The sequence below is a fragment of the Mobula birostris genome, chromosome 4 (genome assembly GCF_030028105.1).
Source record: "Mobula birostris isolate sMobBir1 chromosome 4, sMobBir1.hap1, whole genome shotgun sequence".
NCBI classification, from domain to species: Eukaryota; Metazoa; Chordata; class Chondrichthyes; order Myliobatiformes; family Myliobatidae; genus Mobula; species Mobula birostris.
The window spans coordinates 176360998-176418544 of NC_092373.1; the positions used below are offsets into that span (position 1 = coordinate 176360998).

The following is a 57547-nucleotide window of genomic DNA, read 5'->3' on the forward strand; positions in this document are numbered from 1 at the left end:
ATCAGTTCCCCTCTACCACCACTCTGCTCCGTCTAGCAGAATTAGTCCTTACTCTTAATAATTTCTCCTTTGGCTCCTCCCACTTCCTCCAAACTAAAGGTGTAGCCATGGGCAGCCGTATGGGTCCTAGCTATGCCTGCCTTTTTGTTGGCTTTGTGGGACAATCTATGTTCCGTACCTATTCTGGTATCTGTCCCCTACTTTTCCTTTGCTACATCGACGACTGCGTTGGTGCTGCTTCCTGCACGCATGCTGAGCTCGTTGACTTTATCAACTTTGCCTCCAACTCTCACCCTGCCCTCAAGTTTACCTGGTCCATTTCCGACACCTCCCTCCCCTTTCTAGATCTTTCTGTCTCTATCTCTGGAGACAGCTTATCCACTGATGTCTACTATAAGCCTACTGACTCTCACAGCTACCTGGACTATTCCTCTTCTCACCCTGTCTCTTGCAAAAATGCCATCCCCTTCTTGCAATTCCTCCGTCTCTGCCGCATCTGCTCTCAGGATGAGGCTTTTCATTCCAGGACGAGGGAGATGTCCTCCTTTTTTAAAGAAAGGGGCTTCCCTTCCTCCACCATCAACTCTGCTCTCAAACGCATCTCCCCCATTTCATGCACATCTGCTCTCACTCCATTCCCCCCCTACCCCACTAGGAATAGAGTTCCCCTGGTCCTCACCTACCACCCCACCAGCCTTCGGGTCCAACATATTATTCTCCGTAACTTCTGCCACCTCCAACGGGATCCCACCACTAAGCACATCTTTCCCTCCCCCCTCTCCCTCTCCCTACGCGACTCCCTTGTCCATTCGTCCCCCCCATCCCTCCCCACTGATCTCCCTCCTGGCACTTATCCTTGTAAGCGGAACAAGTGCTACACATGCCCTTACACTTCCTCCCTTACCACCATTCAGGGCCCCAGACAGTCCTTCCAGGTGAGGCGACACTTCACCTGTGAGTCGGCTGGGGTGATATACTGCGTCCGGTGCTCCCGATGTGGCCTTCTATATATTGGTGAGACCCGACGCAGACTGGGAGACCGCTTTGCTGAACACCTACGCTCTGTCCGCCAGAGAAAGCAGGATCTCCCAGTGGCCACACATTTTAATTCCACATCCCATTCCCATTCTGACATGTCTATCCACGGCCTCCTCTACAGTAAAGATGAAGCCACACTCAGGTTGGAGGAACAACACCTTATATTCCGTCTGGGTAGCCTCCAACCTGATGGCATGAACATTGACTTCTCTAACTTCCGCTAATGCCCCACCTCCCCCTCGTACCCCATCCGTTATTTATTTTTATACACACATTCTTTCTCTCACTCTCTTTTTTCTCCCTCTGTTTCTCTGACTATACCCCTTGCCTATCCTCTGGGTTCCCTCCCACCCTTGTCTTTCTCCCTAGGCCTCCTGTCCCATGACCCTCTCATGTCCCCTTTGCCAATCACCTGTCCAGCTCTTGGCTCCATCCCTCCCCCTCCTGTCTTCTCCTCTCATTTTGGATCTCCCCCTCCCCCTCCCACTTTCAAATCTCTTACTAACTCCTCCTTCAGTTAGTCCTGATGAAGGGTCTCAGCCTGAAACGTTGACTGTACCTCTTCCTAGAGATGCTGCCTGGCCTGCTGCGTTCACCAGCAACTTTGATGTGTGTTGCTCAGTGGAAAAAGTCTGTTTGCACTTACCCCATCTATACCCTCATAATTTTGTATATTTCTATCAAATCTCCACTCATTCTCCTACAGCTCCTGGGAATAAAGTTCTAATCCATTCAACTTTTCCCTATAATTCAGCCCCTCAAGTCCTAGCAACATCCTTATAAATTTTCTCTGCACTCTTTCAATCTTATTGATATCTTTCCTACAAGGAGGCAGCCAGGACTGTACACAACACTCCAAATTAGGCCTCACCACTGTCTTATACAATTTCAACATAACATCACAACTCCTGTTCTCAATACTTTGATTTATGAAAGCCATCATGCCAAAAACTCTTCTTACAACCTTATCTACCTGTGACACCACTTGCAAGGAATTATAGATCTGTATTCCCATATCCCTCTGTCCTACCACACTCCTCAGTGCCCTACAACTCACCTTGCAATTCCTACTCTAGTTAGTCTTTCCAAAGCGTAACACCTCGTACTTGTCTGCATTAAATTCTTTCTGCCATTTTTCCAGCCGGTCCAGTTCCCACTGTAAGCTTTGACAACTCACTGTCCACTACACTCTCAATCTTGGTGTATTCCGCAAATTTGCTGATCCAATTTACCAGATTGTTGATTATAGATGACAAACAACAACAGACCCAGCACCAGTCCCTGTGGTACACCACTAGTCACAGGCCCCCAGTCAGAGAGGCCACCATTACCTTCTACCTGCTGGCCTCTCCCATGAAGCCAATGCCTAATCCAATTTACTACTTCATCATGAATGCCAGGCGTTGTCCTTCTTCACCAACCTCCATGTGGAACCTTGTCAAGGTCTATGTAGGCTACATCCATTGCCTTTCCTTCATTGATTTTCCTGGTAACTTCCTCGAAAAAATCTATAGGATTGGTTGGTATGACCTACTACGCACAAAGCCATGGTGACCATCCCTAATCAGTCCTTGATACTTATATAACCATTCCCTTAGAATACCTTCTAATACCTTTCCCACTCCTGACATCAAGCTCACCATTATATAATTTCCCAACATTCTTAGTGCCTTGTTTAAACAACGGAACATTAGCTATCCTCCAATCCTCCAGCACTTTACAGGTGGCTAAGGACATTTTTAATATCTCTGCTAGAGCTCCTGCAATTTCTGCATTAGTTTCACACAAGGTCCGAGGAAATACCTTGTCAGGCCCTGGGGTTTGGCCTCAAGCAAGGGTTCCTCATCTATAATCTGAATACGGTCCTAACTGTTGTTTTCCCTCACTTCTATAGACTCTGTGTCTGTCTCCTGAGTAAATACAGATGCAAAAACTCCATTTAAGATCTTCTCCATCTTTTTGAGCTCCGTGTATAGATGACCACTCTGATCTTCAAAAAAGATTAATTTTGAACTTTTGCTCCTACTATATCTCAAAGGTAGCCATCTCCCAACGGCTGCAAAGGCGGATGAGGATGCCCAACAATGGGTAGGGAGGCTTGCGAGCACGCCGCAAGAACTGCCGTAGACCCACAACACTCAGGGCTTGTCTACCGAGCGTGTGAAGCCTGGATTCGGCGGACTGCGCGGAAGAAACCATCACTGGTTCAACGGGCGGAAAGGCGATTCTCAGCAATGCGTGGTGGAGCGCTGAGGGCACAGTGAGACACACAGAACACTGCTGGCCATCCACTGCATCCTGACCTATCTCCAGCTGTCTCGACTATGTCCTGCCACTGGGTCCAGATAGGCCGGGACGAGTGAGGCTGACGACCTGCACAACTCTCCCTCACTTTAATCCACGTCAAGCGCAAGTCATGACTTCAAACCCAACGCGCAACCTAAAGTCCTGTGGCGAAGCAGCAGGTACGGATACACTGGAAGCTGTAGTCACAAACCTGCACACAGGCGGCCCAGGGTGTAGGGTCGCTCTCTACTGGACTGAAGCAGCAGTTGAGTTCGGCAGCCCCCTGGGTGTCTGAGCAGCCCTCTTTAGGATCGCTCTGCTTACCTTCATGGAGGAAGGGGCTGGAAAAGGTGCCTCAAACATAGTCTGCTTCACTTCACCCTGGCCAGCTTACCGCGGCTGGTGGGGATCCCTCATAGCGGTCGACCTACAACAGTGAAGAAGAAAGTGATGGTGCTCAACCTTGGCACATGGAACGTGAGAACGCTGCGAGATAAACATCAAGGCAGACAGACCAGAGAGAAGAACTGCACTGGTTGCAAAAGAGCTAGCTCGCTACAACGTGGACAAAGCAGCTCTCAGTGAAACGCACCTAGCAGACAAGGGCCAGCTGACAGAACGTAGTGGTGGATACACGTTCTTCTGGAGCGGTCGCAGCAGCGCTGAACGACGAAAAGCAGGCGTGGGATTTGCCATCAATCAAAAGATTAATTTTGAACTTTTGCCTGATGACTCTTCAGCTCCCACTTGCAAACAAGAAGAGTGCTACGCTGATTAGTGCCTACGCTCCCACCATGACCAACCCAGATGACATTAAAGACAAGTTCTATGAAGAACTCGAAGCCCTCATCTCTGCAATCCCACAGTCAGAGAAGCTCATCGTTCTTGGGGACTTCAATGCCAAAGTAGGAACAGACTACCAAACCTGGGAAGGGATCATTGGAAGACACGGCACTGGCAAGTGTAACAACAACGGCCTTCTGCTCCTCAAGACATGTGCCACACACGACCTTGTCATCACCAACAGCCTGTTCCGCCTACCCACCCGTAAGAAGACGTCATGGATGCACCCACGCTCGAAGCACTGGCATCTGATTGACTACATCATCACCAGGAAGAAGGACAGGATGGATGTCAGAGTGACGAGAGCCATGTGTGGTGCCGACTGCTGGACCGACCACCGCCTCATTGTGTCCAAGTTCAGGCTTCGCATTCTGCCCATTAGAAGACCCCAAGGGCAGAAGACTGCAAAGAGGCTGAATGTCTCCAAGCTGAAAAGCAGCAGGGTTGCAGAAGAATTCGTCGATGACCTTGAAGGCAGACTGCCAGACACACCACAGGAAGACGGGACCAACGTTGAGGAACAGTGGACTGCCTTCAGAGACGCTGTCTACACTACCGCCCTCGAACATCTCGGACCAGCAACCCGAAGAAACCAAGACTGGTTCGATGAGAATAATGAAGAAATACAGGCACTACTAACGGAGAAACATCAACATTATAGAGCGCATCAGAACGACCCCACGTCGCTAGCCAAGAAAGATGCCTTTACCACCGCAAGAAGAAAGGTGCAGAAAAAACTTTGCGAGATGCAGGACAGCTGGTTCAGCAAGAAGGCCGATGAAATCCAGGGCTATGCAGACAGCCGCGACATAAAGCGCTTCTACGATGCGCTTAAGGCTGTATACGGACCCCAGTCCTCCGGCTCCTCACCCCTCCTCAACGCAGATGAGACGCAGCTGCTGACAGAGAAGAAGTAGATTCTGATCGGTGGGCTGAGCACTTTAACAATGTCCTTAACCGCCCTGCCGACATCAACGACGAGGCCATTGCCCGCCTGCCCCAGGTAGAGATCAACAAGAAGCTCGACACTCTCCCCACAGTAGATGAAGTCAGGAAGGCAGTGAAGCAACTCTCCTGTGGCAAAGCGCCAGGACCCGATGCAATCCCTGCTGAGGTATACAAAGCAGGAGGCCCTGTCATGATGCAAAAGCTGACTGTACTCTTCCAGTCCATGTGGAAAAAGGGACAGGTCCCGCAACAGCTGAAAGATGCCAGCATAGTCCACATCTGCAAGAGGAAAGGCAACCGCCAGTCTTGCGACAACCACCGAGGCATCTCCCTCTTGTCCATTGCGGGGAAGATTCTGGCCCGCGTCCTGCTCAGCCGCCTTCTCCAACATCTTGAGCAAGGTCTGCTCCCAGAAAGCCAGTGCGGCTTCCGTGCTGAACGTGGGACCGCGGACATGATTTTTGCTGCGCGCCAACTCCAGGAAAAATGCCAGGAGCAACACAACGACCTCTTCGTGACCTTTGTCGATCTAACCAAGGCTTTCGATACGGTCAGCAGAGAAGGCTTGTGGAAGATCATGGAGAAGTTTGGCTGCCCCAACAAATTCATCACAATCGTCCGGCAGTTCCACGACGGTATGATGGTGAAAGTTCTGGATGACGGCGACGAGTCGGAGGCCTTCCCAGTGACAAATGGCGTCAAACAAGGCTGCGTTCTTGCCCCGACTCTATTCAGTATGGTATTCTCTGCCATGCTGACAGATGCCTTCCGTAACTACGAAGAAGGAATCCACGTCAGGTACAGGACTGATGGCAGGTTGTTCAACCTTAGGCGCCTGCAGGCAGTTACAAAGGTGCGAGAGACTGTCATCAGAGACTTCTTGTTTGCTGATGACTGCGCACTCAATGCCAGCACAGAGCAGGAGATGCAGCGTGAAATAGACTGCTTCTCACAAGCCTGCGACAACTTCGGTCTCACTATCAGCACCAAAAAGACCGAAGTTATGTACCAGCCTGCCCCAGGAAAGTCATACCAGGAGCCGCGCGTCACGGTGAAGGGCCAGAAGCGCCAGGCAGCTGACAACTTCACCTACCTGGGCAGCATACTCTCTCGTGCAGTGAACATAGACGCTGAGGTCAACAACAGGATTGCCAAAGCCAGCGCCGCATTTGGGAGACTCCGTGAGAACGTCTGGGAGCGGAGAGGACTCAGCCTTACCACCAAGCTGCAGGTCTACTGTGCAGTGGTCCTTACCACCTTCCTTTACGCCAGCGAGACCTGGACTGTCTACAGCAGACACGCCAAACAGCTCAACCACTTTCACCTGAGCTATCTCCGCAGACTCCGCCACATCAGGTGGCAGGACAAAGTCCCCGACACGGAAATCCTGGAACGAGCTGGGCTCTGCAGCGTCTACACCCTCCTGCTGAAAGCCCAAGCCAGGTGGGCTGGACATGTGGTTAGAATGCCAGACAGCTGATTGCCTAAGCAGCTGCTGTACGGAGAACTGTGTCAGGGCAAGCGCTCAGTCGGGGGCAGAAGAAACGTTACAAAGACTGACTCAAAGCGTCCCTCAAAGGCCTGGGTGTCGACATCAACACGTGGGAGATGCTTGCCCTCGACCGTCCAGCTTGGTGCAGCAAGATCACCACGGGAGCCCGTGCAGCTGAAGTCAGCCGCATCATCGAGGCGCAACGAAAGCGTGCTGTGTGCAAGGCCCGAGCAGCATCCACTGCCACGACAGCACCCACCCACTTGTGTCCCACATGTGGGCGAGCCTTCAGGGCCCGGATTGGCCTCATCAGTCACCTCCGGACCCATAGCCACCAATCTCCCATTTGACTTTGAAGCCATGGTCATCTTCGACTATGAAGGACGAACAACAACAACAATCTCAAAGATTCAAAGGCTCATTTTATTAAAGTATTAATGCAGAATCCAACTCTGAAATTTGTCTCTTCTCCATATAGCCAGAGAATACTGAAGACGATACAAGTAGTTGAAAGAAAGGCGTCAATTCCCACCCCCACCACCCTCCCGTGCACGAAAAAAAAAGGAAACAAAAACTGGCAAACCCCAAACACCCCATCCCCTCTCTCGCACAAATATTAACAGATCACCCAAACCCCCAGCCCGTCAATCGGCAACAAGAAAGAATGGGTGAGAACAAGAAAAGATAGAAACGAGAAAATCTGCAATGCTCGAAATCCGAGCAACACACAGCAGGTCAGGCAGCATCTCGGAAAAGAGTACAGTCAACGAACTGGAAGAGGCTGTTAGGAAAATGAATTTGCTAAGGAATTTCAATTAAAGTTGGTCATTAATAAATTTGACATGGATTTCGAAGTGACTAGAAAATACCTTGATTTATGAATAAGGAAAGAATGACTCACAAAAGGTGCTGTCGTCAAGTCTTCCAAAGAACAATATCCCAGCCCTTTCTATACATGCATGCAGAAAATCAGTTCAGTCCTGTGCACCTTATCAGTTCCCACAAAAATGCCAGAGGCAGTCTCTTTTCTGTCCACAACACACAGAGATAGGTTGTCACAACAACCTTGAAACTAAGACAGCTTATTGCAAACGTGCTGAGAACCCTGGCAAGTGAGTCTTTATTAATGATCTGAGGAAGGTTCATTAAACCCTTAGATCCAGTCAGTCATTAAAGTACAAAAGTATAATTTGTTGTATATGTTAGTACCAGACAGGCGAAGGAAAATCATACACAGTATTTAATTGGCTGAAACTTGTGTCCTCCCTACAATCTATGATATCTTGTTTCTGCTGCTGTTATGCACTAAGATCAGCACTAGGCATATTGCTAATTAAAGAATGGTGCAGGGTGTTAATAACTCAGATATTTTAATCCTTTATTCAAAATTTTCTTCCACAATTATGGCATACAGCAGTAGGGTAAAGGGCAGGACCACAATCCTCTACTGATCCAGGCATTAAGTAATATAGACACACAATTCTATTATCCCCTAACCATGGAATTCCCTATCACCACAGCTTTCCTTTTCTCTCCCTTTCCCTTCTGAGCCACAGAGACAAACTCCATGACAGTGACCTGACTTTGGCCTTTCTTTGCTAAGTCCCCCACCCCACCCCTCCCGAAGAGGTATACCTGTTGCTGAGGGGAATGGCTACCGGAGTACCTTGCACTGACTGCCTATTCCCTTTCCCCCTTTCTCACGGTGACCCAGTTACCTGAGTACTACACCTTGGGTGTAACTACCTCCCTGCATTGCCTGTCAATCAACACCTCAGCTTTCCAAATGATCCGCAGCTCATCCAGCTCCAGCTCCGATTCCTTAACTCAGACTGTAAGAAGCTGGATGCACTTCTCGCAAGTGTAGTCGTCAGGGACACAGGAGGTCTTCCTGCCTTCCCACATCCTACGAGAAGAGCATTCCACTATCCTACCTGGAATTCCCACTGTTTTAACTGTGTAATACAAAAAGGAATGAAAAAAGAATCTCCCTAGAGCCTATGCCCCTCCATGCTGAAGCCTGGCCTCACCTCAGCAGACCTGAACGAATATGCCATGGTCACCACCGATTTCGTAAAGAACTGTGTGGAAGAATGAGTACCCACAAAGTCATTTTGAGTATTCCTCAGCCAAAACCCCTCAATGAATCAGTAGATCAGTGCTATTTTGGGGCTGGTGATCCACGGTGATTAATGAAGGCCATCGTGTATGTGAGGAGACAGCTCCGAACGAAGCTGGGGCCATGGGCAGAAGTCTGACAGCTATGGCAGAGTTTGCGTGTCATCACTTCCTACAAGGAGAAAACAGGTATCATAAAGTGGCAACAGCACATGAACTCACACTTTTGTACATGTGACATAGTTCACATAGTTTAAAGTCCCCCCACCCAACCCCTATGATCTCAGATCCCCCAAGGCTGATGTCAGAGCACCCTTCAGAAGGGTGAACCCCCTTAAAGCGTCTGGCCCTGACGGCATTTCTGGCTTAGTACCAAAGGCCTGCGCATTCCAACCAGCCTTGCTTGTACCATCTGACATTCCTACCTCGTGTACTGGTGCTCGAGTGTGGTTACTTGCCTCACTGGCTACCATCCAGTGACGCTGACGTCCAGCGTCGAAAGCGCGCACGTACACACAAAATGCTGGAGGAACTCAGCAGGCCAGGCAGCATCTATGCAAAAGAAGAATACAGTCGGCATTTCAGGCTGAAGCCCTTCAGCAGGACTGGGGTTAGAAAAGCTGAGGAGTAGATTTAAAAGGCGGGGTGGAGAGAAACACAAGGTGATAGGTGAAACCTGAAGGGGGACGGGTGAAGTAAGGAGCTGGGAAGTTGATTGGTGAAAGGGATACAGGGCTGGAGCAGGGGAAGTCCGATAGAAATGGACAGAAGGCCATGGAAGAAAGAAAAGGGGGAGGAGCACCAGAGGGAGGCGATGGGCAGGCAAAGGGATAAGGTGAGAGAGGGAAATGGGAATGGGAAATGGTGAAGGGAGGAGGGGTTTACCAGAAGTTTGAGGATTCGATGTTCATGCCATCAGGTTGGAGGCTACCCAAACAGAATATAAGGTGATGTTCACCCTAAGTGTGGCCTCATCGCGGCAGTGGATAAGGCCACAGACATACATATTGGAATGGGAATGGGAAGTGAAATTAAAATAGATGGCCACTGTGAGACCCTGCTTGTGCTGGTGATGGAGCATAGGTGTTCGGCGAGGCAGTCTCCCAATCCCAATCTACTTCAGGCCTCGCTAATATACAGTAGGCCGTACTGGGACCAGCAGCCACTGAATAAGACACCGACAGATTCACAGATAAAGTGTTGCCTCACCTGGAAGGACTGTTTAGGGCCCTGAATGGTAGTGAGGGAGGAGGTGTAAGGGCAGGTGTAGCACTTGTTCTGCTTGCAAGGATGTGCCAGGAGGGAGATCAGCGGGGAGGGATGAATGGACAAGGGAGTCGCGTAGGGAGTGATCCCTGCGGAAAGCAAAATATGTGAGCGGGGTGCGGGGGGTAGATGTGCCTGGCGGTGGGATCCCAATGGAGATAGCAGAAGTTGCAGAGAATTATGTGCTGGACATGGAGGCTGGTGGGGTGGTAGGTGAGGACAAGATGAACCCTATCCCTGGTAGGGTGGCAGGAGGATGGGGTGAGAGCAGATGGGAGTGAAATTGAATTGAATTGACTTTATTATTTAAATCCTTCAAATACATGAGGAGTAAAATTCTTTACATTATGTCTCCATTTAAATGTGCAATGTGCAATTATAGTAATTTATAATAAGTATTATGTACAACAGGATAATCAATATAACATAGAAATACAGTTGCATCAGCATGAGTTAATCAGTCTGACGGCCTGGTGGAAGAAGCTGTTCTGGAGCCTGTTGGTCCTGGCTTTTATGCTGCTGTACCATTTCCTGGATGGTAGCAGCTGGAACAGTTTGTGGTTGGGGTGACTCGGGTCCCCAGTGATCCTTCGGGCCCTTTTTACACACCTGTCTTTGTAAATGCCCTGAATAATGGGAAGTTCACATCTACAGATGCGCTGGGCTGTCCGCACCACTCTCTGCAGAGTCTTGCGATTGAGGGAAGTACAGTTTCCATACCAGGCAGTGATGCAGCCAGTCAAGATGCTTTCAATCATGCCCCTATACAAAGTTCTTAGAATTTTGGGGGCCCACACCAAACTTCTTCAACCATCTGAGGTGAAAGATGTGCTGTTGTGCCTTTTTCACCACACAGCCGATATGTAGAGACCACGTGAGATCACTGGTGATGTTTATGCCGAGGAACTTAAAGCTGTTCACCCTCTCAACCCCAGATCCATTGATGTCAATAGGGGTTAGCCTGTCACCATTCCTCCTGTAGTCCACAACCAGCTCCCTTGTTTTTGCGACATTGAGGGAGAGGTTGTTTTGACACCACTGTGTCGGGTGATGACTTCCTCTCTGTAGGCTGTTTCATTACTATTTGAGATTCGGCCAATCAGTGTAGTATCATCAGCAAATTTAATTAGCAGATTGAAGCTGTGGGTGGTGACACAGTCATGGGTGTACAGAGAGTAATGGAGGGGTCTTAAGACACAGCCCTGAGGGGCACCTGTGTTGAGAGTCAGAGGGGCAGAGGTGAGGGAGCCCACTCTTACCACCTGCAGGCGATCTGACTGGAAGTCCAGGATCCAGAGGCACAAGGCAGGGTCAAGGCCGAGGTCTCTGAGCTTCTTGTTGAGCCTGGAGGGAATTATGGTGTTGAATGCTGAACTGTAGTCCAAGAACAGTATTCTCACATAGCATCTCTCTTCTCCAGATGTGTAAGGACAGCATGCAGAGCACTGTCTATTGCGTCATCTGTCGATCGGTTGTGTCAGTAGGTGAATTGTAGGCGATCCAGCTGCAGATGTAGTCCTTGACCAGCCTCTCAAAGCATTCACTTATTATTGAGGTGAGTGTGACAGGATGCATTTCGCTTTGAAGTCTGATGGTGTGCAGACCTTGCCATAAGCTGTGTGTTGTTGTTGGAGAGTTGTGTCTGGACCTTGTCTCTGTGTTGTTGTTTCACTGCCTTGATGACTTTGCACAGATCGTAGCTGCATTTCTTGAAGCTCTTGCTGATTACCGGCAGTGCAAGCTCTGTCTCGTGCGGTAAGTACATCGCACGGAACTGTTGATCCAGGCTTTCTGGTTTGGAAAGACCCTGATCGATTTCTGGGGGACAACATCCCTGATGCACTTCCAGATGAAACGTGTGACCCTCATCTTGGAAGATATTCCAGTCGATGCCATCAAAGCAGTCCTGCTGCATGGAGACCGACTGGTCAGACAAACAGTGGATGGTTTGAACTATGGCCGCCTCTTGTTACAGCTTCTGCCTGCAACAAAATGGAGGAGTGATCTGATTTTCCAAATGGTGGGGGGGGGGGGCAAAGGAGAGCTTTGTAAGCATTGCGGAAGGGAGAGTAGCAGTGGTTGAGTACGCTATCTCCTTGTGTGCTCAGCTGCATGTGGTGGGAAAATTTACAAGAGACTTCAGACAGCGACACTCTATTAAAGTCACCGGCGATGATGAAGGCATTCTCCAGGTGTGCAGTCTCAGGGTGCTGATGGTCTCGCACAGTTCCTTGAGAGCCAGGTCGGTATCAGCCTGCAGCCGGAATATACACAGCTGTGGTAATAACAGCCGTAAACTCCCCAGGCAGCCAGAAAGGTTTACACAGCAGCACCATGTACTCCAAATCCGGGGAACAAAAGGATTTGAGGGCATGCATATTCCGGGGGTCGCACCAAGCATTATTGACCGTGAAGCATACCCCACCTCCTTTACTCCTCCAGAGAGGTTCTTACACCTGTCCGCCCAGTACAGGGAGAACTCAGAGGGCTCGATGGCATGACCCGGTATCTCCCCCGTCAGCAAGGTCTCCACGCAGCACAAAACGTTACATCCTTTGTTTCCCACTGGTAGGAGATTCTGGCTCTCAGTTCGTACAGCTTATTGTCCAGGGACTGAACGTTAGCCAAGAGTGTGCTAGGGAGCAGCGGCCGATTAGCACGCCGTCTCAACCTCACCAGGCCGCTGGCCCTTCCCCCTCGCCTCCAACGTCACTTCTGAGGTCGCAGCGATGCACTAGGTGACTCTCACATTGATCGCGCAAGCACGGGGTCCCAGTGTAGAAAAGGTGGCACGTAGTGGGTAGATGCCGTCTTCCCAATGTTCAGCAGAGTCAGTCCATCGTATCGGATGTGACTATCAGCTGCTTGAAAAGAAATGCAAAGGAAATCGCAGAAATCAAAAGAATGCTGTGAAGCCGGAACGGAGCTCGCAAAACGGCCGCCAAACGTGGCGCCATCTTGGAATGAAGAGACGTGGTTGAGGGCAGCGTAGATGGTGGAGGAAGGGAAGCCCCTTTCTTTGAAGAAGGAGGACACCTCCTTCGTTCTGAAATGAAAAGCCTCATCCTGACAGCAGATGCAGTGGAGACGAGGGAATTGAGAGAAGGGACTACATGACTTGGTATTTGTGTCACCAACTTCACACAGACAAAAGAAATTTAAGCTTAACTGCTTCATTACTACAACGTATCAAAGAAATTCACATTGTTTCATCAATCACCCTCCCTAACATTCCCCAATATCTTGACTCAACTATAGTTTTATTCTTATTTCAGGTTGGACAGACTGTGGCATGTCGATGGGTTTCTCTGTGTTCTTTCACTACTGATTAACACCTTCCACTAAATCTTTGTCTCTTTTACCAAGATCGTTGTAGGTCAGGCAACCTGATTTGAGGTTGAGGTGCATTTTATGGTTCTTCCCAGGGTGCAATGCCAACCCCACCTCCTCTCAAATCTTCACCACCACCCCCCTGACACACTCTCCCCTACATTACCCCCTCACTCTCTCAATTGCTTCACCCCTCATCTCTACCCAGTGCTTCAGATCCAACCTCACACCCATCCCTAATGTCTGTGTGGAGCTTGCATGTTCTCCCTGTGATCACACGCATTTCATAGTCATAGTCATACTTTATTGATCCCGGGGGAAATTGGTTTTCGTTACAGTTTCACGTGGGAGTTCCAGTTTCCTCCTATATCCCAAACATTGCTGGGTTAATCGGCTGTAGAAAACTGCCCCAGTGACTGGGTGAAGGGTGGGGTCTGGGTGGAATTGAGGAAATGCGGGGAGATGAAAATGAGATCAGGGTAAACATGTACTTGATGGTCAGCAGGGACAGTTCAGAAACAGATGGGGGTTGTCGGAGGGTGGATTCTGTCCCTGGACTGCTGTTCCAGCTGGAGAGCTCAGTACGGTGTCAACAAGGGAGAAGAGTTCACTTAACTGTTGTAGGTTGTAGCAGTGTTGCTTGATGTTTGTGCCTCACCACATGTTGGAAAGAAAAAAAATGTGTGTGTTACGAAACTGGACAATGCCCTGAATCACCGATGAGCAGCAGACTGCACCAGGACTCTACAATAAATAAAACCAGTAATTATGTCAAACAATTTCAGTGGAAATTAAAACTCAGGGAGATGGAATCAGGTTGCCAATGGTCTTTCAATGGACTCTGTGTTGTTGAGTTAAATCCCATCCAGTCTCTCGACCGTTACATTTGCAACATTAACTGCAAACCCCCAATAGTCCAAATCAGTTTAGTAAGTAGTCACTCTAGATCTTGCACACGTCTGCTACCCAATATCTGTCTATGGCAATGTCAGAATATACTGTACAGAATCCTTTCCCGTACCACCTGAGACAAATGAGATTGCAGTCAGTTTGATGAGAGATTGTAGATGATATTCTAGCTCTACGGTCCCATGCCCTCCCCGTTCCTCAAGTAGAATTAAGCACCAATGATGGAAGAGGTCTAACAATTACTTACACATTTCAACACAACTGGAGGCCAAGAGGCTTACCAATGGCTCTACTTCCTCAGGAGACTAAAGAAATTCATCATGTCCCCATTGACTCTTACCGATTTTTACTGATGCACCGTAGAATGTCTGGATGTATAACGGCTTGGTGCAGGAACTGCTTTGCACATGACTGCAAGCAACTGCAGAGAGTTGTAGACGCCGCTCAGTGAATCAAAGGAACCAGCTTCCAGTCTATGGACTCTGTCTGTACCTCTCACTACCTCAGTAATGCAGACAGCAAAAACCAAACCCACCCTGCTCATCCTCTCTTCTCCCTTCACCCAAGCAAAGTCGGAAAGCATGTACCACCAGGCTCACGGACAGCTTCTATCCCAGCGTTACCTGAACTGACCTTATGGCCTCTCGGCCTCACAATCTACCTCGTTAACATTTTGCACTTCGTTCTTCCCCTGCAACGCACTGTTTCAGTAGCTTTTATACTTTATTTCGCATTGTTATTGTTTTGCCTCTTCTCGCTCAGTGCACTGTGTAAGGATTTGATCTGTGAGAGCAGTATGCAAGACAAGCTTTGCACTGTATTTTGGTACAAGTGACAATAATAAGCCGATACCATTTGGCCCAATGGGTCAACGCTGATTCCGGGGGAGCAATCCCATCAAACCCATTCCCCCCTCTCTTTATTTGTCTGTACATCACCAAGCACCACCAAGGTTGGCTGAACCATCTCCACTTAGAACTTCTTGCTTATTACCTAATTAGGCACCTAATTACCTATCCTGCCCGCCTCTGTAACTATAACACTATATCTGGCATTCTGTACTTACGTTGTGAAATGATCTGTGTGGATAGTGTGGCAAAACGAAGTTTTTCGCAGTCCTCATGAAGGGTCGTGGTTGGAAATGGCATCTCTTTATTCCTTTCTGTAGATGCTGCCTGACCTCCAGCATTTTGTTTGTGTTTCACTCTACTTTGTGTGACGAGAATACACATAAAATTAAGATGTTTGCTGGCCTGGGTATAGCATCAGTGACATCAGCAGTTGGTCTGCCACCTGTCCTCAGGGGAAGGAGAGATAAGGAACAATGGAGCAGCATCTGGAGATGTGTAATGAAGGGACGGGAGAGAGAGCTGTCTGGAGTGGCTCCCCCTTTGAACCCTGAACTGTTTGAGGTGATGGACAGGCGATACCCCAGCAGGGGGATAAAAAGGGACAGGTTCGCTAAGGCAACAGACACACGACACCCGAGGTAACGAGACCCTGGAAGCGGTGCGCCTCTCACGAGTCGGTGGGAAGTACCGGACAACGCACAGGGTGGAAAGGTACGATCAGCGGGAACCCGGTGTGTCCGCCCTTGCTTGGGTGCCGGGTTCACTGCAGAGGATCGACCGCATCTGGAGGAGGGGTCACAGTCGGTGACCTCAGGTGACATCACCAAGGACCTGCCTGAAAGCTGCTTGTGAGCAATTATCGCCGGTCTGTGAGTGGAAGCCGTTTCTGAATGATCAGTCGTTCTCGTTCTCTCTCTCCCTACCCCCACGTTGTCCATCGCCATGGCAACGATTACTGCGAACTGAACTACTAAATTGGACTGAACTTTGTGTCACTTTGAAATTGGTCATTTATCCCTAGACAACGATAGAGCTTGATTGATGCTGTTATCTTAATTCTGTGCACATGTGTGGTTATCATTGCTGAACTGTTGCATTTATTATCCTTTCGATTACTGTGTTGCTTGTTTCTTTAATAAAACTTTCTTAGTTCTAGTAATCCGGACTCCAACTGAGTGATCCATTTCTGCTGGTTTGGCAACCCAATTACGGGGTACGTAACATTTGCTATGTGACAATATTAAACCAATCGGTTAACCAAATAAACCTGGACAAAACCTTTCCACCTGCCTGTCCTAGTTCCTCCTTTTAGTTTAAAAATTTCCCAGTTTTTCAATAAGCATGTGTGTGTGTGAGTGTGTGTGTGTGTGTGTGTGTGTGTGTGTGTGTGTGTGTGTGTGTGTGTGCGCCCTTAACTCCTGGTAGAGTCGTCAGGGCGCCCTCATGACAAGCTTTTTTTTGGTGTTCTCATCGTACGGTGTGTCTTGGGCATCTGAATCCTAGTGGAGCCCATCCCTCTCCAGGTCAATAAGCACAGCATGACAATAAAGCTCTTCACTGTACTTCATATGCCACAATAAATAATTAAATAGATTAATAGTGAAGCCTGAAACTATTTTTGTTTAATAATTTCCCAGTCATTTCAATAAGGTAATTAAGATACTTTGTAATTGGGAGCATCGTAATCAAAACTTGTCCGTACATCTGCAGCCAATTCACTCCCATACTTCCCCTTTGATTTCTTACCCATTTAAACGTGGAGCAAGCTACACTGGCCAACTAACCTACTGACCCACAAGTCCATGAGCTGTGAAAAGAAACCAGAAAATCCCACACGGTCATAGGGAGAACGTGCAAACTCCACAGAGACAGCACTGGAGGTCAGCATTGACACAAGGTCCCTGGAACCAAGAGGTGGTGGTGTAAACCCTTGTATTTTCAGGCATGTTGTTGATAACATTGGAAAGGGTGATTTTATCATTTTGTGGGATTTTTAAGGGCTTGTGATTCCTGTTGTAATTAGTCCTGCATGTTACAACACACAGAATATACAAACACAGCAGAACTGTTAAACCGATAAACCCCCTGGGATTATCTCTGAGATTTAGCTAGGTTTTACAGTTTACAGTCTCATTTTAATTGAATTCTCCTTGAGCACCACCAAGGTAGGCTGAACCATCTCCACTCATAACTTCTTGCTTATTACCTAATTAGGCACCTAATTACCTATCCTGCCCGCCTCTGAAACTGTAACTCTATATCTGGCATTCTGTACTTAGGTTGTGAAATGATCGGAGTGGATAGCATGCAAAATGAAGTTTTTCCCAGTCCTCATGAAGGGCCATGGTTGGAAATGGCATCTCTTTATTCCTTTCTGTAGATGCCGCCTGACCTCCAGCATTTTGTTTGTGTTTCACTCTACTTTGCTACGTGACAATATTAATACAATCGGTTAACCAAATAAGCCTGGACAAAACCTTTCCACCTGCCTCTCCCAGTTCCTCCTTTTAGTTTAATAATTTCCCAGTTTTTTTAATAAGCATAGCGTGACAATAAAGCTCTTCACTGTACTTTGGTATGCCATAATAAATAATACAATAGATTAATCAGAGAATTCTGAAGTACATATTTCATTTTTGTTTGATAATTTCCCAGTCTTTTATACTTTATAGTTGGGAGGATCGTAATCAAAACTAGTTTATTGATGCAATTAAGCAGATGATGTTCTGTGTTTTAGGGCCATGAGTCCTGGAGCCCCTTGGACATAAAAACAGTTTAAAGTAAACAATCCAGGAGGTGGTAAACAGGTTGGAAACAGGCAGTGAATAACTCAGTGGATTGAGACCATTTGTGTCCTCCATTGGGAGGATGGTCCCATGTTAAGAAGCAGCTGAACTTGTGTAAATCAGGAGCAGACTGCGGCCACTCGGCCCAGCAAGACTGCCCCCTATTTAAGAAGATCACGACTGATCAGATCGTAATCACTGCTCCATGGTCCTGTCTCGGTCCATATGGACAGAATGGCTGAAGTTATAATACATAGAAACATAGAAAATAGGTGCAGGAGTAGGCCATTCGGCCCTTCGAGCCTGCACCACCATTTATTATGATCATGGCTGATCATCCAACTCAGAACCCCGACCCAGCCTTCCCTCCATACCCCCTGACCCCCGTAGCCACAAGGGCCATATCTAACTCCCTCTTAAATATAGCCAATGAACTGGCCTCAACTGCTTCCTGTGGCAGAGAATTCCACAGATTCACCACTCTCTGTGTGAAGAAGTTTTTCCTAATCTCGGTCCTAAAAGGCTTCCCCTTTATCCTCAAACTGTGACCCCTCATTCTGGACTTCCCCAACATCAGGAACAATCTTCCTGCATCTAGCCTGTCCAATCCCTTTAGGATTTTATATGTTTCAATCAGATCCCCCCTCAATCTTCTAAATTCCAACGAGTACAAGCCCAGTTCATCCAGTCTTTCTTCATATGAAAGTCCTGCCATCCCAGGAATCAACCTGGTGAACCTTTGTACTCCCTCTATGGCAAGGATGTCTTTCCTCAGATTAGGGGACCAAAACTGCACACAATACTCCAGGTGTGGTCTCACCAAGGCCTTATACAACTGCAGTAGTACCTCCCTGCTCCTGTACTCGAATCCTCTTGCTATAAATGCCAGCATACCATTCGCCTTTTTCACCGCCTGCTGTACCTGCATGCCCGCTTTCAATGACTGGTGTATAATGACACCCAGGTCTCGTTGCACCTCCCCTTTTCCTAATTGGCCACCATTCAGATAATAATGAGAGATTGGATAGGCTATGTCTGCTTTCCCTGGAGTGCAGGAGGCTGAGATGTATCTAAAGTCATCAGAGGCATAGATAGGGTAGATAGTCAGTCTGTTTCCCATTGTAGGGGAGTCTATACCTAGAATGTATACGTTTAAAGTGAGAGGGAGGACGTTTAAGGGGGATCTGAGGGGTAGATTTTTCACACAAAGGGTAGTTGGTATCTGGAATAAGCTGCCAAGGGAGGTGGTGAGGCATTAACAGTAAGAATATTTAAGAGACATCTAAACAGGTCCTTGAATGAGCATGGCATAGAGGATACAGAATTCAATAGGTGCATTTAATGTCAGAGAGATGTATACAATATATATCCTGAATTAATGCAGCCAAGTAGATTTGGTACAGACAGGCAGACACGGTGGGTCAAGGGACCTGTAACCACCATCAGGGAGGAGGTACAGGAGTCCGAAAACCCACATTCAACAATTCAGGAATAGCTTCTTCCCCTCCACCGTCAGAGTTTTAAATAGTCCATGAACCCATATCACTCTCATTGTTCCTTTCTGCTTACTCTGTATCTATTTTTGTAATTTTACAACTTTGCACTGTACTGCTGCAAAACAACAAATGTAGAAAGGCCTAGACAGAGTAGATGTGGAAAGGATGTTTCCCATGGTGGGAGATCCAGGACAAGAGGGCACAGCCTCAGGATAGAGGGGCGCCCTTTCAAAAAAAAGAGATACGGAGAAATTTCTTTAGCCAAAGGGTGGTGAATTTGTGGAATTTGTTGCCACATGCAGCTGTGGAGGCCAGGTTGTTGGGCATACTTAAGGCAGAGATTGATAGGTTCTTGATTGGACACGGCATCAAAGGTTACGGCAACCGGGGTTGAGGAGGAGATAGAGAAAAAATGGATCAGCCATGATTGAAGGCGGAGCAGACTCAATGGGCCAGATGGCCTAATTCTGCTCCTCTGTCTTATGGTCTTATAATACTAAACCTGGGTCTGATTAATAGAAGGCTTGAAAGGTAAGATAAGATAAGATAAGACTTCATTGTTGCAGGGTTGTTCAGTCAGAAATAAGGAATTTCTCCGGTTAGCGGGTGATTTCCCTCCACGTAGTGGAGAACTGTGTATGAGGCAAGTTACAGCATTGCCTTCTGCTGGGAAAGCACGCAGGGGAGCCGGCTGGATTCGAACTCAGGACCTTTCGTATCAAAGTCCGGCGCTGATGCCACTACACCACCAGCCTGGTCTCAGTCAGAAATATATACTTTAAAATACAGAATCTAAGGATGTGAGGAAGGTAGAGCAGTAGATGGATTTCGGCAAGGCATTTGATAAGGTACCCCATGCAAGGCTTACTGAGAAAGTAAGGAGGCATGGGATCCAAGGGGACATTGCTTCGTGGATCCAGAATTGGCTTGCCCACAGAAGGCAAAGAATGCCAAATTCTGCATGGAGGTCAATGACCAGTGGTGTGCCTCAGGGATCTGTTCTGGGACCCCTACTCTTCATGATTTTTATAAATGACCTGGATAAAGAAGTGAAGGGATGGGTTCGTAAATTTGCTGATGACACAAAGGTTGGGGGTGTTGTGGATAGTGTGGAAGGCTGTCAGAGGTTACAGAGGGACATTGATAGGATGCAAAACTGGGCTGAGAATTGGCAGATAGACTTCAACCCAGATAAAGTGTGAGGTGGTTCATTTTGGTAGGTCAAGTATGATGGCAGAAAATAGTATTAATGGTAAGACTTTTGGCAGTGTCGAGGATCAGAGAGATCTTGGAGTCCAAGTCCATAAGACACTGAAAGCTACTACGCAGGTTGACTCTGTGGCTAAGAAGGCATACGGTGCATTGGCCTTCATCAATCATGGGATTTAGTTCACGAGCCTAGAGGTAATGTTACAGCTATATAGGACCCTGGTCAGACTCCACTTGGAGTACTGTGCTCAATTCTGGTTGCCTCACTACAGGAAGGATGTGGAAACCATAGAAAGGGTGTAGGGAGATTTACAAGGATGTTGCCTGGATTGGGGAGCATGTCTTATGAGAATAGGTTGAGTGACAGGATCATTATCTTATACAGCTTATACATAAGATGATCGTGTGGATAGTCAGAGGCTTTTTCCCAGGGCTGAAATGGCTAACACGAGAGGGCACAGTTTGAAGGTGCTTGGAAGTAGGTACAGAGGAGACGTCAGGGGCAAGTTTTTTTACGCGGAGAGTGGTGAGTGCGTGGAATAGACTGCCGGCGGTGGTGGTGGAGACAGATATGATAGGGTCTTCTAAGAGACTCCTGGATAGGTACATGGAGCTTAGAAAAGTAGAGGGCTATGGGTAACCCTAGGTAATTTCTGAAGTATGTACATGTTCGGCACAGCATAGTGGGCCAAAGGGCCTGTAGTTTGCTGTAGGTTTTTTTATGTAAGCATTGAGGTATGAAAAAATACAAAATGTGTATTAAAGAGTAATAGTGAAAATACAGATGTGCAATGAAACCATAAAGGGAGGAGGAGTCTTATAGCCACAGGAAGAAAGGATCTTCTCTGGCATTTAGTGGTGCACCTCATCAGAATCAGTCTGTTACAAAAGGTCTGTTTGTCCAGTGTGTCATGGAGGAGGTGAGAGGAATTGTCCATAAAAGAGAATGATTATTAGGGCTCTGAGGAATGGTGACCATTGGCATGGTCCTACAGGAACCAGCATAGTTTTGGTGGGATAAGTAGTCTTCTTCTGTGCTCCAACAATTCGTGATGTCATGAGCTAGCAATTTTCAGCCTCAGGGACAAGACATAAAAGACTGATGCAAAGTCAACATTTAGTGTTTGTGGTAGAAATGGTTAAAACTAGTGTATGATGGGATACTTGACCATTCTGGAGCAGCTGTGTCGAGAATAAACTTGGATGATTAGCACAGTACCAGGAACTCCAATTAGACCCCCGAAACCAGGAGGAAGGATGCATCTGGTGGTAAATTACGAGTCCTGATAACAGGAAGCAGGAAGAACTGTTAGACTCGCACTGTGAGATAATTGGCATGTCTTTTAAGCGATTGATCATACAACGGGTGATTGATAAGTTCGTGGCCTAAGGTAGAAGGAGTCAATTTTAGAAAACCTAGCACATTTATTTTTCAACATAGTCCCCTCCTACATTTACACACCTAGTCTAGCGGTTGTGGAGCACATGGATCCCTTCTTGGTAAAAATCGGCGTCTTGGACCTCCAGAAAGTGGTCCACAGCAGGGGTGATTGATAAGTTCATGGCCTAAGGTAGAAGGAGATGAGTTATACGGCTCTCCTTACATGCATGTGCAGTTCAACTCTGAGTGATTATGCAGAAAGTTTGAAGTTAATAGCTCATCTAGAGGGCACAAACTCATAGTTGAGGGATGACCTTTTAGAACAGAGATAAGGAGGAATTTTTTTAGCCAGAGTGTAGTGAACCTGTGGAATGCTCTGCCACAGACTGCGGTGGAGGCCAAGTCTGTGGGTGTATTTAAGGCAGAAGTTGATCATTTACTGGTAGATCAGGTCATCAGAAGATATGGTGAGAAGGCAGGTGTATGGGATTGAGTGGGATCCGGGATCAGCCATGATGGAATGATGAAGCAGACTCAATGGGCTGGATGGCCTAATTCTGTCCTATGTCTTATGGTCCTTTGGTTTAAAAAGTGAGAGTGCTGGAAATATTTTGTGACACCGGTTCTCATGAAGGGTCATTGACCTTATCTACTAACAAACTATCTCTCTCACAGATGCCTGCCAAGACCCTCTGCATTAAGACCATAAGACAAAGGAGCAGAAGTCGGCCATTTGGCCCATCGAGTCTGCTCTGCCATTTTATCATGAGCTGATCCATTCTCCCACTTAGTCCCACTCCCCCACCTTCTCACCATAACCTTTGATGCCCTGGCTACTCAGATACCTATCAATCTCTGCCTTAAGTACACCCAATGACTTGGCCTCCACTGCTGCCCATGGCAACAAATTCCATAGATTCACCACCCTCTGACTAAAAACATTTCTTTGCATTTCTGTTCTGAATGGGCGCCCTTCAATCCTTAAGTCATGCCCTCTCGTACTAGACTCCCCCATCATGGGAAACAACTTTGCCACATCCACTCTGTCCATGCCTTTCAACATTCAAAATGTTTCTATAAGGTCTCCCCTCATTCTTCAAAACTCCAAGGAATACAGTCCAAGAGCGGACAAACGTTCCTCATATGTTAACCCTCTCATTCCCAGAATCATTCTAGTGAATCTTCTCTGTACCCTCTCCAACGTCAGCACATCCTTTCTTAAATAAGGAGACCAAAACTGCCCACAGTACTCCAAGTGAGGTCTCACCAGCGCCTTATAGAGCCTCAACATCACATCCCTGCTCCTATACTCTATTCCTCTAGAAATGAATGCCAACATTGCATTCGCCTTCTTCACCACCGACTCAACCTGGAGGTTAACCTTAAGGGTATCATGTTCGAGGACTCCCAAGTCCCATTGCATCTCAGAACTTTGAATTCTTTCCCCATTTAAATAATAGTTTTCCCGTTTATTACTTCTGCCAAAGTGCATAACCATACACTTTCCAACATTGTACTTCAGTTGCCACTTCTCTGCCCATTCGTCCAATCTATCCAAGTCTCTCTGCAGACTCTCCATTTCCTCAGCACTACCAGCCCCTCCACCTATCTTCATATCGTCAGCAAACTTAGCCACAAAGCTATCTATTCCATAATCCAAATCGTTGATGTACAATGTAAAAAGAAGCGGCCCCAACACGGACCCCTGTGGAGCACCACTGGTAACCGGCAGCCGACCAGAATAGGATCCCTTTATTCCCACTCTCTGTTTCCTGCCAATCAGCCAACGCTCTATCCACGTATGTAACCTTCCCGTAATTCCATGGACTCTTATCTTGTTAAGTAGCCTCATGTGTGGCACCTTGTCAAAGGCCTTCTGAAAATCCAAATATACAACATCCACTGCATCTCCCTTGTCTAGCCTACTGGTAATTTCTCAAAAATTGTAATAGGTTTGTCAGGCAGGATTTTCCTTTAAGGAATCCATGCTGAGTTCTGCCTATCTTGTCATATGCCTCCAGGTACTCTATAACATCATCCTTGACAATCAACTCCAACAACTTCCCAACCACCGACGTCAAGCTAACAGGTCTATAATTTCCTTTTTGCTCCCTTGCCCCCTCCTTAAATAGCGGAGTGACATTTGCAATCTTCCAGTCCTCTGGAACCATGCCAGAATCTATCGACTTTTGAAAGATCATCGCTAATGCCTCCGCAATCTCCACAGCTACTTCCTTCAGAACACGCGGGTACATTCCATCTGGTCCAGGAGATGTATCTACCTTTAGACTATTCAGCTTTCTGAGTACTTTCTCTGTCGTAATTGTGACTGCGCACACTTCTCTTCCCTGCCACCCTTGAGTGTCCAGTATACTGCTGATGTCTTCCTCAGTGAAGATTGATGCAAAATACTCATTCAGTTCCTCTGCCATCTCCTTATCTCCCATTACAATTTCTCCAGCATCATTTTCTATCGGTCCTACATCTACTCTCACCTGTCTTTTACCCTTTATATACTTGAAAAAGCTTTTAGTATCCTCTTTGATATTATTTGCCCAGCTTCCTTTCATAGTTAATCTTTTCCCTCTTAATGACCTTCTTAGTTTCCTTTTGTAAGCTTTTAAAAACTTCCCAATCCTCTGTCTTCCCACTAATTTTTGCTTCCTTGTATGCCCTCTCCTTTGTTTTAACTTTGGCTTTGACTTCTCTTGTCAACCACGGTTGCATCCTTTTTCCGTTTGAAAATTTCTTCTTTTCTGGAATATATCTGTCTTGCACCTTCCTCACTTCTCGCATAAACTCCAGCCACTGCTGCTCTGCCGTCTTTCCCACCAGTGTCCCCTTCCAGTCAACTTTGGCCAGTTCCTCTCTCATGTCACTGTAATTTCCTTTATTCCACTGAAATACCGACACATCAGATTTCGGCTTCTCTTTTTCAAATGTCACAGTGAACTCAATCATGTTATGATCACTGCCTCCAAGGGTTCCTTCACCTCAATCTCTCCAATCACCTCCGGTTCATTACACAATACCCAATCCAGTACAGCCGATCCCCTAGTGGGCTCAACAACAAGCTGTTCTAAAAAGCCATCTCGCAGGCATTCTACAAATTCTCTCTCGAGATCCAGTGCCGATCTGATTTTCCCAATCCACTCGCATGTTAAAATCCCCCACAATTATCATAACACTGCCCTTCTGACAAGTCTTTTCTATTCCCTGTTGTAATTTGTAGTCCACATCCCTGCAGCAGTTTGGAGGCCTATAAATAACTGCCATCAGGGTCCTTTTACCCCTGTGATTTCTGAGCTCAACCCATAAAGATTCTGCACCTTTCGGTCCTATATCACCTCTTTCTAATGATTTAATATCATTTCTTACCAATAAAGCCACGCCTCCCCCTCTGCCTACCTTCCTATCCTTCCGATACACCGTGTATCCTTGGACATCCAGCTCCCAGAGACATGCATCCTTTAGCCACGTCTCAGTGATGACCACAATATCATACCTGCCAATCTGTAGCTGTACAACAAGATCATCCACTTTATTCCTTATGCTGCGTGCATTTAAGTATAACACCTTAAGACCAGTATTTGGTACTTTTCGCTTTGATTTCACTGCAACTTTATTGCACCGCAACTCATCCCAATGGCTACAAATTTGCCCCATCACCTGCCCGTCTTTCCTGACATCTTTACTGCTCACTATCTTAGATTTATTTCTGTTTTCCCCTTCCTCCGTTTTATCACTCCGGTTCCCATCCCCCTGCCAAACTAGTTTAAACCCCCCCTAACAGCTCTAAACATTGTCTGTGGTTATATTTCCAGAGTCAATAGTATTTTGCTTATGAATATCTCCGGAAAGGATTTGAAAGAATAGAAAAGAGAAATATTGGAAGGCAACATACATTGGGATGGTCTGTCAACCAATGATCTCACGTTAAGGAGTCTTTACCTTGGTTTTTCATGTTCTCGTTATTTATTGCTATTTATTTATATTTGCATTTACACAGTTTGTCTTCTGCACACTGGTTGATCTTTCATTGACCCTGTTATAGTTACTATTCTATAGATCTGCTGAGTATGCCCACAGGAAATTGAATCTCAGGGTCGTATATTGTAACATATATGTACTTCGATAATAAAATTTACTTTGCAGTTTGTGCACCTAGCCAATGACATCGGTGAACGGTTGTTTGTAGAAAGCTTCATCCAGAATCCTTGGGGATGAAGACGTCAGTTGTGTGGTCCATGGATCAGCAGTAGAGAGAAGAAAGTAAAACAGGAGTAAGAACCCAGACAAAGCAACAGGACAAAGCACATCACTGAGTTCTCAGAGAGAGCCTGAGGATGTGGAGGCTGGAGAGAAGAGCGAGGAATGTCGGGTGGGTACCTGTTCCACTGACCTTCCACGTCATCTGGGCTCTGCTCTCTGACTGTAGAGAAGGAGCAGAGGGAATGAAGTGGGAAGGAAGTGGCCACCCAACCATTTCCTCAGTGATGCAAGCCAGGGCCCTATTATTATAGGGCTCTTACTAGCTCTTCTTTCAGTTAGTCCTGACGAAAGGTCTTGGCCCAAAACGTTGACTGTACTTCTTCCTATAGATGCCACCTGGCCTGCTGCGTTCCACCAGCATTTTGTGTGTGTTGCTTGAATTTGTGTGGGCACGTGGCCAAGTGGTTAAGGCATTGGACTAGCGACCTGAAGGTCGTGAGTTTGAGCCCCAGCTGAGGCAACGTGTTGTGTCCTTGAGCAAGGCACTTAATCACACATTGCTCTGCGACGACATTGGTGCCAAGCTGTATGGGTCCTAATGCCCTTCCCTTGGACAACATTGGTGTCGTGGAGAGGGGAGACTTGCAGCATGGGCAACTGCTGGTCTTCCATACAACCTTGCCCTGGCCTGCGCCCTGGAGAGTGAAGGCTTTCCAGTTGCAGATCCATGGTCTCGCAAGGCTAACGGATGCCTTTGTGCTTGAATTTCCAGCATCTGCAGATTTCCTCGTGTTTGCCCTATTATTAACTGTGAAATTCCTAACACGTTTAACTGAATTGAAAGCCACTTTCTACACCCTGTGATTTTTGATATTCTTTACTGACTATAATACAACCTATTTTTGTGTAATTTTCTAACCTGCTAACCGTGCTTTGTACATTCTCATAATAGACAACAATGAGTTCAGCACTGATCCCTGAGGCACACCATTAGTCACAGGCCTCTATTGGAAAATCAACCTTCCACTGTCTCTCACTGTTTCCTACTATCGAGCCAATTATGAATGTAGTTATCTCACACTTATATCATGTAACACATCATGTTACATGATATGACCCATATCATGTAACTCTCCATATTAGCCTTTCTAATACAAACATGCTGCCCCTGATCTCTTCGAGTCAGAGTACTACAGCATAGAAACAGGCCCTTTGACCCATCTAGTCTGTGCTGAACTACTAATCTGCCTAATAGTTCAGCACAGAAGCACAAGTGGCAGAGTCTGCTGCTTAGCTCAGGGACTGAAGCCAGATATGAACTTTAACCCACCTTACCTGCATTCCAACAGCAAACGATCTCTATCCTAATCTTAACTGATCCCATCCAACCATAATCGATCTCAATCCCAATCGATCCCATTTCCATTCCAGATTCAAACCCCAACAGATCCCAACCACACCATGATCCCAACTGCAGCAGAACCCAGCCCCAGTCCCAATCAGGTCCACTAGCCCAGGATAGACCAGCTCCAACAGCAGATACCCAATATTATTGGAAAAAGATTCTAAGGGACAGGATTGATCTACCCTGAGATCAGAGAGTCAGTGTGACTTAGGCAGAGATCCTGCCATCCATTTTAAGAGATTGGAATAAAAAATATGGACAAAAGCAGTGCCTATCTGGACTGCAAATCCACAGGGCATAATAGCATGCAGACATGGTCAAGAGGTTCAGTTGTTGGTCAGATCAAACATCAAAATGGGGAGGAAATGTGATCTAAGTGACTTTGACTGTGGAATTATTGTTGGTGCCAATTGGAGTGGATTGAGTATCTCAGAAACTGCTGATCTCCTGGGATTTTCACACACAACAGTCACTAGAGTTTACAAAGAATGGTGCAAAAAACAAACAAAAAAATCCAGTGAGCGGCAGTTCTGAGGGCGAAAACACCTTGTTAATGAGAGAGGGCAGAGTAGAATGGCCAGACCGGTTCAAGTTGACAGGAAGGTGACAGTAGCTTAAAACTGTTACAACTGTTGTGCGCAGAAGAGCTTCTCTGAATGCATGTTGTACCTTGAAGTGGATGAGCTCCATCAGCAGGAGACCACAAACATACACCCAGTGGCTAGAGGTACCTAATAAAGTGGCCACTGGGTATATATACCTACAAATGATCGGGATATGAATGTAGGTGAGCTGAGGACATTGATTTTCACAATATGGTTGGAGTACTTTACATGGTCTTCAGGGAAGCCTTTGACAAGGTCCTACATGTGAAATTAGTCCAAATATTCAGAGTCCATTAGTATCTAAGGCAAGCTGACAAATCAGACCATAAATATGCTTGGCAATTGGAGGCAGAGGGTATCAGTGGAGGGTTAACTTTGTGACTGGGAAACACTGTGTTCTATATACAGTTTATTCATATGAATATGAATAGAGTCATAGAACACTACAGCACAGAAACAGGCTCTTTGGCCTATCAAGTCCATGCTGAACTATTATTCTGCTTAGTCCCCATCAACCTGCACCTGGACCATAGCCTTCCATCACCCTCCCATCCATGTACATATCCAAATTTCTCTTAAATGTTGAAATCAAACCTGCATGTACTACTTCCTCTGGCAGTTCATTCCAGACTCTCATCACCTTCTTAAACATTTCACCTTTCACCCATTGGCCATGGTGGATTTAAAATATGGAAGAAAACATTGAACTCAAATGGGTCAAGGACAATGGAAGCAAATAGATCAATTGTTTTTGTTCTTGCCATGTGCTTGGAGATGGAGGCTACCATTTTGTGGAACTGTTTTACACCCTCCATTTTGTGAGATGGAGTTGCTTTCTGTTTTAAAGTAAACACAATGATGTTTCAGGTAATCTGATGGACTGGAGATCATTTCCAAATAAGAAGTTATTTGTGAGCTGTTCTTTGATATAAGATAACATGCAGGTTTGTGAATGTTGGTATTGGTGCCCGCCTGGAGTGATTCAAACTGGTTTACTGAAGAGAACAAAGAGCCATAAACTACTTGCTGGGAGGAGGACAAATAAATGGATGCTGGTCTGGAGCCAATAAAAAGATGTTAAAGAATCAATCAGTTAACCTGCAGCCAATGACACTGGAATGCAATACAGGTTTCGATTAGATTAGATTATGAGGACACTCAGTGCTCGTTTATTGTCATTTAGAAATACATGCATTAAAAAAATGATACAATGTTCCTCCAGTGTGATTTCACAGAAACACAAGACAGACCAAGACTAAAACTGACAAAACCACATAATTATAACATATAGTTACAACAGTGCAAAGCAATACCATAATTTGGTAAAGAGCAGACCATGGGCATGGTAAAAAATGTCTGAAAGTCCCGATAGCCCCATCACCTCACGCAGACGGCAGAAGGGAGAAACTCTCCCTGCCATGAACCTCCAAGCGCCGCAAACTTGCCAATGCAGCACCCTTGGAAGCACCTGACTGCAGTGGACTCTGAGTCCGTCCAAAACCTTTGAGCCTCCGACCAGCCCCTCTGACACAGCCTCCCGAGCACCATCCTCTGCCAAGCACCTCGACCCCGCCCCGGCCGCTGAGCAACAAGCAAAGCCAAGGACTCGGGACCTTCCCCTCCGGAGATTCTGGATCACACAGTAGTAGCAGCAGCGAAGCAGGCATTTCAGAAGTTTCACCAGATGTTCCTCCGTGCTCTCACGTCTGTCTCCATCAAATCAGGATTGTGCACGGCACCCTACTTGACAAATAACAGCCATCACCACCAGAGTGGCCACTGTGAGCTGCGTCACGCTGCCATCTTCTCCTCTCCTCTGCACAGGTTTCTTCTGCTATCCAAAGGTAGAGCATTCCTATGAAATAATTCGTAAGCCGGAATGGCGTAAAGTGAATAAGCAATTACCATTTATTAATATGGGAAAAATTTTGAGCGTTCCCAGACCCAAAAAATAACCTACAAAATCATGCCAAGTAACACATAAAACCTAAAGTAACAGTAACATATAGTAAAAGCAGGAATGATATGATAAATACACAGCCTATATAAAGTAGAAATACTTTTCTGCAGCACTGTCTAGTGCAGCGAAAATCTCGCGGCAGCACTCTCAGCAGAGACACTCTCTCCAGTAACCTTTAAACTATGTATGAAGCCGCCAAATCATACCAAATAGCACATAAAAATACACAGCCTGTATAAAGTAGAAATAATGTATGTACAGTGTAGCTTCACTTACCGGAATCGGGAAGACTCCAATAAATTGCAGTTTCGACACAGTTAAACACTTGCTTATATGAATAACCACCTTCTGTAATTATTTTCTTCAGTTCTGCTGGGAACTTTTCAGCAGCTTCAGTATCAGCCAAAGCACTCTCTCCAGTAAATGTTAAACTATGAAGCTGCCCTCGCCTCAGAAACCGATCAAACCACCCATGACTACCTTTAAATTCCACTTTCGCAACACTTTCATCACCATCGTCCAGTACTTTCTGTTTCAGCTTTTTAAAACGACTGACTGATTTCTCCTTAAGTATAGGAAAACTTAACGGAACACCACGCTTTGTACACCCATCAATCCACTCAAGCAATAGACTTTGCATTTTATCCATTATTGTATGCCGACTAAGAGAGACCACTTTGCTATGAGCAGAACCAACAGTAACATCGGCAGCTCTCAGGGTCTCTCTCTCTGTGTATAAATAGTGCTAATGGTGGACGCAGGCAAGTTCAACGCACGGACAATGTCCTTACTTCGTTCACCACGATCGAAACGCTTAATTATGTCTAGTTTTACACTGTGTAACACTCCTACGAGCTCTTTTAAGCTTTTCCGATACCTTAGAACTCATCTTGCTAACGGATGCACAAAATAAATCAAGATAAAGCACGTGTTTAAGCGATGGCGGCTAGAAATGCAGTTCCAGTGGAGGAGCTTGGCTGTTCAGACACGCACTGCCTTTTTTTGTAACAGTGAAAACACCTTCTGTTAGCGAAAACAGGTAACTAATGTAGATTTTTCATAACAGCGAGGTGTTGTAAAGCGAATGTTCAGAAAACGGGGGCCACCTTTCGAATTGGTAAGGAACAAGTATAAAAGTGGACGCATTGAGTGTGCTATCAGCAATAACTCTCTCAAGAGACCCACCATCAGAAGGAAGAACCCCCATGCCAAGGGGGTGGGCAAAGAAAGGATCGATCAACTGCCCAACAGATATCCCCTATTTTGGTGTTATAAGTTGGACAAGTGAGTATTGGTACAGAGAGAACAGCAGAATTTATGTTCTAGGCTGTTGGCCCAGCGCCAACCTAGTTATGTTGTCTGTACGGAGACAATAAAGTGCGAGATTCGATAAATTACGAGTTGCATAGTGAATTTCCTAACCTAGTTCCATTGACAAATGGTCAACACAGCCATGACCTCTACTTCTAGTCTCACTCAACCTCAATGAAAAAAAGTCTGCTTGTATTTATGCTATCTATACTCCTTATAATTTTATATACCTCTATCATTCTCCTTCGCTTTAGGACAGGGGCTGCCAACCACTTTTATGCCATTGGACCCCTACCGTTAAACAAGGAGTCCATGGACCCCAGGTTGGGAACACTTGCTCTGAAGAATAAAGTCCTAACCCATTCAACCTCTCACTATAACTCGGGTCCTCAAGTCCCAGCAACATCCTTGTAAACTTTCTCTGCACCCTTTCAATCTTATTGATGTCCTTCCTGTAGGTAGGTGACCAGAGCTGCACACAGTACTCCATATTAGGCCTCACGATTGTAGGAAGTAGGCTTAGTAAACTAGCAGATCACACGAAAAGCACTGGTACTGTTGATAGTGAGGATAGTCATCAGGCACAGGATGATATTGCTTACTTGGTCAGACAGGCTGAGCAATGGCTTGAGGAACCCAAAACCAGTATCTGCAAATTGACAGTTCAGGGATATTTATTAAGGGTAGGACAGAAACCATGAATGGTCAGTCTTCCAGGTAATTTCAGGAACAGAATGAACATGTTGTATGCCCTTAGATCCCTGAAGATGGCATCGGAAATAGATAAGACAGTGAAGAGGGCATACATTAGCTGGCCAAAGAATGTAAGAGCTATCATACAAACATACCCTCAGTTCTTGTCATAACAGGGGCACTGGAAGCGGACCCAAATGCAAGACACAGACACTGAAGTACTAGGAACAGGACTTGACTAGGGAGCTGGGATAAGAACACAGACTTGGGCTAGCACATTGGCTAGGCATGTGGGACCAGGACAAGGAACTGGGAACTGGGAGCCTGGGCTTGGACTCCGAGCCGGAGACTGGACAAGGACCCAGAACCTGGGTCTTGACTCGGGCTCGGACCCCGGAACTAGGTGAGGACATGACGAGGCTTGGGTTCCTCGAGGCGAGGACATGACGAGGCTTGGGTTCCTCGAGGCGAGGACATGACGAGGCTTGGGTTCCTCGAGGCGAGGACATGACGAGGCTTGGGTTCCTCGAGGCGAGGACATGACGAGGCTTGGGTTCCTCGAGGCGAGGACATGACGAGGCTTGGGTTCCTCGAGGCGAGGACATGACGAAGCAGAGACTGGACAAGGACCCAGAACCTGAGTCTTGACTTGGGCTCAGACTCCAGAACTAGGCGAAGACATGACGTGGTCTTGGGAGACAGGACTAGGCGAGGCTACAGGACAGAACGAGAGACCCCTGGGCAAGATGAGGGAACTCCAGCACAGGATGAAGCACATAGATAGGACGAGAATATGAAGCCTTGACTTGGTACTCAGGAACAGCCGAACCTTGGACTTGGGACGACAGGAACCTCGGAACCTTGGAATTGTGATGACAGGAATGCAGAACACAGAGCCAGGACTCCTCCCTGGGAACAGGACATAGGGCTGGGACTCATACACAGAATGCTGAACACGACAAGATGGTTCCCAACACAAGGTAGCAGCAAATGGCCGGACCTACCTAGCGAAGGCATGGACACAGAGACAGTTCCCAACTCAACGATAGACAGTTCCTTATCTTGACACAGCAAGGCTCCGGTCTCGCTCCGGTGGTAGAACTTGACAAGGTTGGGGGCAAAGGCTCCTGACACAGGCTGCGGGGCAAAGGCTCCCGAAGGAAGGGGAAGGGAAGGGAACAGTCCAGCCTCAGGGTAATGGCAAAGACAGCCTGCCTTACCCAACAGAGATGAGGACAAGATACTGACGAGACAAACTAGCAACTACACTTCTTTTTCTTCTTCTTCTTCTATTTCTGGCAGTTAGATGCATCTAGGCATATTACTGCCCTCTGCAGATGTATAATTAATTATAGCACTTCAAGGAACTCAAATTCTCAAATATAACCTAGTCTCACAAATAAACTGAATAATAAACTCTTCAATCAGATGTTGGTTCTCTTGATGGCCAAACAAGGATTTAATAGAAAACCAAAATAAATTTAAGCCAGATAGCCTCTTGAACAACATGCTTCTTTCAATTTTATATTGGTTACAGCTCAGCAAAACATGCTGGACTACCTCTGGACTACCACAGTCACATAATCCAGTAGGATGTTTTCCTCTTATCTTTAGATAATAGTTTAGCCCACAATGCCCCAACCTAAATCTTGTTAATTTCACCATATCTCTACAACTTAAAAGGTAACAGTCTGAGACCTTTTTAATTAGTGAGTGACTAGAAAAATAATGCCTGCCCCTTAATTCATTTTTCCAATCCTCCTGCCACCTTTTCTCTATACCTTTTTTAATCCTATTTCTCAATCCTGCTCTGCCTAGGGGAACTCTAATTTCTACTTGCTTGCTCTGTAAGGAAGACTTTGCAATGCCATCCACAATTTCATTTCCCTCCACCCCAGCATGCCCAGGTATCCATGAAAATCTGGCTGTACAACCCATCTTCCCTACTCTAAACAACACTAAGACAATCAGCAACCACGCTCGAACCCAGGGCCACTTATATTTCCAGCCCCAAGATGAGCATCAGGTGTCTATGACCTCTGGACTTCTGTGCTTCTCTCTCCAACTGAATCCTTGACTTCCTCACTGGGAAACCATAGCTCATGAGGATTGGAAATAATATTTCCTCCTCCTGACAACCAGCACTGCTGTGCCTCAAGGATACATGCTGGTCCACTGCTCTACTCTCTCTGTCTCTCTGTCTCTCTCTCTCTCTCTCTCTCTCTCTCCACCCACAATTGCACGACTCTGCACAGCTCAAATGCCATCTATAAATTTGCTGATGACACTACTATTCTTGGCAGAATTTCAGATGGTGATGAAGAGGCAAACAGGTATGAGATAGATCAGCTGGTGTCATGGCAACAACCTTGCAATCAACATCACTAAGATCAAGGAATTGATGTGGATTTCAGGAAGGGGAACTCGAGGGAACACACACCAGCCCTCATCGAGGCATCAGCAGTGGAAAGGGTGGGCAGTTTCAAGTTCCTGGGTGTCAACATCTTTGACTTATCCTCGGCCCAACATTGATGTAATTGCAAAGAAGGCAGAACAGTAGCTATACTTCAATAGTAGTTGGAGAATTTGTATGTCACCAAAGACGCGCAAATTTCCGCAGATGTCCCGTGGAGAGCTCTCGAACTAACTATGTCACTGGTATGGAGGACCCACTGCACAGGATTGGAAAAAGCTGCAGAAAGTTGTAAGCTCAGGCAGCTCCACCATGGGCACCAGCTTCCCCAGCATCAAGGACATCTTCAAAAGGTGATGCCTCAAAGAGGTGGCTTCCATCATTAAGGACCCCCATCACTCAGGACACACCCTCTTCTCATTGCTACCATCAAGGAAGGACGTACTGTACAGAAGCCTGAAGAGACACACTCAGTGTTTCAGGGACAGGTTCTTCCCTCCAGCAACCAGATTTCCGAATGGAGAATGAATACATGAAGACTACCTCAGTATTTTTCCTTCTCTTTTTGGAAACACAAAATTCTGTTGATGAGCACAACAAACACAAATTTGGTTGATGAAGTGAGGGCAGGGAAGATGTTTCCCTAACTACGGAACCTATAATATGTGGTAAATATTTAACAATAAAAGAAAACTGATTAGGGCTCTGGCAAGGAGAAACTTCTTCACTTGCGGCTGGTGAATCTTTGGAATTCTCTTTCTGGGAGGCCTATGATAGCTGTCATGAATTGCAATCAAAGCATAAGCCAATAGAGTGATCAAAAGGTATAGGGACAACACAGAAAAATGGAGGTAGAACATCATCTAGAGTCTTGATGAGTGGCAGAATTGACCAGTAGGCTTGAATACCAGTCCACCTAGGTTCTCTCTCTATTTGTATGCTTTTTCCACCAACCCCTTAATACCCAGACTTCTTTCCCTTCCACGCCTTGTTCCATTTGTTCATCATCCATCCACTTGGGTTTCTTCTCCCTTGGCCTTATCTTCCTAGCTCCCCCTCCATCTGCCCAATCATCTCCCACCCCATCTGGTTCCACCTATCAGCCCCAGCCTCACTTATTTACTGACCCCCATCCCCACTCTCTCCATTCTAGCTCCTGATAGATACCCAGCCCTCACCCCCACAGACATTGCTCACCTGTTGAGTTCCACCATCATGCACAGTCTCTTGTGTTTCCACAGAGTGGTTCGTGCTCTCCCAGGGTGTGGGGTCATTTTGTGACTGCCTAACTTCCCTCTTTCTTCACTAAAATTCCCCCCGCGCCGCTGTCAATCCCTGCCGGGGATCGCAGCCCATCCCTTACAAAACTCGGTCCCCATACCCGGGCGGAGATCGGCCCCTGGTGGGGCGGGACCGCAAGAGATGGCTCCGTTGCTAGGCTGAAAGGGGGCGGGAATAGATAGGAAGAGAGGGAATAAGACGCCCTCGGACTTTTCTCACTTCCCCATTTGCCGGTGCCTCCGTCCACGGGTGAAGATGCCGCTGGAGTTCGAATTATGCCCGGGGCGCCCCATCGGCGGTCCCCACCCCTGCTTCATCATTGCCGAGATCGGTCAGAACCACCAGGGCGACATAGACATTGCCAAGAAGATGATCCGCATGGCCAAGGTGGGAGACTGGGGTTTGGGAAGGGTATAAGGGAATTGCGGAAGACTGGGGCGAGAGGAGGACCCGGGGAGAGGGAGCCGGACAAGGGGGTGAACGGGGACCGGCATCGCTTCTGCAGCCGAGCTCTAGAGCTGTCGCTGTAGCTTCAGCTGACGGGCTCTCAACTGCACCGTCGGTGTCCCGTTCCGCAGGGTTTGCCACAGTTCTGCTCCCCTACCTTCTGTGTACGAACTGTTGTCCCCCGGTGATCGCCTCCTGTATTATTTCTAATTTGTGCTCTAAAGTTTTTCAATCAATACAGCATCTTTGACGATTTTTCTAACATTAATTGCATTTTTTTTAACTGGTGAGAGGTTTTCTTTCCAAATGTGAACATAGAACACAGAAATTTACAACACATTACAGATCTTTCAGCCCACAATGTTGTGCTGACCATGCAATCTACTCTAAAAGCTGCCTAGAATTTCCCTAGCGCATAGCCCTCTATTTTTCTAAGCTCCATATACCTATTTAAGAGGCTGTTAAACGACCCGATTGTATCCGCTTCCACCACCGTCGCTGGTAGTGCATTCCACGCACCCACTCCTCTGTGTGAAAAACTTACCCCTGCCATCCTCTCGGTGTCTGTTTCCAAGCACCTTAAAATTATGGACCCTCGTGTTAGCCATTTCAGGCCTGGGGAAAAAAAAAGCCTCTGACTATCCACACGATCAATGCCTCTCATCATCTTATACACCTCTGTCAGGTCTACTCTCATCCTCCGTCGCTCCATGGGGAAAAGGCCAAGTTCACGCATCCTATTCTCATAAGGTACGCCTTCAATCCAGGCAACACCTTGTAAATCTGCTTTGCATGCTTTCTATAGTATCCACCGCCTTCCCGTAGTCAGGCGACCAGAACAGAACCGAGCACAATACCCCATGTGGGGTCTGACCAAGACCTTATAGAGCTGTAACATTACCTCACAGTCCTTGAACTCAATCCTGCGGTATGCCAACGTACCACACGCCTTCTTAACAACACTGCCAACCTGAGGTAACGTCCATGCCTCTCACAACGATTATCTCCCCTTGATATTAAACGGCATTACCATCATCATCGACACTGACTAAAACTGAACTGGACTGTCCACGAAACTACCCCGGTACATGAGCGGGTCAGAGGCTGGGCTTCCTGTATTCAGTGATTAGCCTCCTGACTTCCCGAGACCCTGTCCTCATCTGTAAGACACAAATCAGAAGTGTGATGGAACACCACTTGATGCATTTTTAAATTATTTATGCCGGTGCCCTCAGCACTCTGGCAACCTCTGGGTGGGGCAAAGTCTCTCTCCTATCTCTGATCCACCAATTATTTAAATTGACGCAATTGCCCAAGAGCATTCTTCTAATTATTTATTCTCAGTCATGCGCCCTCTGCTGGTCCAACAAATCAATACTACAATACCTAAATTTTCTTCCTGATAGGAATGACTTTCTAATCCTGCATTAAAATTGCTGCTAGTTTTACTGCTTAATTAATGTCATTTTTATATTTTGTGTTACAAACAATGTAGATTGTAGATTAGAACATACAACAGTGTAGCACTGGGCCAGAACCTTCATCTTGTGATGTTGCGTCAAACTAATTAAACTAGCACTTAAATGCCCAATTTAACTAACCTCTTCTACCTAAGCAATGCCCATATCCATCCATTCTCTGAATGTTCACGTGCTGATCTAATAATCTCTTAAATGCCTCTATTATAGATGTGTCCACCAGCACACCTGGCAGCGCTTTTCGGGCACCCATCACTCTCTGTATTTTTAAAAAGAAGCTTGCCTGCACGTATCCTTTGAGAAGAAGCATAATCAGCATTTAACTGGCAGTTTAATTTGTTTGGTCTTGCCCTATCAGAGATATTCCTGTGGTTCCATCCATCCCATATTTATCTACTATTGAAAGTTTTTCCACGGGTAAAGTGGTAAAGTGGCTCAGAGCCAAAATGCTAACTGTTTCTCTTTCTATGGCTGCTGCCTTATAATACTGACGTACCGTATACATCTTTTTCCTTGTTCTCTTTCTGGCTTTGTCCTTTTGAAGTTCTATAATCTATGATCCTGGTTTGCTGGCACTAATTACGACCTCTGTTGTGCCTAACTATTACAAGTGAACTTTTATCTGTATTCCGTTTCCTTTTGGAATTGATTCTGCTCTCCTGTGAGGAACATAATATGTGTGTTCTCCTTGCAAAACTGAGGGAGTGATCTACTATCAGGTGGCATCTTTTGGATTCGATGTAAACCCAAATATGATCTCTGGATGTTTGAGATCCAGTGGAACCACTTTGAAGAGCAGAGCAGTTATTGGTATTCTGGCAATATTATTCCCAAGCTTAATGACAAGAATCAAGTAATGTATTTTTGTCTAAGGAAGTTTGGAAGAACTTAAATTTTGTATAAATACAGGTCTTTTACAAGGTTGTACAGGGATTGAAACTTTAGATTTATGTTGGGTATTGTTTGTAAATCTCTGCTGTCTCTTTCTTTTAGGAATGTGGGGCGGATTGTGCTAAGTTCCAAAAGAGTGAGTTGGAGTACAGATTTAACAAGGCAGCTTTGGAGAGACCTTACACATCCCAACACTCCTGGGGTGCCACGTATGGTGATCATAAACGCCACCTGGAGTTCAGTCATGAACAATACAGGGAGCTGGCAAAGTATGCACAAGAGATTGGTATCTTTCTCACAGCGTCGGGCATGGATGAGGTGAGTACTGTCTGTAGGGTATTTCTAACTAATTTAATACTATTTTGTGATTTGATGCCCTGTAACATGTTGAAAAAATTTGCAGGTGCTAGATAAAAACAGAAAATATTGGAGATATTTAGTAGGTCAGGCAGCATTTTATGGGGTGAGAAATGGGACAGTAGCTCCTCATCAGTGTTAGTATCTACAGGAGGCGCTGCCTTAAGAAGGCAATATCAATAATCATCAAAGATCCCCACAATCCCCACCAACTTTTTGTAGATTCCATGGGTCAGGAGCTACAGGAGCCTGAAGTCAAACACCTGCAGGTCCAACAATAACTACTCGCCTTCAACCTTGATTTGATTCTTGACCCAACCTGCACAACCCTAATCACTATCTCAGTAGGGCAACACTGTAGTCACTTTTCACTAAAATGGATTGTGTTCTGTTCTAGTTGTGTATAATTTATGTTTAATATGGTTTTTTGTGAATGCTGCTATGTGCTTGTGGGACAGGTAGGTTTTCTATTGCACCTGTGCAATATACATATGGCAACGAACTGAACTCTGACTTTGATAATGATGATTAGATTCCTCTACCTTGGGGGAAAAAGGACTGATTATTCACATTATCCAACCCCTTAGGGCACTATAAACCCCTTCAGCCTTCCTGACTGTCCGATCTCTCCTTGTAACTGTCCTGGCAACATCTTGTGAATTCACTCTACACCCTGAAGGACATCTTTCTAGTAACCAGAAAGAATAAAAACGGTGATAAGCATAGAGACAGGCAGGCACGTCGGCATGCAGATACGTAACACTAGCAGAGAGAAGAGAGTTTGCTAGATGATAAATGGTGAAGAGTTAAATGGTTTTTTTCCCATGTTTTTTAGATGGCAGTAGAATTTCTTCATGAACTGAATGTGCCTTTCTTAAAAGTTGCCTCATTGGACACCAATAATTTTCCATATTTGGAGAAAGCTGCTAAGAAAGGTAAATGGGATATAGTAATTCCCCTCCCTGAACCTTGGGACTTCTGTTTCCACTGTTACTAATGACTTCTTTGTGTTACCAGGGCGTCCAATGGTCATCTCCAGTGGGATGCAAAGCATGGAAATAATGAGGAAAGTTTACAAAATCATGAAGGCCACCAGCACCAAGTTCTGCTTCCTTCAGTGCACCAGTGCATATCCACTAGAAGCTGAAGATGTTAACCTGCGTGTTATCACAGTCAGTACAATACACCGTGATTTCACAATGAGTAGAACACGTTAGTTAAATGACCCATTTTCCTCACCTGAGAACCGTTACTGTTCTTTCTTCCTGCTACCTCCACAGTCTGTAAAATCACGAAACAGGGAAATGGTATTCATTCTCTCTGTCCTGATGAACGGTCTCAGCCCAAAACATCAACTGATTATTGCCATCCATACGTGCAGCCTGCCTTCTGAGTTCCTCCAGCGTTTTGTGTGTTTTGTTCTAGATTTCCAACTTCTGCATAGTCATTTGTGTTTATTCATTTCCTCTGTCCAGTTAGTCCTAATTTTTTTTTTCTAAGCTGGATCTCAACAACATCTCTGCTCCTTCCCCACAGGCACACAACCTCTATCTTTCACAACTTTGCCAAGAAGTCAAATATTAAACTTGCTCCCCTCAGGCAGGGCCTTTAGTTTGCCACAGCCTCTTGGTTTATCTAAGGCCTTTGACCTTGTCCTCTGGCCAATTGTCTGTTGCCGTATAAATGCCTCCCTTGTTTCTCTGAAGGCCCAGCTCTCCCTTTCAACTCCTCAGTTCCATGTGAATTTCTAAAGCCAGACCCTGCAACTTTTGACATATTTAAGTCATGGATAATGTCTGTTTCCAAACCAAATGCGACCTACAGAAAGATTAACGTGTTGACCTTTTGGCCCCTCCAGGAATACCAAAAGGAGTTTCCAGACATTCCTATTGGATACTCTGGGCACGAGACTGGAATAGTTATAAGCATAGCAGCAGTTGCTATGGGAGCCAAAGTTGTGGAGCGTCATGTGACCCTGGACAAAACCTGGAAGGGTAATGACCACCAGGCTTCCCTGGAGCCAGATGAGTTGCGAGAACTGGTCCGCTCGATCCGCACTGTGGAGAAGGCGTTGGGCTCTCCCCTCAAACAGTTTTTGCCCTGTGAGGCAGTCTGCCATAGCAAGGTACTGAAGCCAACATTGAAGGGCAAAGCAAAAACCCCTCATCTTTTGAGGATTTGCTGATTTTCTTGCTGCGTTGATTCCTCCAGTAAGAGGTGTTTAGTTTTAAGGAGATAATACTTATGTAATGCAATGGTCTAATGTTCGGTGTGCTCCGGGGAATGAATTATGAGATAGTCCTGTTTTCCAAACACGCAACCTGTGAAATCAAGCAGAATGTGGCACAGTTACAATGTATAGTTCCTGGTGCTTTAAAGCAATAATGTTACCTTCTCTTTCTCTTGTAGCTGGGGAAGTCGGTTGTAGCCAAGGTGAATATTCCAGCAGGAACAGTCCTGACCATAGACATGATGACTGTAAAGGTTGCAGTCCCCAAAGGTGTTGAACCAAGCAACATCTTTAACCTGGTGGGAAAGAAAGTCACAGCAAACATAGGTGCAGATGAATCAATCACTGAGGACGTGATCGGAAAGCACAGTTCTTAAGATTACAGAGAGACAATGCTTAAATTAAGCCAATTAGAACTTGATTAATGCCAAGTCTGGTTGTGGGGTTATTAATTAATTAACAATTTATTCTGTAATAATCAATGAAATAAAATGATTTGCTATATCAAATTTTGAACTCCATTAGTGTCCTTTTTTTTTTGGAGTTCGGACATCACTGGCAAGGCTGGCAATTTTTGCCTGTCCAGAATTGTCCTGAGGTAATGGTGAGTTAGCCTGAGCTGCTGCAATCCTGCTGAAGATACTCTGGGAGGGGATTCCAGGATTTTAAACCCAGTGGCAATGAAGGATCAGTGATGTATTTCCAAGTCGGGCTGGTGGGAGACTGAGAGGAACCTGCAGATGGTGCTGTTCCTCCTGCATCTTTTGTCCTCAACTGTCTTGGTGATAGAGATAATGTCAATGCGTTTCATAGATGGAACACGCTGTAAAACTTGGTGACAGGGATGGTGGATTTGAGAGGTGCTGACGGGGAGCCTGGGCGATAACTTCAGTGTGTTTCACAGATGGATCACACTGTAATACACTGTAATACTTGGTGATAGAGATCGTGGATTTGAGAACTCAAACACGAGGAATTCTGCAGATGCTGGAATTTCAAGCAACACACACACAAAATGCTGGTGAACGCAGCAGGCCAAGTAGCATCTCTAGGAAGAGGTACAGTCGACGTTTCGGGCCAAGACCCTTCATCAGGACTAACTGAAAGAAGAGATAGTAAGAGATTTGAAAGTGGGAGGGGGAGGGGGAGATCCAAAATGATAGGAGAAGACAGGAGGGGGAGGGATGAAGCCAAGAGCTGGACAGGTGATTGGCAAAAGGGATATGAGAGGATCATGGGACAGGGGGCCCAGGGAGAAAGAAAGGGGGAGGGGGGGAAACCCAGAGGATTGGCAAGGGGTATAGTGAGAGAGACAGAGGGAGAAAAAGGAGAGAGAGAAAAAGAATGTGTGTATAAAAATAAATAACGGATGGGGTACAAAGGGGAGGTAGAGCATTAACAGAAGTTTGAGAAGTCAATGTTCATGCCATCAGGTTGGAGGCTACCCAGACGGAATATAAGGTATTGTTCCTCCAACCTGAGTGTGGCTTCATCTTTACAGTAGAGGAGGCCGTGGATAGACATATCAGAATGGGAATGGGACGTGGAATTAAAATATGTGGCCACTGGGAGATCCTGCTTTCTCTGGCGGACAGAGCGTAGGTGTTCAGTGAAATGATCTCCCAGCCTGCGTCGCGTCTCGCCAATATATAGAAGGCCGCACCGGGAGCACTGGACGCAGTATATCACCCCAGCCGACTCACAGGTGAAGTGTCGCCTCACCTGGAAGGACTGTCTGGGGCCCTGAATGGTAGTCAGGGAGGAAGTGTAAGGGCATGTGTAGCACTTGTTCCGCTTACAAGGATAAGTGCCGGGGGGGAGATCGGTGAGAAAGGATTGGGGGGACGAGTGGACAAGGAAGTCACGTAGGGAGCAATCCCTGCGGAAAGCGGGGGGTGGGGGGAGGGAAAGATGTGCTTAGTGGTGGGATCCCGTTGGAGGTGGCGGAAGTTGCAGAGAATTATATGTTGGACCCAGAGGCTGGTGGGGTGGTAGGTGAGGACAAGGGGAATCCTATCCTTAGTGGGGTGGAGGGATGATGGAGTGAGAGCAGATGTGCGTGAAATGGGGGAGATGCATTTGAGAGCAGAGTTGATGGTGGAAGAAAGGAAGACCCATTCTTTAAAAAAGGAGGACATCTCCCTCGTCCTGGAATGAAAAGCCCCATCTTGAGAGCAGATGCAGCAGAGACGGAGGAATTGCGAGAAGGGGATGACATTTTTTCAAGAGACAGGGTGGGAAGAGGAATAGTCCAGGTAGCTGTGAGAGTCAGTAGGCTTATGGTAGACATCAGTGGATAAGCTGTCTCCAAAGACAGAGACAGAAAGATCTAGAAAGGGGAAGGAGGAGTTGGAAATGGACTGGGTAAACTTGAGGGCAGGGTGAAAGTTGGAGGCAAAGGTAATGAAGTCAACGAGCTCAGCATGCGTGCAAGAAGCAGCGCCAATGCAGTCGTCGATGTAGTGAAAGAAAAGTGGGGGACAGTTGCCAGTATAGGCTTGGAACATGGATTGTTCCACAAAGCCAACAAAAAGACAGGCATAGCTGGGACCCATACGGCTGCCCATGGCTACACCTTTAGTTTGGAGGAAGTGGGAGGAGCCAAAGGAGAAATTATTAAGAGTAAGGACTAATTCCGCTAGATGGAGCAGAGTGGTGGTAGAGGGGAACTGGTTAGGTCTGGAATCCAAAAAGAAGCGTAGAACTTTGAGACCTTCCTGATGGGGGATGGAAGTATATAGGGACTGGACATCCATGGTGAAAATAAAGCGGTGGGGGTTAGGGAACTTAAAATCATCGAAAAAATTCAGAGCATGAGAAGTGTCATGAACATAGGTAGGAAGGGATTGAACAAGGGGGGATAAAACAATGTCGAGGTATGCAGAAATGACTTTGGTGGGGCAGGAGCAAGCTGAGACAATGGACTGGCAGGTTTGTGGATCTTGGGTAGGAGGTAGAAACAGGAAGTGCGGGGTGTGGGAAGTGGATGGGAGATCCCCTGAGTAGATTAAGTTGGTGATGGTGTGGGAGACAATGGCCTGATGCTCCCTAGTGGGGTCATTTTTGTTGGCTTTGTGGAACAATCCATGTTCTAAGCCTATACTGGTATCTGTCCCCCACTTTTCCTTCGCTACATCGACGACTGCATTGGCGCTGCTTCCTGCACGCATGCAGAACTCGTTGACTTCATTAACTTTGCCTCCAACTTTCACCCTGCCCTCAAGTTTACCTGGTCCATTTCCGACACCTCCCTCCCCTTTCTAGATCTTTCTGTCTGTATCTCTGGAGACAGCTTATCCACTGATGTCTACTATAAACCTACTGACTCTCACAGCTATCTGGACTATTCCTCTTCTCACCCTGTCTCTTGCAAAAATGCCATTCCCTTCTCGCAATTCCTCTGTCTCCGCCGCATCTGCTCTCAGGATGAGGCTTTTCATTCCAGGACGAGGGAGATGTCCTCCTTTCTTAAAGAAAGGGGCTTCTCTTCCTCCACCATCAACTCTGCTCTCAAACGCATCTCCCCCATTTCACGCACATCTGCTCTCACTCCATCCTCCCACCACCCCACTAGAGATAAGGTTCCCCTGGTCCTCACCTACCACCCCACCAGCCTCCAGGTCCAACATATTATTCTCCGTAACTTCCGCCACCTCCAACGGGATCCCACCACTAAGCACATCTTTCCCTCCCCGCCTTTCTGATTTCCGCAGGGATCGCTCCCTACGTGACTCCCTTGTCCATTCGTCCCCCTCAACCCTTCCCACTGATCTCCCTCCCGGCACTTATCCGTGTAAGCCGAACAAGTGCTACACATGCCCTTACCCTTCCGCTGTCACCACCATTCAGCGCCCCAGACAGTCCTTCCAGGTGAGGCAACACTTCACCTGTGAGTCGGCTGGGGTGATATACTGCGTCCGATGCTCCCGATGTGGCCTTCTAGATATTGGTGAGACCCGATGCAGAGTGGGAGATCGTTTCACTGAACACCTACGCTCTGTCCGTCAGAGAAAGCAGGATCTCCCAGTGGCCACACATTTTAATTCCACATCCCATTCCCATTCTGATATGTCTATCCACGGCCTCCTCTACTGTAAAGATGAAGCCACACTCAGGTTGGAGGAAGAACACCTTATATTCCGTCTGGGTAGTCTCCAACCTGATGGCATGAACATTGACTTCTCTACCTTCCGTTAATGCCCCTCCTCCCCTTCGTACCCCATCCCTTATTTATTTATTTGTTTATTTATTTATTTATTCATTCATTCATTCATTCATTCATTCATTCATTTATTTATTTGTTTGTTTATTCATTATTTCCTCTCTCTCTCTCTCTCTCTCTCTCTCTCTCTCCTTTTTCTCCCTCTGTCCCTCTCACTTGCTTATCCTCTGGTCTTCCCCCGTCTCCCTTTCTTTCTCCCTAGGCCTCCCGTCCCATGATCCTCTCCCTTCTCCAACCTTGTATCACTTTTGTCAATCAACTTTCCAGCTCTTAGCTCCATCCCTCCCCCTCCTGTCTTCTCCTATCATTTTGGATCTCCCCCTTCCCCTCCCACTTTCAAATCACTTACTAACTCTTCCTTCAGTTAGTCCTGACGAAGGGTCTCAGCCTGAAATGTCGACTGCACCTCTTCCTAGAGATGCTGCCTGGCCTGCTGCGTTCACCAGCATTTTTTGTGTGTGTTGCGTGGATTTGAGAGGTGCTGACGGGGATCCTGGGCAATAACATCAGTGTGTTTTACAGATGGAACATACTGTGCTTGCTATCTGATGGTGTGGGAGCCAATGTTTATATCACTGAAGTGGCCTGCTTTATCCTGGATGGTGCTTGAGCTGCCTGAGGGGCTGGGCCAGCACTCGCCTGGGCCGAGGGAATTGTATTTCTGTATTTCTCGTGTCTGTTAAATGGTAGAAGGTGAGAGGTGACAAGTCATTCACTATGGGGGAGGAAAGTTGCAGCTCCTTATCAGCCACTGTGTTTCTGCTTTGACCAGAAAATTAACTGGGCTACCTTCATAGGATGTTGACTGTTGGGATTTTGGGGTAACAGAGCTAGGTGCATTTGACTGTCTTATTGGGAATGGTGTTCATTCAGCCCTCCGCCTGAAGGATATCCAGGCCCACTGCCCGCACCTGTGGACTGGCTTCATTTACTGAAGTTTGAAGCCCGTGGCCATCAAACTTTACAACTCCTCCCTTGGAGGATCAGACACCCTGAGCCAATAGGCTGGTCCTGGACTTATTTCCTGGCATAATTTACATATTACTATTTAATTATTTATGGTGCAACTGTAACGAAAACCAATTTCCCTCGGGATCAATAAAGTATGACTATGACTATGAAGACTTGTGAACGGAGTTGAATTTTGTGCTATTCACAATTGACCTTGTAAACAGAAGGAAATCTGATGCTGCAGCCAAAGATTATTGGCATTAGGCTGGGATCACTGACTTCCAATAATCTCATTTTATCTTGGGCAAGATACAATTTCAATCATCAGCTTGTTCCCTTGGTGCCTGTTAACCTAATGTTTACCAGACACTGCACTGGCTCAAATAGCAAGGGCAATTGCTCCCTCCTCAATCCTGCATCTCACCTCTTTGGTCCATGTTTGGTGAGGCAGTGTAGTGATTTGCACCGCACTTTGCAGCGCCAGCTGTAATATCAGAGTTCGATTCTTGCCATTGCCATTCCCCCCATGACCAGGTGCTCAGCTTTCCTTCCATGTTCCAAAGTTGTACAAGATTAGCATTAGTGAGATCTGGGCATATTATACACACACAGAGTCATAGAGCACTTACAGCACAGAAACAGGCCCTTTGGCCCATTTAGTCCATGCCAAACTATTAATCTGCCTACTCTCATCGACTTGCACCGGACTGTAGCCCTCCATACCCTTCCCATCCATAATCTATCCAAATTTTTCCTTGGTGAATACAACTACAAATACAGAAGTATTTAAGACTCTACCCATGTCTTCTTGTTTTTTATACACAGGTAGCTCCTTTGTCCTGAAAAGGACCCAGTTTTCCCCAGCCTTTTTCTTGCTGTTTCATCGATGTAAAATGCCTTGGTGTGAAAGTTCACAAGGAAAAGTCGGGAGAATAGCATTGACAGGGAAAATGGATCAGCCATGGTGAAATGATAGAACAGACTCACTGGGCTGAATGAACTGATTTTGGTCCTCTCTCTTTGGTCTTATGGTATTATCCCTAACTTGTCTGCCAATCTTGTACTCCATGGCCTCTCCTTGTCCTCTTAATTGTTCTCAGTTCTCTCCTATACTCCTGAAGGGCCTCACCTGCTTTCAGTACAAGAGTCATAGAGCAATACAGCGCAGACACTGCAATCTACAGCAGTGTCCGAGTCACATCAATATTGCATGGTGTCAGAAGAAATCACGAAAAGCAAAGGAAGAGAAGACACATAAAAGATGTCACAGTTACAACCACTGTCGAGTTTAAGCCTACAAGGTAATCTTGCTGAAAACTGGAAAATATGGATCCAGAAGTTTGAGCTGTTTTGCACTGCTAGCAGCGTAGTTGAAAAGACGGAGAAAGTGCAATGTGCTACATTTCTGCATGTGGCGGGAAAAGAAGCAATAAAGGTTTGCAACACGTTTGTCTTCCAAGATGATGAGCAAGATAAAATTGAAGTGTTGAAGAAAACGTTTCAAGATTACTGCGAACTGAGAAAAAACCTAACATACATCCGACATATGTTTTTCACAATGGCTCAAGGACCAATAGAGACCATAGATGCCTATGTAACAGATTTGAAGAACAAGGCAAAAGACTGTGAGTTCAGACAACTGCATGACTCTTTAATACGTGACAGGATTGTATGCGGCATACGAGGTGATCAAGTGAGAGGCAGATCTTACATTAGAAAAGGTGTTTGATGTTTACTGTGCCAGCGAGATCATGTCAAGTCAGGTTAAAGTGCTCAATGAAGAGGTTGAAGTGCACAAAATAACTGTGAAAACTAACAAGAATAGGACAAAGCCAGCTCCACAGGATGATCAAAAGGAAGTTAACTGCAACAGATGTGGTTATAAACGTGGATACAGAAAATGTCCAGCCTTTGGTCAGACATGCAAGTTATGCCAGAAAAGAAATCACTTTGCAAAGATGTGCAAGTCGAAGGAGCACGCAAGGAAAATGCATGCTGTGGAAGAGAGTGAGGGCAACAGTGACAGGTTCATTGGCACAGTTGAAGTGGAACAGGAGGTATGCATCAAGAATATTGACAATGCAGAGATGGAGGATGAAGATGATTGGACTCAAGATCTGATAATAAACAGGAGGAATGTGACATTTAAGCTTGACACTGGGGCAAAGTGCAATGTAATGTCAGCAGAAACATTCAACTCACTGGACATCAGAGGAAGACTGAGAAAATCCACCTGCAAGCTTGTTGCATATTTCGGCCACAAGATGGCATGACTGGGCAAAAAGCACTCACCTGTGTGCACAAAGGTCAAAAACACAAGATCGAGTTTGAATGCTCCAGCAACACTGGGCAAAGCAACATGCACAAAGCTAGGCCTGGTGAAGCGAATCTATGGTGTTGAAAAAGAAAATGACATTCTCAAAGACTTTGATGACTTGTTTTCTGGATTAGGATGTTTACCAGGGAAACACCATATCCAGATTGATCCAATTATTGCACCAGTCGTGCATGCCCCGAGAAAGATTCCAGTAGCCCTCAGGGATCAAGTAGTGGAGGAACTACACAGAATGGAACAGATGGGAGTCATAACAAGATAAATAGAACCGACCGACTGGGTGAATAGTATGGTGACAGTGGTCACAGAAAAGAAGACGAGGATTTGCATGGATCCACAAGATCTCAACCAAGCCATCAAAAGAGATCACTATCCACTGCTCATGGTTGAAGAGGTTGTCTCCCACATGCATAATGCAAAATACTTTTCAGTGTTAGATGCAAATCAAGGCTTCTGGCAGATCAAGCTGGATGAAGAAAGTTCCAAATTATGCACTTTCAACACACCCATAGGGAGATATCGCTTCCTGCGTCTACCCTTTGGGATTTCTTCGGCATCAGAGGTATTCCAGAGATCCGTGGCACAAATGATTGAAGGCCTGGATGGGGTGGTCAACATCATTGATGATTTGCTGATATGGGGTGATACAATTGAGGAACATGATCAGAGACTGAGGAAGCTCCTGGAGAGAGCACGTGAGTACAACCTAAAACTGAACAAAAGTAAATGTAAGATCAGAACTACAGAGATCTCATACATAGGTCATGTACTCAACGCTGATGGGCTAAAACCAGATGATGGAAAGGTCAGAGCTGTGGTACAGCTACCACCACCCAAAGACAAGCAAGAACTATTGAGGTTCGTGGGCATGATACAGTATCTTGCCAAATTCATTCCCAACTTATCAGAGGTCAGCGCTCCACTCCGAAAGCTACTAGAGAGCAACACTGAATGGCATTGGGAAGACAAACAAAAGAAAAGTTTTGACACATTGAAGCGGTTGGTTACCAATGCACCAGTACTAAAGTTCTATGTCAATAAACCAGTGACGATGTCTGTGGATGCCAGTTCGGAGGGAATAGGAGCTGTTATACTGCAGGATGGGAGGCCTGTGGCGTATGGATCATGAACGCTTACGGACTGTCAATGCTGATATGCTCAAATTGAGAAGGAATTACTTACCATAGTTTATGGGTGTGAGAAGTTCCACCAATATGTATATGGCAAAGAAATCCAGGTTGAGAGTGATCACAAACCACTTGAGAGCATCTTCAAAAAGCTACTCCACCAAGCTCCTATGGGGCTGCAAAGGATGCTTCTCAGGCTACAGAGGTACACTCTCACAGTCACCTATAAGCCAGGAAAAGAACTGTACATCGCTGATGCTTTGAGCCGTGCTTACCTCAAAGAGCAAAAGGAAGAGTTGCTAGGAAGAGAGCTGAAGGTCAATTGGGTTACACCTCAGCTACCCATCTCTGAGGAGAAGTTGAACATGTCCAGAAAGCGACTGCAGATGATCCTGAAATGCAAGTGCTAAGAGACATTACAATGAATGGATGGCCAACAGAAAGAAAAGATGTTCCAAAGGAAATGCAGAAATACTGGACTTTTTATGAGGAAATCAGCTATGCATCAGGACTAATGTTCAAAACGGTAGAACTCATCGTACCAAACCAAATGAAACAGGAAATGCTCAACAGAATTCATGAGTCACACCTGGGGATAGTGAAATGTAAAGAAAGAGCAAGGGACATTCTCTATTGGCCAGGCATGTCAACTCAGATAGAAGACATTGTGTCTCAGTGTGCTGTCTGTAATGAAAACAAAAACAGCAATCCAAGAGAGCCTCTGCTTTTCCACCCACTACCAGGAAGACCATGGGAGAAGATTGGCACAGATCTCTTTCACTACAATGGTGCAGAATATCTGCTTTGTGTGAAATTTCAAAATATCCGGAGATCACCAAGTTAAGTGACACGTCCAGTCGAGGTGTCATTATCGCAATGAAGTCGGCATTTGCAAGACATGGTGTTCCAGATATTGTCGTTAGTGACAATGGTCCACAATATGCCAGTGGTGAGTTCAGAGGGTTCTCAGAAAGCTGGGGATTCCAACATGTTACTTCCAGTCCAGAGCACGCTCAGTCTAATGGACAAGCAGAGAGAACCGTACAAACTGTCAAGAACATGCTCAAGAAGGCACAAAGCAGCAACGGTGACCCTTACATTGCTCTGCTTGAATACCGCAACACACCGATTGAGGGTGTGGGGTTCTCTCCTGCGCAGCTGTTGATGGGACGTCGTCTGAAGTCCAAACTGCCAACATCCACAACTCTACTGACTCCTGAAGGTAATGCTCAAGTACATGACAAGCAAAAGTACAAGCAAATAAAGCAAAAGAGCTACTATGACAGACATACAAGACAGTTGCCAGATCTACATACAGGTGAAAATGTCAGGATACAGAGAGAGGACACTTGGCAACCAGCTGTGGTTGTGAACAGACATCAGCAACCAAGATCCTTCATAGTTCACACGCCGGATGGAAGAGTCTCCAGGAGGAACAGGAAGCATCTGCTGAAGACAGGCGAGAGGGAGTTTCCACGTACAGATGCACAGGACATTTCCACAGATACAGACATGGAAACAAAGGACACCAAGAGTGATGCAGACCCCAAAGACACAGAGGTCACTCGAGAGACCGACACGGATGAAGGACAAGCACAGTCACAGTTGTATCACACACGGTCTGGGAGACAAGTCAAACTTCCAGCTAGATACAGAGACTAGACATACAGTTTGAGGCAAAGTCACACATGTCATAAGTTCCAAGGTGTGAAATAAAAGGGTTATTAATCTATGTTAGTGAAAGAAAATACACTGCTGTTAGTATTGTAAGATACAATGCAGAATACAGTACAAGAAGGTAAGTTTTTTTAGTTTATGTCATGGTTGTTGCACTGTAGGAAAGGCATACCTAGAGCATTGTTTTGGTAATTCACGGTGTTGTAAAAAGAAAAAAAAATCTTGAGGAGGGGGATGTAATGTATTGTGTGAGTATTCATAGCGTCAGAGTGCGTATGACGTCAGGACGTGGAGAGGTAAAAATAGAAGTCTGGTGAATAAACATTGTTTGTTCAATCTACAGCGGTGTCCGAGTCACACCAATATTACGCAGACCACCCTTATCCCTTAGAACTTTAGGCCATAGGCACTATTTACAAAATACTCTCCCACGGGCACTTCACCTGACTGCTGGCTTCAATCTTTCGGGTTAGGCCCAGTACTGCCGCTTTTCAGATGCGTCCATGAACTTGGCTCAAAAGCCTCTCCTAGGTGCTCTTGAAATTCCCTACTTCTCTAACTCTCGTCTACACTTGTAATTTGCCTGCATACCTGCTCATTTATCTTCCACTAATTGTTGCGATACCTGTAGTATCATTGTCCCTTTGATATTTCCAAGCCGGAGGCACATGGGCATATTTGAGGAAACAGTGATGGTCTCCATAATATTGCAATGTCCCCTCCCATTTCACTTTATCATCTCTGAAGATTCCATGCACTGGAACCTGGAGCTGCCAGTCTTGCCGTTCTTTCAATTACTTCTCTGTTACTGCAGCAATAGCAAACTCCCATATGTTGATCAATCATCTGCCTTACCAGCCAGGATCCTTCCATTAAAATATTCTACTTTAGCCTTCCAATCCTCCTGTATGTCTTCTCTTGCCCACGTTGGTGGTGCCGGCCCCACTGATTTAGTTAACAAGACTACAGTCATAGTGACCAAAGGTAAACACGAGGAATTCTGCAGATGCTGGAAATTCAGGCAACACACATCAAATTTGCTGGTGAACGCAGCAGGCCAGGCAGCATCTTTAGGAAGAGGTACAGTCGACATTTCGGGCCGAGACCCTTCGTCAGAGTGACCACTTTATTCGCTACGCTGTGCAGATTAATATCATTAATACAAATATTTCATCAGCCCATCATGTGCCAGCAACTCAATGCATAAAAACAGGCAGACATGCTGAAAAGGTTCAGACCAAGCATCAGAATGGGGAAAAATGTGACCACAAGGCATTGATCTTGTGGATAGTCAGGGGCTTTTTCCCAGGGCTGAAATGGCTATCATGAGAGGCTACAGTTTTAAGGTGTTTGGAAGTAGGTACAGAGCAGATGTCAGCGGTAAGTTTTTTACACAGAGAGTGGTGAGTGCGTGGAATGGGCTGCCGGCGACAGTGGTGGAGGCGGATACGATAGGATCTTTTAGGAGACTCCTGGACAGGTACACGGAGCTCAGAAAAATAAAGGGCTATGAGTAACCTAGGTAATTTCTAAAGTAAGTACGTGTTCGACACAGCATTGTGGGCTGAAGAGCCTGTATTGTGCTGTAGGTTTTCTATGATTCTATGCTCTAAAGTGACTTAGATTGTGGAATGATAGTTGGAGCCAGGTGGAGTGTTTTGAATATCTCAGAAACTGCTGATCTCCTGGGATTTTCACCCATAACAATCTCTACATAAAGAGAATGGTGCAAAAAAAACCCAAAAATAAAACATTCAATGAGTGGCATTATGCTCTGTAACTCCAAAACATAAAACTAATCGAAAGAAAAACCTACCTATACCTGCTTTGCGCCTCCTTGTTTTTCTTAACCCAGACCTCAATATCTCTTGAAAATCAAGGTTCCCTAAACCTTATATTCTAACAGGCACAAACAAACTTTGTACTCTCAACATTTCACATTTGAAGGCCACCCACTTACCAAGTACGCCCTTGCCAGAAAACAGCCTGTCCCAATCGACACCTGTCAGAGCAAGTTCATCGCGGCGCTTGGAAAAACGGGGAAGCGGAGATTCTGTTGCACACTACAGCCATTTCAGGTTGCCGTGTAGATCTGAGACAGTATGGGGTCTTCTCTGCTTTCCATTGGGATCATCTCTGCCATAATAGGGAGACTTCCAATTTGCATTAGGGAGAATACGTCAAGAAGAGCATCCACTTTTTAAAATATTTCAGGTATTTCCTTTTCCGCGTTAAATGAAACAATCCATCAGTATTTTCATAATTAGTTGTCCCCTTGAATTCAATCTTGTAACTGTCCCACAAGAAACAGAACCCACCTCCACATTCACACTGCTGCTCCTGGTGGAACACCCTTCTGCGGATTAAAAATGGGTACGAGTGGTTGATGATCAGTAACGAAGGTAAACTCTATCCAGTGCAAGTATTGATTGTAGCATCTTACACCACAAGCCACACACAAGGCCTCTCTGTCAATCTGTGCACAAATTTTTCTCTGCAACAGTAAGGGAGTGTGATGCAAAGGCTATGGGGTGTTCACTTCCATCACTCATAACACGTGACATTAGACAAGGTGGCACAGCCAAGCTTCACTGGCCAATGTGGATCATAATGTGTGAGTACTGTGTCTGACATCACCATTTCCTTTTACCTTTTGGAAAGCCACTTCACACTGCTTTGTGATTTTCCAGTTCTTCCTTGTCTGTAGTAATGAGATCAAAGGCTGGAGCATGGTAGCCAGGTTTGGCAGGAATCTGGCATAGTAATTAGACAAATCCTAAAAAGGATTGCAACTGTGACGTGTCTTTTGTGATATATCCTTTGGGCACATGCCACTGCTTGAGTTTTCTCAGCAAACTTGTCATGTTTGTGTACCAAAGGCGTGACCACAGTAAGTGATGCTTTCTTTAAAGAATTCACACTTGTTGTATCATGCTCTGAGTCCATAAACTTTTAACCTTTTTAACTCGGTCTTGAGATTTTGGAGACGTTCCTTTCATCCTTACTGGTAACAAAGATGTCATGATTATGAAGACACACAGTCCTCTTTTATTGTCATTTAGTAATGCATTAAGAAATGATACAATATTTCCTCCGTTGTGATATCACAAAGCACAGGACAGACCAAGACTGAAAAAAACTAACAAAACCACATACTTATAACATATAGTTACAACAGTGCAACAATACCATAACTTGATGAAGAAGTCCAGGAGCACAGTAAAAGTTCAAAATCTCTCAAATGTCCCACATCTCACGCAGACGGGAGAAGGAAGAAAAACTCTCCCTGCCGTACCCGACCACAGTCTGACTCTGAGTCATCCAAAAACTTCGAGCTCTGATCAGCTCTCCGACACCGAGTACTGAGCGCCATCTCTATCTGAACGATTCGACCTCCATCTCGGTCGCCAACAGCAGACAAAGCCGGGGATTTTGAGGCCTACACTCCGAAAGATTCCCGACTGCGCAGTCACGACAGCAGCGAATGAGCGTTTCAGAAATTTTTCCAGATGTTCCTCCGTGCTTTCACATCCCTTCTCCATCAAATCAGAATTGTCCACGGCCCCTATTTAACGGATACGATATCATTTTTCACCGGAAGGCTGCGCACGCACGGTGCGCTGCTATCTCTCCTCCCGCACCTCCAGATAACACTGAGTGCCTGGGTAGCCTTACAGTAACTGGTCCATGGCTTTCTGGTGGAGTGCGGGTGCAGATGCTACTCCCCAAAAAAAAGCGCCAATTATGAATGTTTGTGAATGTTTATGGTGAGAAACATTTTGGGCTCTTTTTCCATCTCCATCTGCAGGCAGGCCTCAGCTAAATCCATTTGCTGAAATGATTCACTCCAGAAAAGTTTGCAAAGATACCCTCTATCCTCTAGCTTGGGCACAAAGTACTGACCTACTTTCAGTAGTGGGTAGATAGTGACATTTCCACAAAATTTCCACAAATCCATTCTTCTTGGTTACTGGATCCAGTGGCATTGTCCATGGGCTCCACTCAGCCTTGGAAAGAATTCCTTCAGTCTCCATATTATCTGGCTCACTGGCTACTTTATCACAGAGGGTATAAGGAACCACTGGACTTTGCAAATCTTGGGAATGACGTTTTCTTTTTACACTATTTTGCCATTGATATGTTTCCAGTGCCACTCCCGTGGCATCATTCAGTAATAAAAACACCCTCTCCCTCTATGTCAATAAGACCTAGGAACTGATTGTAGACTTCAGGACAGGGAAACCAGAGGACCGTGAGCCAGTTCTCAACAGAGGATCAGAGGTGGAGAGGGTCAGTAACTTTAAATTCCTGGGTATCACTATCTCAGAGGGCCTGTCTTGGACCCATCACACAAATATTGAAGCGAGCAAAAGCACAACGGCACCTCTACTTCCTCAGGAGTCGAGGAGGTTCAGCATGTCATCGCAAACCTTGGCAAACTTCTACAGATGTCTGGTGGAAAGTGTGCTGATTGGCTGCATTACAGCCTGGTACGGGAACACCAACGCCTTCGAGCAGAAAATCCTACAAACGGTAGTGGATTCAGCCCAGTATCACGGGTAATACCTTCCCAACCATTGAGCACATCTACACGAAACGTTGCCGTGGAAAAGCAGCATCCATCATCAAAGATCCTCACCAGCCAGGCCATGCTCTTTTCTCACTGCTGCCATCAGGTAGAAGGTGCAAGAGCCTCAGGACTCGCACCACCAGATTCAAGAACAGTTACTACCTCTCAGCCATCAGGCTCTTGAACAAAGGGGATAACTACACTCATTTAAGGACTCTGTTATATTGTTATTTCATACTCGTTACTTATTGCTATTTATTTATATCTGTATTTGCACAGTTTGTTTACAGTTACTGTTTTATTAGATTTGCTATGTATGCCCACAGAAGAAGAATCTCAGGGTTGTATGTGGTGACTTGTATGTAATCTGATACTCTGAACTATTATGGCTTGTTGGTTGTTGCATTTCAGTGTTACAAATGTCATTCCTATAGGACTTATCTGTTCTCCAGTATAAGGTTTTAGTTGGATACCTGCAGGCTTCAGTTCAGTATCTTTGAAACGCCATTCAAACTCGTTTTGTGGAATGACTGAAAGCTCTGAGCCAAGTGCCCAATTCCATTTTAATTAACTTGCTGTTCACGTTTGGTGTAAGCAATATCACTTACCTTGAGTTTGTTTTCACATTTAAATCTCAAGTCTACACAGTCCTATATCACTCTCATCATTATCATATATTTCATTTCCTTTTGAAACTGTAACTCGATTATTTTTTATCTTTTTCGCTTCCTTCTGTGGTCCACCTATTTTTGTCTTCCTAACATGCACGTTGTATACATCCTACTTTGTTGCATTTTCTGCAAGTTTCACCTTTAAGCCTGCATTGGTTTGATGTACATATGTGAGCCCTGCTACAACAGTAACACAATGTGTTTGGCCAGCCAGGTTTCTGTTTAGATATTACAATTTTGTTCAACTTTCATTCCTGACTACAACTCAATTGCAAGTCTGACTGCTATTTCCACTGATATAGTGATTTCAACTGCTCTTTTAAATGTGAGTTGTGCTTCAGTTAGGCAGCAACATCTGTTTGTCCTCTGTTGGGCAATGGTTCATGGTACACAGCATGGTAGCAGTTGTGGCATCATACAGTACCTTTTTTAATTCACTTTCATATGACTTCATTGCAGGAGATGTGGCATGCAAATTGTGGATGGATTGCTAAGCAGTTTGCACTTAGCCCCACAATGCTGGACCTTCTGTTTTTACCGCTTACGCGCTCAATGTGGCTTGTTGGTTGTTGTATTTCACAATCACAAATGTCATTCCCATGGGAGATATCCAGTATCCAGTAGAAGTTCTTATCTGGATATCTGTTTAGTATCTTTGAAATGTCTCTCATATTGTGGAATAACTGAAACAGCTGAACCAGTGTCTAATTTCCTTTTAATTAATTTGCCATTCACCTCTGGCAGAAGCCATGTAGCTT

The 57547-nt window shown here is 45.9% G+C and overlaps 1 protein-coding gene across 1 annotated transcript; it reads left to right on the forward strand.

Moving 5' to 3' along the window:
- Window positions 1-36072: 36072 nt before the first annotated feature.
- On the forward strand, window positions 36073-41703 carry LOC140196082 (N-acetylneuraminate-9-phosphate synthase-like). Its single transcript, XM_072254791.1, has 6 exons — window positions 36073-36220; window positions 38752-38967; window positions 39842-39941; window positions 40024-40178; window positions 40865-41131; window positions 41416-41703. The coding sequence occupies exons 1-6, from the start codon at window positions 36089-36091 to the stop codon at window positions 41611-41613; spliced, it is 1068 nt and encodes a 355-aa protein (XP_072110892.1). The 5' UTR covers window positions 36073-36088; the 3' UTR covers window positions 41614-41703.
- Window positions 41704-57547: the final 15844 nt, after the last annotated feature.

Bases quoted from the DNA above. Each gene is read 5' to 3' on its own strand.
- LOC140196082 (XM_072254791.1), top strand. From the start codon at position 36,089: ATGCCGCTGGAGTTCGAATTATGCCCGGGGCGCCCCATCGGCGGTCCC. The intron at 36,221-38,751 runs GTGGGAGACTGG...TCTTTCTTTTAG, and splicing joins AGATGATCCGCATGGCCAAG to GAATGTGGGGCGGATTGTGC. The intron at 38,968-39,841 runs GTGAGTACTGTC...CATGTTTTTTAG, and splicing joins CAGCGTCGGGCATGGATGAG to ATGGCAGTAGAATTTCTTCA.